General features: G+C 45.7%; 1 protein-coding gene, 1 pseudogene and 1 gene segment (V, D, J or C); all 3 read left to right on the plus strand.

The window, feature by feature from the left end:
* The first annotated feature begins 7,295 nt into the window (after positions 1-7,295).
* On the plus strand, positions 7,296-7,947 carry LOC113912976 (annotated as a pseudogene).
* A 3,504-nt stretch (positions 7,948-11,451) lies between these two features.
* Positions 11,452-27,966, plus strand: LOC118356272. The segment is given in 3 exon segments: positions 11,452-11,596; positions 11,709-12,014; positions 27,926-27,966. Coding segments are annotated over 3 exon segments (405 nt in total).
* Positions 27,967-71,489: 43,523 nt separating this feature from the next.
* Positions 71,490-72,089, plus strand: part of LOC118356273 — a 15,364-nt gene continuing 14,764 nt past the window's right edge. Inside the window, exon 1 of the mRNA XM_035723965.1 lies at positions 71,490-71,922. Within this exon, the coding sequence (XP_035579858.1) occupies positions 71,490-71,922 (433 nt within the window). The remainder of the gene's footprint in view (positions 71,923-72,089) is intronic.

The raw sequence follows: 72,089 nt of genomic DNA on the forward strand, positions 1-72,089 counted from the left end.
CTTCTTCTTCTTCTTCTTTTTTAATCCTAACATATATTGCATTATTTGGTTCAGAGGTACAGTTCTGTGATTCAACAGTCTTGCACAATTCACAGCGCTCACCATAGCACATACCCTCCCCAATGTCTATCACCCAGCCACCCCATCCCTCCCACACCCCCACAACTCCAGCAACACTCAGTTTGTTTCCTGAGATTAAGAATTCCTCATATCAGCGAGGTCATATGATACATGTCTTTCTCTGATTGACTTATTTCACTCAGCATAACACTCTCCAGTTCCATCCAGGTCGTTGCAAATGGGAAGATCTCATTCCTTTTGATGGCTGCATAATATTCCATTGTGTATATATACCACTTCTTCTTTATCCATTCACCTGTCGATGGACATCTTGGCTCTTTCCACAGTTTGGCTATTGTGGACATTGCTGCTAGAAACATTGGGGTGCACGTACCCCTTTGGATCCCTACATTTGTATCTTTGGGGTAAATACCCAGTAGTGCAATTGCTGAATCGTATGGTAGCTCTATTTTCAACTTTTTGAGGAACCTCCGTACTGTTTTCCAGAGTGGTTGCACCAGCTTGCATTCTCACCAACAGTGTAGGAGGGTTCCCCTTTCTCCACGTTCCCACCAACATCTGTCGTTTCCTGACTTGTTAATTTTAGCCATTCTGACGGGTGTGAGGTGGTATCTCATGGAGGTTTTGATTTGGATTTCCCTGATGCCGTGCGATGTTGAGCACTTTTTCATGTGTCTGTTGGCCATTTGGGTGTCTTCTTTGGAAAAACGTCTGTTCATGACGCTGCCCATTTCTTGATTGGATTATTTGTTCTTTGGGTGTTGAGTTTGATAAGTTCTTTATGGATTTTGGATACTAGCCCTTTATCTGATATGTCATTTGCAAATATATTCTCCCATTCTGTCGGTGTCTTTTGGTTTTGTGGACTGTTTCTTTTGCTGTGCAAAAGCTTTTTATCTTGTTGAAATCCCAATAGTTCATTTTTGCCCTTGCTTCCCTTGCCTTTCGTGATGTTTTTAGGAAGAAGTTGCTGCAGCTGAGGTCGAAGAAGTTGCTGCCTGTGTTCTCCTTTATGATTTGGATGGACTCCTGTCTCACGTTTAGGTCTTTCAACCATTTGGAGTCTATTTTTGTGTGTGGTGTAAGGAAATGATCCAGTTTCATTCTTCTGCATGTGGCTGTCCAATTTTCCCAACACCGTTTGTTGAGGAGACTGTCTTTTTTCCACTGGACATTCTTTCCTGCTTTGTCAAGGATGAGTTGACCATATTTGAGGGTCCATTTCCAGGCTCTTGATTCTGTTCCATTGATCTATGTGTCTGTTTTTGTGCCAGTACCATACTGTCTTGATGATGACAGCTTTGTAATAGAGCTGGAAGTTCGGAATTGTCATGCCGCCAGCTTTGGTTTTCTTTTTCAACATTCCTCTGGCTATTCGGAGTCTCTTCTGGTCCCATACAAATTTTGGGATTATTTGTTCTATTTCTTTGAAAAAAGTGCATGGTATTTTGAGAGGGATTGCATTGAATGTGTAGATTGCTCTAGGTAGTACTGACATCTCCAGAATGTTTGTTCTTCCAATCCATGAGCATGGAACGTTTTTCCATTTCTTTGTGTCTTCCTCAATTTCTTTTATGAGTATTTTATAGTTTTCTGAGTACAGATCCTTTGCCTCTTTGGTTAGATTGATTCCTCGGTATCTTATGGTTTTGGGTGCAATTGTAAATTGGATCAACTCCTTCATTTGTTTCTCTTCTGTCTTGTTGTTGGTGTATAGGAATGCCACTGATTTCTGTGCATTGATTTTATATCGGGCCACTTTACTGAAATCCTGTCTGAGTTCTAACAGTTTTGGGCTGGAGTCTTTTGGGTTTTCCACATACAGTATCATATCATCTGCAAAGAGTGAGCGTTTGACTTCCTCTTTGCCGATTTGGATGCCTTTGATTTCTTTTTGTTGTCTGATTGCTGTGGTTAGGACTTCTAATACTATGTGGAATAGCAGTGGTGAAAGTGGACATCCCTGCCGCGTTCCGGACCTTAGGGGGAAAGTTCTCAGCTTTTCCCCATTGAGAATGATATTGGCTGTAGGTTTTTCATAGATGGCTTTTATGATATTGAGGTATGTAACCTCTATCCCTATACTCTAAGTAGTTTTAATCAGAAAAGGTTGCTGTACTTTGTCAAACGCTTTTTCTGCATCTATTGAGAGGATCATATGATTCTTGTTCTTCCTTTTGTTAATGTACTGTATCTCGTTGATTGATTTGCGGATGTTGAACCAGCCTTGCAGCCCAGGGATAAAACCCACTTGGTCATGGTGAATAATCCTTTTAATGTACTCTTGGATCCTATTGGCTAGTATTTTGGTGAGAATTTTGCATCCATGTTCATCAAGGATATTGGTCTGTAATTCTCCTTTTTGAAGGGGTCTTTGTCTCATTTTGGGACCAAGGTAATGGTAGTCTCATAAAATGAGTTTGGAAGTTTTCCTTCCATTTCTATTTTTTGGAACAGTTTCAGGAGAAGAGGTATTAATTCTTGAAATGTTTGGTAGAATTCCCCTGGGAAGCCATCTGGCCCTGGGCTTTTGTTTGTTGGGAGATTTTTGATGACTGCTTCCATTTCTTTAGTGGTTATAGGTCTGTTCAGTTTTTCTATTTCTTCCTGGTTCAATTTTGGTAGTTGATACATCTCTAGGAATGCATCCATTTCTTCCAGGTTATCTAATTTGCTGGTATAGAGTTGCTCATGATATGTTCTTATAATTGTTTGTATTTCTTTGGTGTTGGTTGTGATCTCTCCTCTTTCATTCATGATTTTGTTGATTTGGGTCATTTCTCTTTTCTTTTTGATCAGTCTGGCCAGGGGTTTATCAATCTTGTGAATTCCCTCAAAGAACCAGCTCCTAGTTTCATTGAACTGTTCTACTGTTCTTTTGGTTTCTAGTTCATTGATTTCTGCTCTGATCTTTATGATTTCTCTTCTCCTGCTGGGTTTAGGCTTTATTTGCTGTTTTTTTCTCTAGCTCCTTTTGGTGTAGGGTTAGGTTGTGCATTTGAGACCTTTTTTGTTTCTTGAGAAAGGCTTGTATTGCTATATACTATCCTCTCAGGACTGCCTTTGTTGTATCCCAAAGATTTTGAACAGTTGTGTTTTCATTTTCATTGGTTTCCATGAGTTTTTTAAATTCTTCTTTAAATTTCCTGGTTGACCCATTCATTCTTTAGTAGGATGCTCTTTAGCCTCCATGTATTTGCGTTCTTTCCGACTTTCCTCTTGTGATTGAGTTTTAGTTTCAAAGCACTGTGGTCTGAAAATATGCAGGGAATAATCCCAATCTTTTGCTACCAGTTGAGACCTGATTTGTGACCTAGGATGTGATCTATTCTGGAGAATGTTCCTTGGGCGCTAGAGAAGAATGTGTACTCCATTGCTTTGGGATGGCATGTTCTGAATATGTTTGTGACGTCCATTTGGTCCAGTGTGTCGTTTAAAGTATTTCCTTGTTGATCTTTTGCTTAGATGATCTGTCCATTTCAGTGAGGGGGTTGTTAAAGTTCCCCACTATTATTGTACTGTTGTCAATGTGTTTCTTTGCTTTTGTTATTAATTGCCTTATATAATTGGCTGCTCCCATGTTCGGGGCATAGATATTTATAATTGTTAGATCTTCTTGTTGGATAGACCCTTTAAGTAGGATATAGTGTCCTTCCTCATCTCTTATTACAGTCTTTGTTTTAAAATCTAATTTGTCTGATATAAGGATTGCCACCCCAGCTTTCTTTTCGTGTCCGTTAGCATGGTAAATTGTTTTCCACCCCCTCACTTTCAACGTGGGGGTGTCTTTGGGTCTAAAATGAGTCTCTTGCAGACAGCATATGGATGGGTCTTGTTTTTTAATCCAATCTGATAGCCTGTGTCTTTTGATTGGGGCATTGAGCCCATTTACATTCAAGGTAACTAGAGAAAGATATGAATTTAGCGCCATTGTATTGCCTATAAGGTGACTGTTACTCTATATTGTCTGTGTCCCTTTCTGGTCTATGCTACTTTTAGGCTCTCTCTTTGCTTAGAGGATCGCTTTCAATATTTGACTTCCTCCTTTTTTTTAAGGATGAATAATTGTATATATATGCAGAGAATAAGGACATGATGGCCTGTAGTCTTGGGTAAAGAAATCACAGGGAGCAGGTAGATAGTGCAGTAAATGCTAAGGAGAGGAAACACATGAAATTTCAAAGAAACTGAAGAATATGATTTAGTTGGATGAATTCCTGCTAATAGCTCACTTGACTGAGGGACTGTGAGATGATCGGTTGTCCAAATGTGTTAAATACAGAGCTCAGAATCAACTCTGTGGTCCGTGGAAGTCCAGTATCAACTCCTCAGCCCCAAATCCCCCAAAGGTCCTGGCAAAAAAACTCATGATGCAGGAATGACGGGTGTGTGGGCTCTGTGTTCACAGGAGAGATGGTTCTGCCAGGGAGAAGTAGATGTAGGAAGGCAATATACAAATGATTACTGATGTGCTGCTTAGGAATTGTTCTCATCCAATATCTCACTTGTATTGATGATGGCTGTGGTAGGGGGATGAGTGCAGTGTCCATTCTGTACGTTTTTGTGCAACATCAGATACGTCCACAACACATTTTTGTCTATTCCTACCAGGCATGATGTATGTGAGTCCTGCTATTAAGTGATAGTCCAATGTGCCAACATGCATGCCCTCACTCTGTCCAGGGGATGAAGCCCAGCTACTCCCAACAGACAGAGAAGCAGGTGTGGAGGCCATGGGAGGGGCAGGAGCTCAGGGGGGTCCAAGGACAGAAGAGTGACGAAGCCAGGGCACTGAGGACCAGCACAGGGGCCACACGTGAGTGTGCAGGTAGGCGTGACCACCACACAAAAGGGCATTTCAGTGGGGCCAATGTTATATAGCATATGCAAAAGAAGTTAGGAACAAGTGAAGGACTTAAGCCATTGGTTGACTCTGGGAAATTTCTGCGTGAATGCTATGAGGAGAGAGGACCTGAGGGCAACAGGGGCTTATTTACTGCATTATTTACTAAAGACCTTGCATGATATACTGAAGATCCTGGATCATTTATAAAATGATGTATTTTTACATCATTTTATAATGATGTAAAAATTTTTTACATCATTATAAAAATTATAATTTTTATAATAATTTTATAATATAATAAAAATTTACATTTATAATGTAAATTTATAATATAATAAATTTATAATATAAAATTTATATTATTTTATATATATAATATATAATATATTATAAATATAATAAATTTATAATATAAAAAATTTACATTTATAATGTAAATTTATAATATAATAAAAATTATAATTTTTATAATAATTTTATAATATAATAAAATTTTTTATAATATAATAAAAATTTACATTTATAATGTAAATTTATAATATAATAAAAATTATAATTTTATAATAATTTTATAATATAATAAAAATTATAATTTTTGTAATAATTTTATAATATAATAAAAATTTACATCATTATAAAAGTATTTTACATCATCACTTGTTGCTGGAGTGTATCTCCAGCAACAAGTCTGGGGATATTTGCTGAATTGATTCAAGTGTATATGAAGGGAAGTTTGAGCAAATGTGAGTTTCTACTCTGGTCTAAAGAGGCAGTCAAAATATCTGCAGTAGGACTTTCAAATACTGATCTTGCTAGGAAGCAGGACATAATCAACAAGAATTAGGGTGGGAAAAGGATCTTATTTTATTTTATTATTTTATCATATTTAAGTTGATCATATTTATGATGTTATTATATTATTTGCTTCTTGGCAATTGGTAAAACCTGGGGGGAACATCCCAAAAAGATATACATGACACAGATATGCACAAAACACCCACTTTACTTAGATATACCTAATTTTTGGAGAAAAATCTCATGTTATTCACTAGCGTTAAGTCTATAAAATTTATTAATTTTCTTATATTAGGAAATCAACCGAATCTACAGATGTTATGACAATTACATATCTAGTGAATTTTACCAAACTGTAATCTTTCTCACATATCACTGAGCATTTTTATATCCTAGAGTATGTCCATTCTATACTGATGCCCTAAAGAACTCTTGCAGGACAATCAAACAAGCAAACAAGCAAAACCAGATCCACTGTTCCCTGGTGTGGGACATCAGGCATTGCACATATGGGTCCTTCAGCTTTTTCTAGAATCTCATGTGGATGTCACTGGCCACTTCAGTTGCTTTCTGTATGTTAAATACAAATGTGCCATTTAATTTACCCAGTGATAATGTGTTTATTGAAGAAAAGCAAAATCTTGAAACCCAGGACAGCTGATATATGGCAAAACCACAGGCAAGTGCAGAGAACAAAGGATAGGGAAGCTCTTTTATGGAGCAAAGGGTGAGTGTGTGAGGGACAAAAAGTCCCTGGGAGGAAAAGGGAATTCTAATTACATGGCTTGTCCTTGGTTGCGTTGTGACAATTTCTCATTGGCTGGGCTGTTGCCAGGGTAGGAAGAGGTCTTCCTGTTCCTGAGGTAGTAAGGGACTAGCTCCAGGAGTGCAGACTTGCTAAGTCTCTCCTCCTGCTGGGTCTGCAATTGAGGAGTGGTGGGCACCAGAGCTCCCCCTGCTGGTCCCTGAACTCCATTCAAAGAGATGTCCTTTATTTAAATATCACATAATATATGTATGTATTTACATTCCCTTAGACCAGGACTCCTGAGAGTGAGACTCAACAATATCATCCGGAGGCCTGAAGGACCATCCTATTTCGAAATCAGACCCAGTGAGATGCAGACCCCAGCTGGACTCTCAGGGCTTTGGACCGTGGTGACATGTGTGCCCTGGACCAGCAGGTGGCGCTGTGGGACGGCCTTGTACCTAAAAAGCGGCTCCTTCGTGAGAACCATTCACAGAAGTCTGGGCCTGAGGACTGGGCCCTGTGCTCCCTGATGGGACTCAGCAGCTGTGTCCCCGCTGGTCTGGTAGAGTGTCCCAAGGGGACCTGTGTGTGTTCTCAGCAGGTGTTTCTTCCCAGGGATGGCCCCAGGGCTGAAGCCAACCTCCATCTTCCTCAGTGTGTGATGTGTACTGAGATCCAGCACCAGTTCTCAGGAAAAGTGAGGGGCAGGGACTCACTGGATGGACCCTATTTGCATATAGAGACGCTCATGTGGCAGATGCTGGAGCAGTAAAGGAGCCCTAGGGCAGCCCAGCCCAATGAGGAGAGTGGAAATGTGTCACCATGGGCTGGACTCTCGTCTTCCTGGGGATGCTCTTTTACTGCACAGGTAGGGACAGGCCTAGGGGAACAGGCTGCATCACCCCTCTGCTTCAGAGTCTAGAGAAAATTTACTTTGAACCTATCCAATATCCTCTGAGTGTGTGTGTCTGCAGGCTCCGTGTCCCAGCCCGTGCTGACCCAGCCGCCCTCCCTCTCTGCATCTCCGGGAACAACGGCCAGACGCACCTGCACCCTGAGCAGGGACATCAGTGTTGGCAGCTCTAACATCGACTGGATCCAGCACCATCCAGGGAGCCCTCCCCCGGATCTGCTGTAGTACTCCTCAAGCCCCGAGAAGCACCAGGGCGCCGGGATCCCCAGCCGCTTCTCGGGCTCCAAAGACGCCTCGGCCAACGCAGGGCTTCTGCGCATCTCGGGGCTGCAGGCTGAGGCCGAGGCGGACTCTCAGTGGGCGACAGCTCACGGCAATGGGAGCAGCTACCGCTCCTCACAGCGTCTCAGAGAAGGAGGAAGTGGGTCTAAAACCTCTGGACCCACGGATTTTGTTTCTGAGCTGCTTTTCAGTAAGAAACTTACCTGGAGTGACATAGCGGGGTGGTCTCTTCTGCACGACGATCTATCCTTCAACAGGGAAAGAGGAAGAGTCATGTAATGCACAGAAAGTGAGATCAAATGGGGGCATCTGAGGAAGACACGGACACATGAGATATCCGAGCCCCACCGCACATCCCCACTCAATCTGGAGAAGATGGACAGGAAGGAATTCTGTGTCTACAACCGAACATACTGTCCAGCGAACATTCCTCCACAATCCATTCTATCATCTTAGTCCATCAAGTGTGACCTTGTGTCACTACTGATGTACCCACAGCTGATCCATGGACAATAACCCCGGTCACAGACACAGTCTCCTCTCTCTGAACCAGCTACATGTGAACTTGGACCAGATCCTACAGACTCTCCCTGACAACACCCCCCACATCCCCCTCCTGTTCTCTCTGCTCCCGCGTCCCTCGGGCTTCAGACTCTCCCTCTGGCTCTTCAGTCTGAGCTCTGTCTCCACATGAAGGTTTCAGAGGAAACTGGAAATGGTCTTGCTGCAGTGTCCAGTCTCCAATGTCCATGTCTAGGCAGGAGAGAGACCAGAAAATACAGCTGCATGCAACCCCCACATTCTCCTTCCTGCTCTCACCCCAGGCTCCGTTTTGTGTGCCCAAAACTCCCAGTCAGGCTCTTTATTTTTTTAGATTTATTTCCTTATTTTAGAGAGAGCACCATTGGGAAAGGCAGAGGGAGAGGGAGAGAGCGTCTCAAGCGGACTCTGCTCCCAGTGCGGACCCCTTTGCAGGGCTGGAGCTCAGGACACTGGCATCACGAACTGGGACAAACCTAGAGACGGAACGTAAACCTACTGTGCTCCTCAGGCACCCCTCAGTCAGTCTCGTTAATATGAAAGTAAAGTTATTACATTTCGTGAAAAGGATGTATTCATCTATATTTATTTATTTGCGCATGGAATCTGCTGATTTTTACCCACTTCAGAATTAACTGAGGACCCCATCCACGGGGAGTCTTGGAAGAATCCACAGACAAAGGGTCACCTGCATATCTTAAGAAATGTCGTTATTTTTCTTATGCTCCAGATGCTCATTCCTAAGAATATTCTCGACAGGAATTCCACCACAGAAATATTATTTATAATTCCTAAAGTACCAGGCTGTAGTGTTTTCTCACACACACAAAACGATCAGCAATATCTTTTTCTCAGTCCCTGGTAGTCCCCTGGGGACCTGGGGTCTTTGGGTCCGGATGGGATGCGGGGCGGGAAGGAGGGGGCTGCATGGTCCCCCCCACCCTGTGCTTCCAGGCACCTGAAATCCCCATAGGTATGGGTCTTGTGTCTGCAGAGAGAAAAGAAATTGAGAGATTTTTATTTTTTAGATTTTATTTATTTGAGAGAGAGAGACACAGTGAGAGAAGAAACAGAGGCAGGGGGAGTGGGAGAGGGAGAAGCAGCCTTCCCGCGGAGCAGGGAGCCCGATGAGGGGCTCAATCGAAGGACCCGGGGACCATGACCTGAGCCGAAGGTAGACGCTCAACGACTGAGCCCCCCAGGCGCCCCGACAGATTTCTTGTTACTCAAACAGACCTGGACGACCGAGTCAGGAAAGTGTTAACAGTTTTGCTCTCACATGAGTCTTTCTGGCCAAAATAAATTCTTTCCCAGTAAAAATCTTTGAGATCCTTATCTCTAAAGGCAGGATCAGGACCCTGGGGGTTTATACAGAGGATCACCATGGAGAAACATCCCTCGGTGTTGAGGGACAGGGGTCCCATAGTTTCATTTTTGGTCCTGGGCTGAGGCCGATGCTCAGGAATCCCAGGGGGAGTCTCTATCCCCAGGGCATCTCAGCCCCCATCACCTTTGGGTTCCAGTCAGTGCCTGAGGTTCATCGGTACCTTGATTCTGGGACCCCAGCCTCAGTGCTGCTGATTGGAGCTCAAGGACCATGGGGGACATGAGACCCACCCTCCCTGTGCTCTCAGTCCCGGGCTGTCCGTCCCTCAGTCACCGCCATTGACACCTCCAGCCAGGCTGCACTCTGATGGAAACTCTTGTGTCCCAACCCAGGGCCACGGGGCCTGTGAACTCAGAGACACCTTCCCCCTTATCTCCACCTTGCCACCACTCACATGTGGGACCTTTGACAGAAACAGCTGGGTCCAGTTGGCTTTGGGTAGTAGTCATGGGTGGCTGAATGAATCAAGGTTCCATCCTGAACATGCAGGACACAGTGTAGGGACTAGAGCTGTTCTCACCCCGGAGAGTGGTCTGACCCCAAATCCCTCCATCCTGGATGCTCTGTCTGTGTTTGGTAATTTGGTCAGCAGGATGGTTCTGAGTTCATAAGAGCAGGCCCCTAAGGGGTTTCACTGGGCACCACGTTGACCTTTCCTACCTGGGAGCCCAGACACATGGTACAAATAAGTGATTTCAGACAAACACTAAAAACCCGTAATCTCCTGAGAACGGAAGGCATTTCTGTACCACTGTTTCCACCCAGATTCTCTCTGCACTAAGCACAGATTTGGGGAAAGTACACTCCTGATTGTACCTGTATCTTCACACTGACATTGTCGTTGAGTTTAAATCAATCTTACTGAATAGAATTACATATAAAATAACACACGTTCATCCTAAGTACGAGGTTGGCTCCGTGGTGACTGACACAAAAACTCTGTCACTAGGTCCCTGTCAGAGCATCTACAGCTGTCACTCCTTTCTTCCCAGAATTTCCAGCAGATTTGCCCTTTGTGTTCTGAGGTCAGGGCCACACACACTCACGTGGCAAGGCTCCTGCAGACTCGTGTCTGTGCTGGGAGGACAGAGCCGAGGAGGGAATCTATGTCCTGTGTGTGGACAACTGTTGCTTCAAGCAGGGAGAAAGAATGACAGGGACAAAGATGCTCCATGTGGAACCCTCTAAGAATGGACGTGACGGCCTCTACCCACAACCTGGAGTGAAGAGCTCCCCATATCCTCAGTGCTGTGGGGTGCTGAGAGGAAGGACAGCTCTGGAAATCAGGGAGAAGGCACATAAGAGGAAAGTCCCAGCATCCTGCACAGAAGTGAGCCTTTGCCCATGGGGACCCATCACTACTCTGGACTGTATCCTCATCTAGAAGAGTTTGTGTAGAGACACCACCTCCGTCCTGACGCAGGAGCAGAGAAGGGAGCAATGGAGAGACTCATTCTGAAGACTCTTAGCAGGGCCTAGAGTGAGTCTTGACTTAGTGGGAGGTGACATATAGGGACATCTGGTCAGGCCCAAATGCAGGGAACAGTGTCAAAACAATTTGGGGGGTGTGGGCTTGTGTCTGATGGGCTCTGGCCACCATGAAACACAATGTTGTGTCTCCATCTGGACACCAGGGGGCACCCTGGTTCCATTTCTGAGGGGTCAGGGCTATCAGAGCAGGGCCCTGCCACCTGGCCCTGCCTGTGCCCTCTGCTCAGGGCTCACAGCTGGGACCTCACCACTCCTGTCCACACACGGCCCCTCCCCTGCCCAACCCCCTGACGTGCTGAAGCAGAGGACCTGACCCCGGACCAGGGAGGGGTCAGAGAGCTGGGGTCTCATTTGCATGGCCAGGCCCTCCCTCTCTCAGAGGATGAAGAGGGGAAGGGAGAGATGAGGGGAGGCTCTGCACAGCTGTGGGGCCACAGCAGGCAGGATCGGTGATGACCTCCACCATGGCCTGGTCCCCTCTCCTCCTCAGCCTCCTCGCTCACTGCACAGGTGACTGGATGCAGGGCAGGGGAAGGGGCCCTGGGAGGACGTGTGGGGCCCTGCTTCCTCCTCTTGTCTCTAGACCCCAGCATCACCCTCTGTGCGTCTCTCCCCCTTGCAGGGTCCTGGGCCCAGTCTGTGCTGACTCAGCCGCCCTCCGTGTCTGGGAGCCTGGGCCAGAGGGTCACCATCTCCTGCACTGGAAGCAGCTCCAACATCGGGGGTGGTAGTTATGTGAGCTGGTTCCAACAGCTCCCAGGAAAAGCCCCCAGAACCATCATCTATGGTAATAGTAACAGACCCTCAGGGGTCCCGGATCGATTCTCTGGCTCCAAGTCTGGCAGCTCAGCCACCCTGACCATCACTGGGCTCCAGGCTGAGGACGAGGCTGAGTATTACTGCCAGTCCTATGACAGCAGTCTCAATGGTCACACAGTGCTCAGGCCTGTGGGGAAGTGAGACAAAAACTGCTGTCCTTCAGCAACGGGTCTCCCTGTGCAGCTCCCCCTCCTTGGCCAAGTCAGCTCCTTCCTTTGTTTGGTCTAAACTGTAGTCGGAACTAATCTCAAGGAACTTTGGCTACAAAATAGTCCAAATTCTCTTAAATTTCGCTCCTCCAGCGTCTCCTTAGCAGGAAGACATTGTTTGGTTTTCTCACATCGAGGAGAAACTCCTGGGTGCCAGGGGCAGAATGCCGGATAGAGAGTCAGTTGATGAGGGAAACAAGGGCAGGAGAAATGTCGCTTAAAGTCAATCTCCTCCCGCTGCAGCCCCTGAGAGACATGTGACCCATGCGGAGTGTGAGCTTCCTCAAGGACCTCATGGTTGCCTTAGTGTCCCCATGTGTGTGTTTTATTAAAGACTGAAGTAAGCTCGTCTTCACAGCAGCTAGCCCCTTCATTCCTGAAAGCCTGGCTTCCATATTCCTTAGAGATTTATAGTATCCCTCACCTCCAGTAATGATAAAGTACATAATCAGTCACTCCTCACAATCCCAGTGAGCTTTCTGCCCATGGGTCCTGTCTCCGGGCTCTAGTAAAATCATCTTTTTTCAACATTCAATGTCTCAAGAATTCTTTCTTGACCATTGGGCTTGGCAATCCCATATCACTGTGACAGGTCAGGATAGAACCAGAGACAGGGCGTCCACCCGTGTCTGACTGAGGGTAGAGCCCTGTCCAGAGACTTTGCATTCACTGCACTTACGGAACACCTACCATGTTAGTCTAGGATGTGGGACATATGTGGACATGACAGGAAGGGTGTGCAGGCTCAGGGAGCTGACATTGTGTGGGGGAAGAGAGAGGATACAAGCTAAACATGGTGTCAGGGAAAGCTGTGTCTCAGGATAATGAGGAGGGGTGGGGTTGGTGGGGTGGAGCCGGAGCATTGGAGGGGTGCACAGGGAACTCCACAATCTGATGTGTCATCATGGCATCCTGTTCTGCACAGACAGTGAAGGAACAGGAGGGAGCATGTAGGTGGGATGCGGCAGGGGCTGTGGACTCTGTCCCAGTCAGACTGGGAGTTCTGGACAAGGGGTTGATAGGGAGGAATGTAAGAGTCCTCATGACCTGGGGGAAGCAGGGACTGAGAATGGGAGTGGGAAGGAGAGGTTAGAGGTGGGGGGGCTTGGGAACAGTGGGTGGAGGGGTTCCAGCAGCTGGGGCAGTATGAGAACCCATCTCTGATGCAGGATGACTTATGTCTCATGTTTCCAGGAGTTAGGATCAGCCCCTGACCCAGGGGACTGTTCGTCAGGAGTCCTAGAGACGCACATACCTACTTACTCTTATCGGACCCTTGATGCAACTTCACCTGTGCCTGTTGTTGGGGAGGAAGTATTTCCTGTGCTCTTCAAGGTCCATTTGGCTGAATCAGAATCAAATGACTTTGGTGGATTAGCAGTTCAAAATCAATATTAATAGCCTACGTGAATCCACAAAGATATGGAGAATTCCAAAGACAGTCAGGCAACATGCACTTACATGAGTGAAGCAGGGGGTAGGGGTCTTAGGATCAAAGAGGAGAAAGAGCGTTAGCAGGATGGTGAGAGGACATGTTTGCCAACAAAGGTTGTCCTGCTCTGTAGATACATGTCTTAGGTACAGAGGACCCCCTGCTAATAGCTCTCTTCCTGGTACAAGCAGGCAGTTTTGGGGGAGGTACAGAGCTTTTCTTAAATCTGGTGAGTTTCATTTCCTTTTGAGAAAATAATGGTCACAGCCAAGCGGCTCATCTTGGGGCAGCCTATTCTTGGTCAGGTCCCTTCCCTCCTCTGAAACTTCCCAAAATTACACATGTCCAAAGTGGGGCTAGACGATTGTTCAGTTTGGTGGACACTCTCCTGACAATAGTTAAACATATTTCAGGAGGGGGTGAAGCAGGTGTGTTCTCAAAGTAAGGCCTGCGGTTCTAGAAATCAGGTATTAAACAAGAGGCATTTCTTGGAAAGAAACAAAATGACTGTTAATGATTGTATCAAAGTATAAAGCAGTTCCCAAGTTCTGAGGGTAGCAGGGGAGAAGACTTCTAGATGTCAAGCTCAAATAACTTCAGGGAGAGTGACAGCAGGCTGTGACAATCTGACAGATTTTCCTGGTTTGTAGTTCAAATGTGTCTGGTGATCCCTGAGTGGTCCACAGAGCAACAGGGACGAAGACCATCTCTCTGTGAGCGGTTCTGGTGATTTTTCTGAAGTTTACATTGTGTTGTTTGTATTTACTCTTCAGGACCTCAGGGAAGAAGGCAGTTTGAGTCCAACTGAGAAAGTTGGGAGAAAAATCGTAATGTTAGTTTTGAGACTTGTAGCCAGACATCTTAGCTAGAGAACATCAGGATCTAGTCCATGTTTTAATCGACATGATTGGAACCAAGTACTCACTCTGGTGTGTTACTGAAATATTTTTTCTCTCCAATCACCCTCATTTCTACTAAGTATAGCTAAATTAACATTAATTTGCTCACCAAGTAACTGTAGTTTCTCAAAGAACTTGCTAGGATTATTTATATAAGGGCACCAAGAATGGCAATCAACCATATAGCCTCTTTAAAACCTACATTGCTGAACTTTTATAAGAAACATCTAGATTGAACATTTAACAGCCCGTCCAGGCCAGAAGCTAAGCCAAAACTTGTGCCAGGTACTTGTCATCAGACTTAACCTGCAACACCTATAGACTTGGGGAACTTCTCTGTTTTTCAGGGACCCAAATATCCCACGGTTCCTGCACCTGCTAAGACATGACCTTCCTGAGTCACCTGGGAAAGCTGCTGGAAACTTTGTGAGCAGGTGGTCAGCAGATACTTCCAAGTGGCTTTATTGTCTCGATAAACTCAATGTTAGTTCCTTAGAGTTGGCTGGTCGTATCTGAGTATATACAGATACATATCTCGTTCCAATATGACCTTGTCTCCGAGTCTTAGTAATCTAAACAATGTTTCCAATTATATCTTGTTACAAGGAAAACAGAATCTTATGAAACTTATGCTAATAAATATGTTGCCATCCATGTATAAGAATGTTCCCTGAGGGTTTCTGAGTTTTGAAGGGATCAGATGTGGAGAAAAAATAAATAGTTTCATTTCTTCACCAAGGTATATTTCGTTAAGTTCTTATAGATCAGTTAGCTTAAGAGAAGTTTCCTTAAATCTGAAGAAAGAAAACATTTTAAAAAGTCAACAATATTTCAAACAAACAGTTATAAAAATTATAATTATTTTCCTCTGGATATTCACTTTTATGTTATTCATTTTTTGTTCTGTTTGAATTAGTTCTAGCAATTTTTACTTTAGTTTTATTCTCGTAAAGGTATCAGAAACCTACATATTTTCAAAGTTCTGCCCATGAATATCCTTGAAGTTGTAACACATTTGCGGTAGCATCGGAATAAGATGGGAACTGTATGTAGCAAACATGACAGTGGCCGTGGCTACGGATGGCTTAGAGGTCATTACGATGCCACTGACAAGGAAATGTGTTATTCCCATGACACGGAACACAAACATCTATCAAGCACGAATACGGAAAGTTACAGAGTTGTAAGCAAAATGTAGGATTTTTTAAAATAAAAAAATATATGTTTTTCAATGCATCAAAGTCCTGATAAACATAGGAAATACTTTGGTAAAACAGAGTGCACATTTTCCAAGCAGATAATTTTAAAGTTAAATAAATACTTTTGTTTACCATGTTTTTGGTAGAGGAGACCAATAATTCAAGAAAAATTTGACTTTTTAACCAAGTTAAAACAGGATTCTAATTTTCCATCCACATAGTTTGATACTAAAGCTCACTTTCTTACTTAAATTTATCTTAATTTTAACAATTATTGACCACACATAGAATTCCTCTCTAGGTTCCTTTCCCAAAACCCTACTACAACTTTCTCCTATTGTCTCTAGACCCCAGCATCACCCTCTCTGTGTCTCTCCCCCTTGTAGGGACTGGGCCCTGTCTGTGCTGAGTCAGCCACCCTCCGTGTCTAGGCCCTGGGCCAGAAGGTCACCGTCTCCTGCACTCGAAGCAGCTCCAATATAAGTTGATATTACGTGGGCTGGCATCAACAACTCCCAGGGTCCGCCCCCAGTGCCATCATCTATGCTAATAGCAACCGACCCTCAGACATGGCAGATTGATTCTCTCCTTCTGTGTCTGGCAACTCAGGCTCTCTGACCATCACTGGGCTTCAGGCTGAGGACGAGGCTGATTACTCCTGCCCGCCCTATGACAGTGGACTCCATGCTCACACCGTGCTCCCGGGCTGTGCAGAAGCAACACAGACGTGCTGTCCCCACAACAACGGGGCTCCCTGTGCACCCCTATTTCCTGGCCACGCCAACTGCTTGCTTGCTTTCTTTGGTACAACCTGGGGCCTGAGATCCATCTGAGGGAATTTGTCCACGAATTCATTTCACATTCTTTAAAATTTGTCCCTGAACCCTGTCCTGACATCCACAGATTCTGTCATTTTCTCATATTGAGCAAAAATTTCTGGGTACCATGCCAGGAAGGCTGGTGGACAGAGTCCATCCTGAGTTGGGGAAGAACCAGCAAAACACAGTCTAGCTGCGTGCGAGTCCTGACACGTCGGGAGTGTCCTATACGTGTCCTGTACCAGCAGCTCCCACGTATGGGGTCTCAAATCCGGAAGTGTTATGATGTGAGTCCCTCTGGCGATCAAGGTCTTACAGCTCTTACACGGTCTTCCATGTCTTACAGCTCTGGCTCCCTGACCATCACTGGGCTGAGTTCTGAGCACATTGTGCTCCTCACTGCCTCTCCTGGGACCGCATCTCAGGGCTCACACAGACTCCAGGCCTGTGGAAATTGGGACCAGAGCCCCTTTCTCATCGGCCAGGAGGGGGAGGCCTAGCGGCTGCTCAGGCTCCTCCTGGGGCTTCTGCTTCTGGTGCTCCTGTTGCGGCCATCATGGGGCCAAGTCCATGCAAGGGCATCTCCTGGGGGTGAGGGCTCCTCCTTGCCTCCTTTCCCCACCTTCACTCACAGCAGCCTCTCATTAGACAAAGGGTCTCCCAAGGACACAGAAAGGTCATCTCCCCCACAGGGTCTCTACACTGAGGTCATGGACATGCGGTGGCAGGTTCAGGGTGCTCATCTCCTCCCTGAACTGTGAGGTATCTGGGGTCTGCATTCTTGATCATTTACCTATTTCTGCAAGTGGCCAGACCCATGTAATCCTATTAGTCTTCCATAAGAATGTCTGTTCTGTGTGCTCATTGGGCTGATTTCTTCTGTCCCTGCTGCATAAACAGGGGAGTATTGAGGAGTCAGATATTTGGGTCTTTTAGGATGACTCCCTTTTTATTCGCATCAGTGCTGAGAGCGGACCAGTGATTTTTCTTGTTCACTTTCATTGTCTATTACTTGTAGAAAGACGTTGAACAATAATGGAGTTCAGGCCACTTGTGCCTGTTCCTGGTCTGGTAGAAATGTCCTCCCCCCTCACCACCGTAGCTAACTTCCTGTCTGGGGGATTGAGTTCGAGGTGTGCCAGACAGAGTGTGTTACCATGTGACAAATGTGTCTGTCTCTTTTTTTTTTTTTTAATTTTTTTATTGTTATGTTAATCACCATATATTACATCATTAGTTTTTGGTGCAGTGTTCCATGATTCATTGTTTGTTCATAACACCCAGTGCTCCATGCAGAACGTGCCCTCCTCAATACCCATCACCAGGCTAACCCATCCCCCTACCCCCTCCCCTCTAGAACCCTCAGGTTGTTTTTCAGAGTCCATCATCTCTCATGGTTCGTCTCCCCCTCTGACATACTCCCCTTTTCTTCCTCTCCTGTTATCTTCTTCTTTTTCTTTTGTCTTAAAATATGTTGCGTCATTTGTTTCAGAAGTACAGATCTGTGATTCAACAGTCTTGCACAATTCACAGCGCTCACCATAGCACATAGCCTCCCCAATGTCTATCACCCAGCCACCCCATCCCTCCCACCCCCAACCACTCCAGTAACACTCAGTTTGTTTCCTGAGATTAAGAATTCCTCATATCAGTGAGGTCATGTGATACATGTCTTTCTCTGATTGACTTATTTCACTCAGCATAACACCCTCCAGTTCCATCCACGTCGTTGCAAATTGCAAGATCTCATTCCTTTTGATGGCTGCATAATATTCCATTGTGTATATATACCACATCATCTTTATCCATTCATCTGTCGATGGGCATCTTGGCTCTTTCCACAGTTTGGCTATTGTGGACATTGCTGCTATAAACATTGGGGTACACGTACCCCTTCGGGTCCCTACATTTGTATCTTTGTGGTAAATACCCAGTAGTGCAATTGCTAGATCGAACGGTAGCTCTAATTTCAAATATTTGAGGAACCTCCATACTGTTTTCCAGAGTGGTTGCACCAACTTGCATTCCCACCAACAGTGTAGGAGGGTTCCCCTTTCTCCACATCCCCGCCAACATCTGTCGTTCCCTGACTCGTTAATTTTAGCCATTCTGACTGGTGTGAGGTGGTATCTCATTGAGGTTTTGATTTGGATTTCCCTGATGCCGAGCGATGTTGAGCACTTTTTCATGTGCCTGTTGGCCATTTGGATGTCTTCTCTGGAGAAATGTCTGTTCATGTCTTCTGCCCATTTCTTGATTGGATTATTTGTTCTTTGGGTGTTGAGTTTGATAAGTTCTTTATAGATTTTGGATACTAGCCCTTTATCTGATATGTCATTTGCAAATATTTTCTCCCATTCTGTCGGTTGTCTTTTGGTGTTGTGGACTGTTTCTTTTGCTGTGCAAAAGCTTTTTATCTTGATGAAATCCCAATAGTTCATTTTTGCCCTGGCTTGCCGTGCCTTTGGCGATGTTTCTAGGAAGAAGTTGCTGTGGCTAAGGTAGAAAAGGTTGCTACCTGTGTTCTCCTTTAGGATTTGGATGGACTCCTGTCTCACGTTTAGGTCTTTCAACCATTTGGAGTCTATTTTTGTGTGTGGTGTAAGGAAATGGTCCAGTTTCATTCTTCTGCATGTGGCTGTCCAATTTTCCCAACACCATTTGTTGAAGAGACTGTCTTTTTGCCATTGGACATTCTTTCCTGCTTTGTCAAAAATAAGTTGACCATAGAGTTGAGGGTCCATTTCTGGGCTCTCGATTCTGTTCCATTGATCTATGTGTCTGTTTTTGTGCCAGTACCATACTGTCTTGATGATGACAGCTTTGTAATAGAGCTGGAAGTCCGGAATTGTGATGCCGCCAGCTTTGCTTTTCTTTTTCAGTATTCCTCTGGCTATTCTGGGTCTCTTCTGGTTCCATACAAATTTTAGGATTATTTGTTCCATTTCTTTGAAAAAAGTGGATGGTATATTGATGGGGATTGCATTGTATGTGTAGATTGCTCTAGGTAGCATTGACATCTTCACAATGTTGATTCTCCCAATCCATGAGCATGGAACGTTTTTCCATTTCTTTGTGTCTTCTTCAATTTCTTTCATGAGTATTTTATAGTTTTCTGAGTACAGATCCTTTGCCTCTTTGGTTAAATTTATTCCTAGGTATCTAATGGTTTTGGGTGCAATTGTAAATGGGATCGACTCCTTAATTTGTCTCTCTTCTGTCTTGTTGTTGGTTTATAAGAATGCCACTGATTTCTGTGCATTGATTTTATATCCTGCTACTTTACTGAATTCCTGTATGAGTTCCAGCAGTTTTGGGGTGGAGTCTTTTGGGTTTTCCACATACAGTATCATATCATCTGCAAAGAGTGAGAGTTTGACTTCCTCTTTGCCGATTTGGATGCCTTTGATTTCTTTTTGTTGTCTGATTGCTGTGGCTAGGACTTCTAATACTATGTTGAATAGCAGTGGTGAGAGTGGACATCCCTGCCGCGTTCCTGACCTTAGGGGAAAAGCTCTCAGCCTTTCCCCATTGAGAATGATATTCGCTGTAGGTTTTTCATAGATGGCTTTTATGATATTGAGGTATGTACCCTCTATCCCTATACTCTGAAGAGTTTTGATCAAGAAAGGATGTTGTACTTTGTCAAATGCTTTTTCTGCATCTATTGAGAGGATCATATGATTCTTGCTCTTTCTTTTGTTAATGTATTGTATCACGTTGATTGATTTGCGGATGTTGAACCAGCCTTGCAGCCCAGGAATAAATCCCACTTGGTCATGGTGAATAATCCTTTTAATGTACTGTTGGATCCTATTGGCTAGTATTTTGGTGAGAATTTTTGCATCCATGTTCATCAAGGATATTGGTCTGTAATTCTCTTTTTTGCTGGGGTCTTTGTCTGGTTTTGGGATCAAGGTAATGCTGGCCTCATAAAATGAGTTTGGAAGTTTCCCTTCCATTTCTATTTTTTGGAACAGTTTCAGGAGAATAGGTATTAATTCTTCTTGAAATGTCTGATAGAATTCCCCTGGGAAGCCATCTGGCCCTGGGCTTTTGTTTCTTGGGAGATTTTTGATGACTGTTTCAATTTCCTTAGTGGTTATAGGTCTGTCCAGGTTTTCTATTTCTTCCTGGTTCAATTTTGGTAGTTGATACATCTCTAGGAATGCACCCATTTCTTCCAGGTTATCTAATTTGCTGGCATAGAGTTGCTCATAATATCTTCTTATAATTGTTTGTATTTCTTTGGTGTTGGTTGTGATCTCTCCTCTTTCATTCATGATTTTGTTGATTTGGGTCATTTCTCTTTTCTTTTTGATCAGTCTGGCCAGGGGTTTATCAATCTTGTAAATTCTTTCAAAGAACCAGCTCCTAGTTTCGTTGATCTGTTCTACTGTTCTTTTGGTTTCTAGTTCATTGATTTCTGCTCTGATCTTTATGATTTCTCTTCTCCTGCTGGGTTTAGGCTTTATTTGCTGTTCTTTCTCCAGCTCCTTTAGGTGTAGGGTTAGATTTTGTATTTGAGACCTTTCTTGTTTCTTGAGAAAGGCTTGTATTGCTATATACTTTCCTCTCAGGACCGCCTTTGCTGTATCCCAAAGATTTTGAACAGTTGTGTTTTCATTTTCATTGGTTTCCATGAATTTTTTTAATTCTTCTTTAATTTCTTGGTTGACCCATTCATTCTTTAGTAGGATGCTCTTTAGCCTCCATGTATTTGAGTTCTTTCCGACTTTCCTCTTGTGGTTGAGTTCTAGTTTCAAAGCATTGTGGTCTGAAAATATGCAGGGAATGATCCCAATCTTTTGGTACCGGTTGAGACCTGATTTGTGACCTAGGATGTGATCTATTCTGGAGAATGTTCCATGGGCACTAGAGAAGAATGTGTATTCCGTTGCTTTGGGATGGCATGTTCAGAATATGTCTGTGAAGTCCATTTGTTCCAGTGTGTCATTTAAAGTCTTTATTTCCTTGTTGATCTTTTGCTTAGATGATCTGTCCATTTCAGTCAGGGGGGTGTTAAAGTCCCCCACTATTATTGTATTGTTGTCAATGTGTTTCTTTGCTTTTTTTATTAATTGCCTTATATAATTGGCTGCTCCCACGTTCGGGGCATAGATATTTACAATTGTTAGATCTTCTTGTTGGATAGACCCTTTAAGTAGGATATAGTGTCCTTCCTCATCTCTTATTACAGTCTTTGTTTTAAAATCTAGTTTGTCTGATATAAGGATGGCCACCCCAGCTTTCTTTTGGTGTCCATTAGCAAGGTAAATGGTTTTCCACCCCCTCACTTTCAATGTGGGGGTGTCTTTGGGTCTAAAATGAGTCTCTTGCAGACAGCATATTGATGGGTCTTGTTTTTAATCCAATCTGATAGCCTGTGTCTTTTGATTGGGGCATTGAGCCCATTTACATTCAGGGTAACTATTGAAAGGTATGAATTTAGTGCCATTGTATTACCTGTAAGGTGACTGTTAACTGTCTGTTGTCTGTTTCGTTTCTGCTCTTTGCTGCTTTTAGGTTCTATCTTTGCTTAGAGGACCCCTCTCAATATTTCTTGGAGGGCTGGTTTCGTGTTTGCAAATTCCTTTAGTTTTTGTTTGTTCTGGAAGCTTTTTATCTCTCCTTCTATTTTCAGTGACAGCCTAGCTGGATATAGTATTCTTGGCTGCATATTTTTCTCGTTTAGTGCTCTGAAGATATGTTGCCAGTTCTTTCTGGCCTGCCAGGTCTCTGTGGATAGGTCTGTTGCCAATCTAATGTTTCTACCATTGTAGGTTACATATCTCTTCTCCCGAGCTGCTTTCAGGATTTTCTCTTTGTCTCTGCGACTCGTAAGTTTTACTATTAGATGTCGGGGTGTTGACCTATTATTATTGATTTTGAGAGGGGTTCTCTGTGCCTCCTGGATTTTAATGCCTGTTTTCTTCCTCACATTAGGGAAGTTCTCTGCTATAATTTGCTCCAATATACCTTCTGCTCCTCTCTCTCTCTCTTTTTCTTCTGGGATCCCAATTATTCTAATGTTGTTTCGTCTTATCGTATCACTTATCTCTCGAATTCTGCCCTCGTGATCCTGTAGTTGTTTCTCTCCCTTTTCTCAGCCTCTTTATTTTCCATCATTTGGTCTTCTATATCGCTGATTCTCTCTTCCGCCTCATTTATCCTAGCATTTAGTGCCCCCATTTTTGATTGCACCTCATCAATAGCCTTTTTGATTTCGATTTGGTTAGATTTTAGTTCCTTTATTTCTCCAGAAAGGGTTTCTCTAATAACTTCCACGCTTTTTTCAAGCCCAGCTAGTATCTTTAAAGTCATGATTCTGAACTCTAGGTCCGACATCGTACTAATGTCCGTATTGAGTAGGTCCCTGGCTGACGGTACTACCTCGTGTTCTTTTTGCTGAGGTGATTTCTTTCGTCTTGTCATTTTGTCCAGAGGAGAATAGATGAATGAGAGAACAAAATGCTAACAGGTTTACAACGTCCCCAGCAAATATACTGGATACAAATCAGAAAAGACCTGACACCAGGGGAAAAGAAAGGGAAAGAAAGAAAAAAGAAAGAGAAAAAGAAAAAAAAAAGAAAAAAAAAAGATAAAAACAAAAACAAAACAATACAAAAAAAGCAGAATATGATCAAATATAATCAGGCTAGTGCATAGATCAGTGCCACACACTAGATTTTGGGCGCATTATGGTCTGTTAGAAAAAAGTGCCTCCTAAAATTTTAAAGGAAAAAGACATATATGTACAAAATAAGGGTTGATACAATGAAGGGATAGAAGATGACTGTAAAGATGAAAATTATGAAAGATTTTATAAAAGGACTTGGTAAGATAAGTTGTTTGAAAAAAGAAAGAAGATTTAAGGAAAAAAAAAAAGGAAAAAGGGAGAGAATGTGATCAGGCAGGAGACTAGAACAAAGCCATACACTAGTGATTTAGGGTATATTTTGATCTGTTAGAAGAAACTGTACCTCAAAATTTTAAAGAGAGAACAACTTATATATATATGCCAAAAATAAGGGTAACTACTATGAAGGGATAAAATATGACTCTAAAAATGAAAAATAAAAAAAATTTTTTTTTTAAAAAAGGGATTGATAAGATGTTGGTTGAAAAAGGGAAAAAGAAAAATAAAAAAAACAGTCAACAAAAATTAACTTTGATGAAATAATGAATCATGGTAAAAAAAAAAAAAAAGCCATGAATCTATGTGCAGTATTCCCCTAGCGCTGGAGTTCTCCCATTCTCCTTGATCGATCAACTTGGTCTTGGCTTGCTGGCTGTTTGTGCTGATCTTCTGGGGGAGGGGCCTGTTGCTATGGTTTCCAAATGTCTTTGCCGGAGGCGGAATTGCCCCGCCCTTGTCGGTCCGGGCTAAGCAAGCTGCTCCGGTTTGCTCTCAGGAGCTTTTTTTCCCTGCAAGCTCTCCGTACAGCCTTGGAGGACCGCGGCAGAAATGGTGGCCTCCCAATCTCCACCCGGAGGAGCTGAGAACTCGGGGCCCCGCTCCTCAGTGTGCCCCCAGAGAAAAGCAGTCACTTCCGTGTCCCTGTTCTCCGGCCGCACTCCGCGCTCACCCGGCCTGTGATCGAGCGTTGCTATCTCTGGCACCCGACCCCGCACGGAGTCTCCAAACCCAGCAGATCCCTGCAGTTCCTTCCCGCACCGCTCCTCCCCGGGAAGGAAGGGGAGTCTCCCCGGATCTGCTGCTTGTTGGGTCCCTGCTGGGGGGGGCCGTGCCCCGACTGGGCCGCAGATCACAGTTTATGGCAACCCCGAGCTGAGAGCCCGCGACTCTGCTCTGTCTCTGCAGCCGGCTTCCCCGCTCTGATACCTGGGAGCTCTGGCGCACTCAGGCTCCCCCGGTCTCTCTGTGACCCCGAGGGTCCTGAGACCACACTGTCCCGGGAGGATTCCACCCCCCGCTTAGCCACTGCAGCGACGTCCCTCCGCCGAGCCAACGTCTAAAAGGTCTGATTTTTGTGCTCCGCGGCTCTATCACTTGCCAGAAGCGGCCGGCGGAGGCCCCTCCCCCGCCGTCTATCCTCCGGAATATCGCCTCGGATTCACTTCTCCGCACGTCCTACCTTCCAGTAAGTGGTTGCTTCTCTGTTCAGAGAGTTGTTGCTACTCTCCTGTTCGATCTCCTGTTGAGTTCGTAGGTGTTCAGAATGGTTTGATCCCTATTCAGCTGAATTCCTGAGACCAGACGAAATCTAGGTCTCCTACTCCTCCGCCATCTTGCTCCACCCCCCTGTCTGTCTGTTTCTATTTTATGTAGTTTTGTTAGGACTTTGCTTTCCAGTTGCTCAAAGAGTCTGTCAAGATCTAGTGAGATAATGTGATTTTCATCTATTGTTTTATTAATAGAATATCTTATATAAAATAATTTTACTATGGAATTCAACTAGTATGCTTGCAGTAAATCACATATGGTCATGGTGTATGAACATATGGATGTGAGCTTGGAGTCACACTGTTCATATTGTATTTAAATTATAGGTAAAATATGTCTTAATACTGTCCTGCGGATTTCCTTTTCCTGTATAATATTTTTCAGGTGTCTGTATGAGTATTACTTTTTCTTTCGATAAGAATTTAAATTTTCTGGGGACACCTGGCTGTCTAGGTCAGTTGAGCATGCAACTCTAGATCTCACAGTCGTGAGCTCAAGCCCCACATTGACCATGGATACTACTTAAAAGTTTAAAAAAAAAGAATTTAAATTTTCCATTGTTTTTCAGTGCTTTTCAAAAACATATATATGAAGCAAACAAATAAGATTTTCTGCTCTCTGAAAGTTTGTTGTTTTTTTCTTGTGAAGGTAATCTCATCTCACGTCTTTTTGTGGAATAGTTCCTAATAATATTCTCTATTTTTTCTTTTTCTAAAAGAGATTTTATTCATTTGTTTGAAAGATAGAGAGAAAGAGTGTGAGAGAGAGAGCCAGCGTGAGCAGGAGCAAGGGCAGAAGGGCTTGATCCCAGGACCCTGGGATCCTGACCTGAAGAGAAAACAGTCGCTTTACCTACTGAGCCACCCAGAGTCCTAGTGACTGGATCAGTCTTGCAGGTTCTCTGTGCCTGTCCAGCTTCCTCATGCCCTCAGTCAGTCATTCCACCACATTCTGCAATTTCCTCAGACAGCTCCCCTCTGGAGGGGCAGGGGCTCTGTGCTGGGAACCGGCAATAAATTAGACAGAGGCGGTCCTTTCTCTCTGCCTTAGATGCTCTTTGCTTCTCCTACTCTTCTTTGTTTTCCCTTCTCCCTGCTCCAAGGCATCCCTAACTCCAATACCCTGCCCCAAAGGGTAATTGGCCAGTTCCCTCCCCCACTCTACTACACCTGTCCTTCCCAGAGGAGTGTGGGACCATCCAACCTTCACCTGGAATTCCTTGAGGGACCTCTCTCCCCATTTGTCAACTGCACGAGGCCCAGCCCTTCACTGGACCACATTCCCCTATATCCCTTCTGAGACTCTGTTCCTTATTTCTGTTTCCACCTTCCCCTTCTCATACCCACCTTGTCCTTGACCAGAAACAGAGACGGGAGATGTATGTGGAATAGATGTGTGCTCATAAACAACTACCCCATATGGAGATGATGCATCATCCCAAGGGAACCGTTGTTCTAGTTGAGGATCCACGTGTCTTCCTGAGTGTCCTTATTCAGGTCCTTCCTCACGTGGGGAGCTGAGAGGTGGGCCAGACCCACACCTCTGGGGGAGGAGTGATGGACTTTGGCAACCCCCTCACCTAGGGATTCAGTTCAATAGTTCCCAACCTATCAACATGAATTACCTTTTGGCAAGCATCCCTGATCTTTTGTCATGCACATGTCATATCCTGCTGATATCTTTTTATTTTTGACATTGGCCAAAATATTGATATTATATGTGAAAATGATGCAATTGGTGAATATCTGGTTCTTACTGTAGAGAATAAATACACAATAATTGGTATAAATTGTATCAACAGAACTGAAAATGTCTCAGTATTGAAGCATATGAATATATAAAATATAAGTATAATTATAGGTGAATATTTTATAATTAGAATCTGATATGTTTCTTTTTCAAAAATTTTCTTTATTTATTTCACAGAGAGAGAGCACAAGTTGACAGAGTGGTAGGCAGAGGGAGAGGGAGAAGCAGGTTCCCCGCTGAGCCGGAAGCCTGATGCTGGAATCAATCCCAGGACCCTGAGATCATGACCTGAGCCGAAGCAGATGCTTCACCAACTGAGCCACTCAGGTGCCCCGAGAATCTTATAGTTTTCTAACTGCACAGTTCCAGTGTGAATTTCAAGTGGAATTAGTGGTGTGGAACACATTTTTATTTCCTTCATCCTCAAACAATCCACAGTCCAAGAAGGGTTTCAATGCTTGAGACGATATCTTTTGATGACATTGACCTTCTCAGAGATAGAGGAATCTGGCTCCAGGGGGAAGGTGGTGGGAGATGCTGGAGGCTGGAGGACGGAGGGGGAGCTGATCAAGCAGCAGTGAGGGGCTGGATGCGGGGAGGGCAGCGTCCTCTCCCAGGGATCACACCCTGAGGAGGCAGAGAGCTGGAAGCAGGGCTCTCCTCTCAGTCCTGACAGAACCACTGCGTCAGGAGCACAGAGGGGGCTCTTTCCCGACTCTTCCTGTTACTTCCTTACCTGCACCAATCAGAAAATAGTTGGTGCTTCTCAAGTATGTGGTTTACATTAACTACATAAATGAGTTTTCTCAAACTAAAAAACATTACAAGAAAACTATATGCTTTTCTGTTTTACCCGTAAGTATTGGGGCAGCACAGGGTCAATTTAGTTCTTAAATTCCTCCTGTGCTCAGAGTCTACCCTGTGAGATCGCTCATTTGAGGGTCATCGATGCAGAGCTTCCCTCTCAGATTCCCTCCTGCTTCATTACATGCCCTACTGTTCCAACATAGGGAACACATTCTATTATCCCCCTCAGCTCTATCTGTCTAGCATCTCCTACAGGAGTTCATGTCGTAATTTCCCTACAACAACCAGTTGATTGTCCCTGCATCAACAATGAAGAAGCCCAAGAGGATATTAAAAAACAAATCCATTGAAGATAGCATCGAAAAGAATAGAACACACTTTGGAGTCAACTTAACCAAGTAGACAGAAGACTTGCAAACTGAAAAGTAAAAAGGATTGCTGAAAATACTAAAAAGATTTAAATAAGTGAGAGGGTCGCCCATCCATGGCTTGGATGACTTAATATTGTGAAGGTACAAACAACACCAAACAAATCCATCTCCACATTCGGTTCTGTCCGGTCATGAGCTTTTTGCTCCCTGTTTAATCCCACGATGTCTACTGCTCACCCCCCTGCTTGTTGGAGGGCTTTGGATAAATGTCTGTTCTTTGGACCCAGATTTTAGACACTCATCCCCCACAAATTCCACATGAGGCCACGAGGGTTGTCAGGGCAGGAGAGATGGAAGAACCCCTCAACAGAGGACTCATCCATTTATAGCAATGTCCTGTGTATAACAATCTTTACACTAATTGAAGTTTTAAAGCTGATTTAAAATAGATTAAGTAGAGGCGCCTGGGTAGCTCAGTCGTTAAGCGTCTGCCTTCGACTCAGGTCATGATCCCAGGGTCCTGGGATGGAGACCCGCGTCAGGTTCTCTGCTCCATGGGAAGCCTGCTTCTCCCTCTCCCTCTCTCCCTACTTGTGTTCCCTATCTCGCTGTGTGTCTCTGTTAAATAAATGAATAAAATCTTCAAAAAAATAGAAAAAATAAATAAATAAATAAATAAATGAATAAATACATAAATAAGTAAAATATATAAAGTATATAAGAGAGTCAATGATGTAAGAATTTGTCAGTCTAAATTTCAAGGAGCCTTTGAACTTGGAAACTGTGCAGGAGCAGAAGACGCATGTCCCTGACAGTGTTCTGTTCCCATGGCAGAGACAAGCCTCAAACGTCCCTGCAGTGCACGCTGAGGGAACCTCACAGGAGAATCTAAACCCACACCAACAACAATGGTCAAACTGGAAGGTAGGTCTATGTAGAATTACTATGAGGTGTGAAGCACCTTGGTACTCGGAGAACTTTAAGCCTTTTCTTTGGTTCAAAATGATGGTAGACTGCTTAAGACCCCAAGCTCCTGGAAGAGGCAAACTCCAATGTCAGGTAATCCCGAAATACCTGTTAATGTAAGCAGTGTGCAATACGCCATGTATTTAACCATCCAGAGGTCATTCTGACCTGGAAACAACTTGTCAGCCTGAACACCACAGAGGGTTCCTCTTCATTCTACTGCCCGGGGCAGTGAGTGACATCATTCTAGATCCAATTGCAAAAGTCTGGAGCTCATTCCAGGAGCCCTGGGAGGTGTCAGATGGGAGGGACGACTTGGTGTCTCGGCCCAGCAGGTGGCGCTGTGGGACTGGGCCTGTGAGGACGGGCTTCTGGTCCAGACCAACTAGGGAACTGCTCTACTCATTCTTGCACACTTGGCAGGGGGTGTCTTCACTGAAGTGTGACTGCAGCACCTGTGCGCCCGCAGCTGCGTGGGGGCTCAACTCTGACTCCCTCCCTCCTTCCTGCTCCATCCGCCACCCCATAGAGGCCTTGCCCAGGCTGGTGTTCAGACAGGGACAGTCACGTCCCCACCTGGATCGGTTCGCATCATGAAAAATAATCAGGTGCCATGCTACCAGGGCCCAGGGCAAGAGACCCCTGGGGAGGGAGGAGGGGAAAGCCAGCAATATGGCCTCAGCCAGAGAACTCTGGGGCGTCTCTGTCCTGTCCTGATTCCTCTCTGGCCTCCTCCAAGGAAAAAATATATAAGTATATATGATATTTATTATAAATAACATGTTATAAAATTGTATTTAATCTATAACCAATATATAAACACTTATTAAATATGAACAATGTATTATATTGAATTATTACTTATAATTATTTTATACATACTCTAATAAATATAAATATGTACCAGATAAATAGTATAGATTATATATAAATATTTTATCAAATGAATGTTAAAAGTTGCATTCTGCCTACACATATCATATATTATAGTTATACATTGAGTACTGTATGTTACATATAGAGGGGAGGAGAGGAAAATGAAGGTATTGTGTCTGGGAAGTACTGTGAGTTTGCTCCATCATGAGTTACATTTAGAAACGAGCCAGATGTGGAGTCACACAAAGGAATCTGTATTTGCAGCAAATAAGGAGATCACAGGGAATAACTTGCAAAGCCTTGATTCTGAGAACAGGAGTGAGTGGTTATTTTGATTTCGTATTTGGGATGAATATTCAGAAAGGGAGCTTTGTCATCCCTTGTCAAGGTGGGGGTAAGGGGGGTCAGGAGTCCTGAGCGCACAGGCCGATACAGGCATCCTCAGCTCTGTGAATGGGGCCAGTTCTCCTCCGAGTGCAGAGACTTATCCAGGCCCTGCTCTGTCCCCACAGCCGCTGTGGGTCCCGTCGGCCCTGCTCAGGAAGGCGCGGCGTTCTCACACTCGGTGGCCTTCTCTGTGAAGTTGTGTGTCTCCACTGCAAGCTGCTGTTCACACTCAGCACCCAGAGCCAGCCTGCCTCCTCTGAGCACCGACCCCCCCCCCCGCCGTGGGGACAGATTCCCTCTGCTCTCTGGTCCCCGTGTCTTGTCCTCAGCTGCACAGAGGTTCACAGGCTCTCCTGGGTCAGGACTGCACAGGTACCTCCTGCTGGACCCCACTGCACGGAGGAAGCCTGAGCAGGGACAGCACACCAGGACCTCTGTCCTTCCTGGAGAGTCACTCTCCCATGGTGGGAACACAGGCATTAGGGAAGCAGGTGAAGGAGAGGGTTGCCAGCAGTTGGAAAGAAGGAGAGATTCTTCCAGAGTCCAAGAGGAGTGCTGTGGGACTGGATCTGGGGGTTTCTTCAGGCGAGGGTCTCCCAGCAGGACAGTCCTCCAGTGACAGGAGGCCCCAAGGCCAGGTCCCTAACTTTTCGTGGGAACACGGCGGGTGTATCCTCTTTGGGCCTGGATAAGTCCCTGGACCTGGGCCTGTGTGTGATCCCAGCAGGTGCTTCCTCCAGGCCCACCAGGAAGAAACTAGTGCATCAGGAATTCTCTGCTTCCAAGGGCCACACACCTGGGAGTGCACAGCAGGGAGAAGCAGGAGGGGGGGTCTCATTTGCCTGAGCAGCCCCTCCTCTGGGAGGTCCTTGGACAGGGGATAAGACAGGCCCAGGGCAGCCCAGGCCCAGCTCTGTGGCCTAAGAAGGGGCTGTGTCACCATGGCCTGGAGCCCGGTCCTCCTTGCATGCCTCTGTCACTGCACAGGTGGGGACAGGCCCCAGTGCCTGAGGGCGGCCCCCAGCCTGAGTCAGATCCCCTGGCTCAGCTCCTCAACTACAGGCACCCAATCCCTTCTCTTCCTTCTGATGTGTGTGTCTGCAGGCTCCCAGTCCCAGCCCCTGCTGACCTAGCCCCTCCCCCGCCCCGCACCTCCGGGATCACCAGCCAGACTCACCTGCACCCTGAGCAGGGACATCAGTGTTGGCGGCTCTAACATCGACTGGATCCAGTAGCAGCCAGGGAGCCCTCCCCCGGATCTGCTATACTGCTCCTCAGACTCTAATAAGCACCAGGGCTCCGGGGTCCCCAGCTGCTTCTCAGGCTCCAAAGATGCCTCGGCCAAGGCGGGGCTTCTGCGCATCTCAGGGCTGCAGGCTGAGGCCGCTGCAGACTCTCACTGGGCTACAGCTCATGGCAGTGGGAGCAGCTACTGCCCCTCACAGCGTCTCAGAGAAGGAAGAAGTGAGACAAAAGCCCTTTGCCCACAGGCCTTGTCTCTGAGTCTCTTTTATTGAGAAACTTCTGTGTAGGCTTCTGTAGGGGAGTGTCGTCTATGGGGAGACCTGTCCTTGAGGAGGAAGGACAGACACACAGACTATGCTGTGGCCTGAGGCGGCACAGGTGTCCCAGTAGAACACCTGGGTGATGGAAAGAGTCCACCTGCACATGTTCCTGGGTCTGGGGTAAATTAAAAAAAATAAATACCCAGTAACTGTTAATATGCGTAGGGGGTTCGGCCACCATCCCCATGATCGAAATGAAAACATTTCCATCGCCTGCAGGGAAAACCTCCTTCCCTCCCACCAGCAGTCAGGCCAGGGTCCCCTTGCACTCAGCCCTCTGTGGCCCCCAATTCCCTCCTGTGTGCAGTGAGTTCCCTACTGTGCGCATTTCACAGGGACTGAACCCCAGGACAGGTGCCCTCCATTCATCGGCCTGAGGAGCATGTGCGTTGCTGTGGGGCCGTCAGCTCCGCCATCGGTAAATATGCGGATCGCTTCAGGGATGGACACGTCACCCTTGTGCGGAGGCCTTGCTAACCTATCCATAAGGTTCTAATTTTAGCGCATAGGATGTTGAAATGAGCATAATTTATTTTGCCATATTGGTCTTCTCAACACTTTTTAATCTGTACATTTGTGCGTGCTCCCATTTTGTTCAGTACATTAGCCAGTGGTTGTTTATGGTGTTATGAAAATAATATTATGTGTCAATCGGACCATTTTTCAAGTGTTTGTCTCATGCATTTTTGCTTTCCTTGTGGTGGGAGGTCGGCTGTGCTTCCTTTCCCTTTTCCTATTCCCCTGTGCCTGGCAGACGCTCAATGTCTCCTTCCCTCTCTTTTCCCTTCGCTGAGGTGTTCCCAGGGCTCCCCTCCTCACGTTCTCACCCCATCTGCCCACAGCACAGCCTCCGAGTCCTCCTGTATCCCTCCTGCTCGCCCTGGATGCCCGTCCTGTGGTCAGGGCTCGGGTCTCCCCCGGGCTGTCCGGTGGCTTCACGCTCAGGGACTCTCTCCTCTGATGGTGGTTCAGGCCGCTGTTTGCTTCCCCTACTGTCTCCCACAGACTTCTCTGGAACTGACTTTTTTTTCCACTGAAGCTCATGATTTGTGGACTGAGCGTGGGAGCCAGGGTGTCCGGATTCCCTCATTAGTGTTCTATTTCTTTATTAATTTTCTTTCACACGGGTCGCGTGAAGTTGGTACATAACCTGTCTCATGTGTTGATAGGGTGTGAGTCTTGCATAGTTTCCTCTGTCTTCTTCATTGTGCAGGTGTTTTTAAGAGACAGAAAGGGTTTTTCAAATTTTCTCGGTGAATATCACCTCAGCTCCCCAGAATTTTTGAAGAAAAATTTAAGTAAAAAAAAAATCATAATAAACACCACTGTTAAATATAGATACTTTTAAAATTAATTACTTTATTTCCTTTTTCACTTCCATCTAATATAGATATAAATGGGAAAATGATTGGACATAGATAATTGCTATGACAGTTATCAATTAATATTTCTCTGCAATGTCTTACAAATACATTCAATCAATGTGGCTAAAACCACAGGAAGACAGTAGGGAGAAGGAGCCAGGTTTTCTAGTGAAGGGATGAAATACATTACGTGCAAGTGTCCCGGAACTACGCTGAGGTGTCTGCTTGGTGAGGTACAGGGAGAGGCTACACCAGGTGACATCACGCAGAAGAAACTGGATCTGCAGCAAACAAGGGGATCAGGGGAAGAATTTCCAAAGCTGTGGCTCCCTGAGTGGGGGTGAGCGGGTGCCATTATTCAGGGTGAGGATGACTGTTCACAAAGGGGCGTTCTGTCATCCCAGGTAAAGTTGGGCCCAAGGTCGTGCAGGGTATCTGAGAACACCAGCTGTGCTGTGTCCTGTGGTGGGTCCCTGAAGCTTCTGCTCCTCCCAGGGCGGAGATTTGACATGAGGAGCCAGAGTCACCGGGGACAAGCCATGGTCCTTCTGTGCAGGACGAGTTGGTGCAGGAGCTCAAACCCATCTAGGCTTTGGGACCATTCATGCTGTTTGCCTCTGGAACGTAAGGTTAACATTCCTATGAAGAAGAAGGTGTCCATGGGGGTCTTCCTGGCAAGAGTTTTAACCTCATTAACCCTGTGGGGCATGGTTTTATCCTGCAAAAAGGACTCACAAATATGGGTTCGGTTAGTCTTCACTTTTGACACAGCACTGGGAGTTTTACCACTGAGTTATTGTCTCTCCTGTGGTTACACTATGTCCTGGTCTGGTAGAGACTGCTAGATTGTGCATTCCCTTTATTCCCTTAAAATCCCGACCTACTGTGGTTGTTGCATTTCCTTGTTCAAACATTTCCGAAGAGGTTCTGAAGATGTGTGTTGGGCAAGTAGATCCTGCAGGGCACAGAGAATGGAAAAAACCTGGGGGTGAGATGACTACTTTTGGGTCAGGAAAGATCTCTCTCCCTTTTTTTTTTTTTTTACAGGAATCCCTAATTTTTCTGCTTACAGAAAGGTCAGGGCATTTAGTTTAAAACATTGCAATGATGGGGCACCTGGGTGGCTCAGTCTTTAAGCCTCTGGCTTAGGCTCAGATTATGATCCCAGTGTCCTGGGATCTAGGCCCGCATCGGGCTTTCTGCTCACCGGAGAGTCTGCGTCTCCCTCTCCGACGGCCCCTGCTTCTGTTCCCTCTCTCACCGTCCCTCTCTCTGTCAAATAAATTTAAAAAATCTTTAAAAAAAATATTGCAATAAGATAAACAGTAAAATCTTTAGAAGTATCTAAAAGAAACTTTCCATTACTTCAGTAATAATTACAATAATAATTATTTTCATAAGTTAGAATTAATGAAAATGACACTAGTAATATTACCAACACATAAAAATGCTCATGTTTCTGGACAGAGAACCAGTTCTGAACTCATGTTGGTCTGCTCACCACTGGAAAATCAATACTCAAGAGTCAAATGGTGGGCAAAAGAAAGTGTTTTATTCAGGAAGCCAGCAGCCTGCGAAGTTGGTGGACAAACACCTCAAAGACCACCTTCCCCGTCCAGGTGCTACCCGAGGGTGTTACAGGGGGAGGTGCAGGCGAGGATGGGGGCTCTGTGCAGGAGAAACAGGTACCCAGGCTGTCACTCCTATGTGGACATGACCCTGAACAGACTTGCTGGCATCCTTGACAGTGGCTTCAAATGTGGTCAGGCATTAACCCCTTCAAAGGAAGTGGTCTCCAAATCTCAAGGAAATTCGTGTAGTTCTGCTACGGACCAAGGGACTTAGGGTCAGTAATCACGGAGTGCATAAGCTTGAAACAAGCTCACCGCTAAGACCGATGGGAGTGCTGTCACAGTGCGAGGAAGCATCCTGAGATGTGTGCAATCTGTATGTTATAGGGTATCCTAATGTTCCCTGAAGATTATGAAAGCACTTTAATTTTTTTTGTTTTGTTTTTATTAAAGATTTTATGTATTCACTTGACAGAGAGGGAGAGCACAAGCTGGTGGAGAGGCAGAGGGAGAAGGAGAAGCAGACTCTCTGCCAAGTTGGCAGCCTGACGTGGGGCTCCAACCCAGGACCCTGAGATCATGACCTGAGCCAAAGGCAGATGCTTAACTCTCTGAGCCACCCAGGTGTCCCATGAAAGCATATTTGAAAACATGCTGAACATCTGATTTTTGTCTTGAATAAGGAAACAAACTGGAAATATGTCAACACGTAGTATGTGATTTCATGCAGCTCATCTTCTAGCTTCTATTTTCCTATTTGGAGTCTGGATAGAAGATACTTCCTAACTTCAAGGAAAGTGAGGGAAGCTTGGCCACATATTGCAGAAAAGAAAGGATATAACCATGCTTTACAGAGAAGGTTGTGAGAAATGAAAGCTCACACAGTGTCTGAACTAGGGACACCCTGGAGGGGGTCTCACACATAAACAGGGGAGCCGTCAGCATGGCCACGGGCACCTGCAGCCACAATCGGCTGGAGGCTCGAGTGGAGAGAAAGCAACATGGCGGATTGGATGGGTGAGGGGGTTAGTGAGGTGAGTGGGACTAACCATGGTGCAGTTATAAAGGTTGGATTACAATGATGATAATGGGATCCATGATTGTAATAAGTGAGGAGAAACAGGGATTTAAAGAAATCAGCAGGGAAAGGGAGAGAGAAAAATGTACTTTCTTTCATGTTCCCCAATATTCTCCTGCCCGTCCTCACTTGAATAGAGGAGGTGCTATTCCTCCCACCCAGCCTCCTGCCTTGTCACCTTAACACCAAAGCAGAAGTAGAAAGAAATCACTTGTGATAATAGGTGAACCGATAAAGCGACAGATAACAGTGGGGCTCTCGCACCCTCTCAGCTCGGTTGGAGTCTCTTCCACATGCCTCTCAGTGATGTGGCTTCCCCGGGTCTTCTCAGTCCACACGTTCTCCCCCAGTGACTCTGCCTCCCTCTTGACACCCCATCCACCCTTGTTGATTGGCCACAAGGATTCATGGATGGCCGTCACCTTCTTTTGCCAAGTAGTGACCCCAACTTTTCCATCTCCAAACAATTCTGTATATGCTTGACACAGTTTGAAAAGAGTCAAATCAATTATTTAATTTGTTATGAAAGCAACAATTGTATTCACAGTCTATTTTGGGGTTGTGAATAGACTCCCTGCATGAAGACTAGGGCTCCTCTCTCCCTCACCACATGACATGGGATCTATTTCCTTATCATATTTTAAAGCACACAATATGGTATTATAAGCTAGAGAGGCTATGTTGTATCACAATTCTCTGAGGCTTATTAATCCTCCAAAACTAAAATTTTAGAGTCACTGAACAAATATTTCCCATTTCCCCTACCCTAGTCCTGGGAACCACCCTTCCCTTCTGTGCTCCTGTGAGTTTCAGTGTGAGGGTCATCAGGTAGGATTTGCCCTCAGGGACTGGCTTATACCACTTCCCATTATGTCCTCTAGATTTGACTTCCTCCTTTTATAAGGGTGAATAATTGTATGTATATACAGAGAATAAGGACGTGATGGCCTCTAGTCTTGGGTAAAGAAATCACAGGGAGCAGGTAGATAGTGCAGTAAATGCTAAGGAGAGGCAACACATGAAATTTCAAAGAAACTGAAGAATATGATTCAGTTGGATGAATTCCTGCTAAGAGCTCACTTGACTAAGGGACTGTGAGATGATCGGTTGTCCAAATGTGTTAAATACAGAGCCCAAAATCAACTCTGTGGTCCGTGGAAGTCCGGTATCAACTCCTCAGCCGTAAATCCCACAAAGGTCTCCTCGCAGAAAAAATCATGGATCAGGAATGATGGGTGTGTGGCTCTGTGTTCACAGGAGAGATGGTTCTGTCAGGGAGAAGTAGGTGAAGGAAGGCAATATACAACGGATTACTTATGTGCTGCTCAGGAATTGTTCTAATCAAATATCTCACTCGTATTGATGATGGCTGTGGTAGGGGGATGGGTGCAGTGTCCATTCTGTATGAGTTTGTGCAACCTCAGATATGAGCACAGTACAGTACATATATGTCTGTTCTACCAGGCATGATGTCTGTGAGTCCTGCTATTAGGTGATAGTCCAATGTGCCAACATGTGTGCCTCACTCTGACCAGGGGATGAAGCCCAGCTACTCCCAACAGACAGAGAAGCAGGTGTGGAGGCCATGGGAGGGGCAGGAGCTCAGGGGGGTCCAAGGACAGAAGAGTGACGAAGCCAGGGCACTGAGGACCAGGACAGGGGCCACACGTGGATGTGCAGGTAGGCGTGAGCACCCCACGGAAGGGCATCTCAGTGGGGCTAATGTGATATAGCATATGCAAAAGAATAGTTAGGAACAACTGAGGGACTTAAGCCATTGATTGAATTTGTGAAAGTTCTGTGTGAATGCTATGAGGAGAGAGGACCTGAGGGCAACAGGGGTTTATGTACTGCATTATTTACTAAAGACCTTGCATGCTTTACTGAAGATCCTGGATCATTTACAAAAGATCCAGCCACAAGTCTGTGGACATTTGCTGAGGTGCTACAAATGTATATGAAGGGGAGTTCGGGCAAATGTAAGTTTCTACTCTGGTCTAAAGAGGCAGTCAAAATATCTGCAGTAGGACTTTCAAATACTGATCTTGCTAGGAATCAGGACATAATCAACAAGAATTTACAGTGGGAAAATGATCTTATTTTATTTTATTATTTTCTCATATTTAAGTTGATCATATTTATGATATTTTTATATTATTTCCTAATTTGTGATTGGTAAAACCTGGGGGGAAATCCCAACAAGAACTCTATGGCACAGATATGCACAAAACACACGCTTTCCTTAGATATACCAACATTTTTAGAGAAAAATCTCATGTTTTCCACTAGTAAGAGTTAAGTCTATAAAACTTATTAATTTTCCTATATTACCAAATCAACTGAATTTACAGATGTTATGACAATTACATATCTAGTGAATTTTACCAAAGTGTAATCTTTTGCACATATCAGTGAGCATTTTCGTATCCTATAGTATGTCCATTCTATACTGATGCCCTGAAGAGCACTTGCAGGACAATTAAACAAGCAAACAAGCAAAACCAGATCCACTGTTCCCTGGTGTGGGACATCAGGCATTGCACATATGGGTCCTTCAGGTTTTTCTAGAATCTCCTGAGGGGGTCACTGGCCACTTCAGTTGTTTTCTGTACGTTAAGTACTAATGTGCCATTTATTTTCCCCAGTGATAATGGGTTTATTGAAGAACAGGGAAAAGTTGAAATCCAGGACAGCTAAGGTATGGCAAAACCACAGGCAAGTGCAGAGAACAAAGGATAGGGAAGCTCTTTTATGGAGCAAAAGGTGAGTGTGGGAGGGACAAAATGTCCCTGGGAGGAAAAGGGAATTCTAATTACAAGGCATGTCCTTGGTTGCGTTGTGACAATTTCTCATTAGCTGGGCTGTTGCCAGGGTAGGAAGAGGTCTTCCTGTTCCTGAGGTAGTAAGGGACTAGCTACAGGAGTGCAGACTTGCTAAGTCTGTCCTCCTGCTGGGTCTGCAATTGAGGAGTGGTGGGCTCTCATGCCCAGTCTCTGAACTCCATTCAGAAGAGATGTCCCTTTGATTAAATATCACATAATATATGTATGTGTTTACATTCCTATAGACCAGGACTTCTTCTGAGAGTGAGACTCAACAGTATCATCCGGAGGCCTGAAGGACCATCCTATTTAGAAATGAGACCCAGTGAGATGCAGACCCCAGCTGGATTCTCAGGGCTTTGGACCGTGGTGACATGTGTGCCCTAGACCAGCAGGTGGCGCTGTGGGACGGCCTTGTACCTAAAAAGGGGCTCCATCCTGAGAATCATTCAAAGAAGTCTGGGCCTGAGGGCTGGGTCCTGTGCTCCCTGATGGGACTGAGCAGCTGTGTCCCCTCTGGTCTGGCAGAGGGTCCCGAGGGGACCTGTGTGTGTTCTCAGCAGGTGCTTCCTCCCAAGGCTGAAGCCAACCTCCATCCTCCTCAGGGTGTGATGTGAACTGAGCTCCAGCACCAGTTCTCAGGGAAAGTGAGGGGCAGGGACTCACTGGATGGACCCTATTTGCATCTAGAGCCGCTCACGTGGCAGACGCTGGAACAGTAAAGGAGCCCTAGGGCAGTCCAGCCCACTGAGGAGAGTGGGAATATGTCACCATGGCCTGGACTCTCGTCTTCCTGGGGATGCTCTTTTATGCTCAGGTAGGGACAGGCCTCGGGAACAGCCAGCATTGCCCCTCTGCTTCCGAGTCTAGAGAAAATTTACTTTGAACCTATCCAATATCCTCTGAGTGTGTGTGTCTGCAGGCTCCCTGTCCCAGCCCGTGCTGACCCAGCCGCCCTCCCTCTCTGCATCTCCGGGAACAACGGCCAGACGCACCTGCACCCTGAGCAGGGACATCAGTGTTGGCAGCTCTAACATCGACTGGATCCAGCACCATCCAGGGAGCCCTCCCCCGGATCTGCTGTAGTACTACTCAGACTCCGAGAAGCACCAGGGCGCCGGGGTCCCCAGCCGCTTCTAGGGCTCCAAAGATGCCTCGGCCAATGCAGGGCTTCTGCGCATCTCGGGGCTGCAGGCTGAGGCCGAGGCGGACTCTCAGTGGGCGACAGATCACGGCAGTGGGAGCAGCTGCCGCTCCTCACAGCGTCTCAGAGAAGGAGGAAGTGGGTCTAAAACCTCTGGACCCACGGATCTTGTTTCTGAGCCGCTTTTCAGTAAGAAACTTACCTGGAGAGACATAGCGGGGTGGTCTCTTCTGCACGACGATCTATCCTTCAACAGGGAAAGAGGAAGAGTCATGTAATGCACGGCAAGTGACATAAAATGGGGGCATCCGAGGAAGACACGGACACATGAGATAACCGAGCCTCACCGCACATCCCCACTCAATCTGGAGAAGATGGACATTAAGGAATTCTGTGTCTACAACCGAACATACTGCCCAGCGAACATTCCTCCACAATCCGTTCTATCATCTTAGTCCATCAAGTGTGACCTTGTGTCACTACTGATGTACCCACAGCTGATCCATGGACAATAACCCCGGTCACAGACCCAGTCTCCTCTCTCTGAACCAGCTACACGTGAACTTGGACCAGATCCTACAGACTCTCCCTGACAACACCCCCCATATCTTCCTCTACTCCTCTTTGCTCCTGCATCCCTCAGGCTTCAGTCTCTCCTCTGGCTCCTCGGTCTAACCTATGTCTCCATGTCAGGGTTTGAGAGAAAACTGGAAATGATCTTGATGTATTTTCCAGTCTCCAGAGTCCATCTCTAGAGAGGAGAATGACCAGAATATACAGATGCTTGCGACCCCCCCCACATTCTCCTTCCTGCTCTCACCCAGGCTTCATTTTGTGTCCCCAACATTCCCAGTCAATGTATTTTTTTTAGAGATTTATTTATTTGTTTTAGAGAGAGCGCACAATGGGAGAGGCAGAGGGAGAGGGAGAGAATGTCTTAGGCAGATCCATGCTCGGTGCAGAGCCCTTTGAGGGGCTGGAGCTCAGGACCCTGGGATCACGACCTAGAGTCGGAAGCTCCAACTACTGTGCCTCTCTGGAGCCCCCCTAAGTCTCTTTAATTTGAAAATAAAGTCATTATAGTTCCTGCAAAGGATGTATTCATCCACCTTTACGTACTTGCGCATGGAATCTCCCGGTATTTACCCACTTCAGAATTAAATGATGCCACCAACCACGGGGAGTCTTGGAGGAATCCACAGACACAGGATTGCCTGCATATTTTAAGATATGTCATTATGTATCTTATGCTCCCGATTCTCATTCCTAAGAATTCTCTGAATAGTAATTCCACAACAAAAATATTTTTCCACGATTCCTAAAGTCCTAAGTGGTAGTGTATTTTAACCAACTGAGCCACCCAGGCGCCCTATGTGGTAGTGTATTTTCACACACACACAAAACTATCAGCAATATATTGTTCTCACTGCCTGGTAGACATGTGGGGACATGGGGGCCTTTGGGTCTGGCTGGGATGTGGGGCAGGAAGGAGGGGGTTGTGTGCTCCCCCCTGCCCTGTGCTTCTAACCCCTGAAAACCTCAGAGCTGTAGGTCTTGTGTCTGCAGAGATAAAAAATTGACAGATTTCTTGTCACTCAACAAGACCTGGACTCCCAGTTCAGTGAATAATTAATAGATGTGCTCCCACATGAGGCCTCCTGGCCTAAATAAATCCTTTTCCAGTAAAAATCTCTGAGACCCTTATCTCTAAATGCAGTATCAGGACTCTGGAGATTGATTGATTGACTGATTGATTGATTGATTTTATTTTTTTTTTAAGATTTTATTCATTTATTTGACAGAGAGAGACCCAGCGAGAGAGGGAACACAAGCAGGGGGAGTCAGATACGGAGAAGTAGGTTTCCCACTGAGCAGGGAGCCCGATGCGGGGCTCGATCCCTGGACCCTGGGACCATGACCTGAGCCGAAGGCAGACGCTTAATGACTGAGCCAGCCAGGCGCCCCAGGACCCTGGAGTTTTATAAAGAGAATCATCATGGAGAACTATCCCTCAGGGTGTTTCAAAGTCATAAGAGGTCCCAGGGTCACACAACGTCATTTTTGGCCACACACACACACACACACACACCCCTCTCCTCCCTGTCAGTGAATAGTTCGTCTGGGACTCTGCAGTTTCCAGGCCTCTCTGACCCTCAAGAGTCAAGGTCGACCTGTGCTCACCCAGCCATTCTCAGGGTCAAAATCTCGAGAAGCAGAATCCTCCTCGACAGGAAACCCTGGACCCATTGCGTGCAGCTTGGGTCCTGTCCCCAGGGCAGCCAGGATGGGCTCTGAACACCTGCTCTCCTGGGATAAGGCTGATGCTCAGGGATCTCAGGGGACATCTCTGTTCCCATGGGCAGCTTAGCCCCTGTACATCTCTGGGCCCTAGTTAGTGGCTGAGGCTGATCGGTACTTTGATTCTGGAACCCCAGCCTCAGTGCTGCTCCCACAGAAGCCAAATCCCTTGGGGACAAGGAACACATGCTCCACCTGCTCTCAGGGCTGGGCTGTTCCTCCCTCAGTCACCCCAGTCATCTCCAACCAGGCTGCACTCTGATGGAAAATCTTCTGTCCCAACCCAGGGCCACGGGGCTTGTGACTTCAGGGACACCTTCCCCCTTATCTCCACCTTGCCACCACTCACATGTGGGACCTTTGACAGAAACTTCTGGGTCCACTTGACCTTGGGCAGCAGTCATGGGTGACTGAATGAATAAAGGTTCCATCCTGAACATGCTGGACACAGTTGCAGGGACTAGAGCTGTTCTCACCCCAGACAGTGGTCTGACGCCAAATCCCTCCGTCCTGGAAGCTCTGTCTGTGTTTGGTAATTTTGTCAGCAGGATGGTTCTGAGTTCCTGGGAACAGGCCCCTCAAGGGGTTTCACTGGGCACCACATTGACCTTTCCTATGTGGGAGACCAGAAACATGGTACAAAAAAGTGATTTTAGAAAAAGAAAATAAACCTCTAGTCTCCTGAGAACAGAAGGCATTCCTGTTCCACTCTTTTCCATCCATGTGCTTAACCACTCTTTCCACCCAGATTCTCTCTGCACTAAGCAAAGATTTGGGGAAAGTATACTTCTGATTGTACCTGTATCTTCATACTGATATTATCATCGAGTTTAAATCAATCTTACTGAATAGAATTACATATAAAATAACACACGCTCATCTTAAGTATGAGGTTGGTTCCATGGTGACTGACACATAAACTCTGTCACTAGGTCCCTGTCAGAGCATCTACAGCTGTCACTCATTTCTTTCTGGAACTTCCAGCACATTTGTCCTTTGTGCTCTGAGGTCAGGGCCACACACACTCACGTGGCAGGGCTCCTGCAGACTCGTGTCTGTGCCGGGAGGACAGAGCCGAGGAGGGAATCCCTGCCCAATGTGTGGACAAGTGTTGCTTCAAACAGTGGGAAACAGTGACAGGTGACAAAGATGCTCTGTGTGTAACCGTCTAGGAATGCACGTGGCAGCTTCTACCCACAATCTGGGGAGAAGAGCTCCCCATGTCCTCAGTGCTGTGGGGGCCTCAGAAGAAGTAGAGCTCTGGAAATCAGGGAGAAGGCACATAAGAGGAAATTCCCAGCATCCTGCACAGAAGTGATCCTTTGTCCATGGGGACCTGTCACTACTCTTGCCTGGGTCCTGATCTAGAAGAGTTTGTGTAGAGAGACCACCTCAGTCCTGACCCAGGAACAGAGAAGGGAGCAATGGACAGATTCATTCTGAAGACTCTTAGCATGATATATAGTGATTCTTGACATAGTGGGAGGTGACATATAGGGACACCTGGTCAGGACCTAATGCAGGGAACAGTGGTCAAAACAGATGAGGGGGGTGTGGACATGTGTCTGATGGGCTGGTCACCATGTCACACTATGATGTGTCTGGGTCTGGACACCAGGGGGCACGCTGGTTCCATTTCTGAGGAGTCAGGGGTGATCAGAGCTGGGACCTGCCTCCTGGCCCTGCCCGTCGTGCCCTCTGCTCAGGGCTCACAGCTGGGACCTCACCACCCCTGGCCCGACACGGCCCCTCCCCTGCCCAACCCCCCTGACATGCTGAAGCAGAGGACCTGACCCAGGACCAGGGTGGGGTCAGAGAGCTGGGGTCTCATTTGCATGGCCAGGCCCTCCCTCTCTCAGAGGATGAAGAGGGGAAGGGAGAGACAAGGGGAGGCTCTGCACAGCTGTGGGGCCACAGCAGGCAGGATCGGTGATGACCTCCACCATGGCCTGGTCCCCTCTCCTCCTCAGCCTCCTCGCTCACTGCACAGGTGACTGGATGCAGGGCAGGGGAAGGGGCCCTGGGAGGACTTGTGGGGCCCTGCTTCCTCCTCTTGTCTCAAGACCCCAGCATCACCCTCTGTGCGTCTCTCCCCCTTGCAGGGTCCTGGGCCCAGTCTGTGCTGACTCAGCCGCCCTCCGTGTCTGGAGCCCTGGGACAGAGGGTCACCATCTCCTGCACTGGAAGCAGCTCCAACATTGGGAGTTATGGTTTTAGCTGGTACCAACAACTCCCAGGAAAAGCCCCCAGAACCATCATCTATTATAATAACAAACGACCCTCAGGGGTCCCGGATCGATTCTCTGGCTCCAAGTCTGGCAGCACAGGCACCCTGACCATCACTGGGCTCCAGGCTGAGGACGAGGCTGAGTATTACTGCTCAGCGTTGGTCAGCAGTATCAGTGCTCACACAGTGCTCAGGCCTGTGGGGAAGTGAGACAAAAACCTGCTGTCCCTCAGCAACGGGTCTCCCTGTGCAGCTCCCCCACCTTGGCCAAGTCAGCTGCTTCCTTTGTTTGGTCTAAACTGTAGTCTGAACTAATCTTAAGGAACATTGGCTACAAAATAGTCCAAATTCTCTTAAATTCAGTCTCTCCAGGCTCTCCTAAGCAGGAACACACTGTATGGTTTTCTCATGTTGAGGAGAAACTCCTGGGTGCCAAGGGCAGGCTGCCCGGGTAACAGAGTCAGTTGACGAGGGAAACAAAGGCAAGAGAAATGTTGCTTAAAGTCAATCTCCTCCAGCTGCAGCCCCTGACAGACACCTGACCCATGCGGAGTGTGAGTTTCCTCAACGACCTCATGGGTGCCTTAGTGTCCTCATATGGGCGTTTTATTAAAGACTGAAGTAAGCTCATCTTCACAGCAGCTAGTCCCTCGATTCCTGAAAGCCTGGCTTCCAAATTCCTTAAGACTTACCCTATCCCTCACCTCCACTAATTAAAAAGTATATAATCAGTCACTCCTCACAATCCCAGTGAGCTTTCTGCCCATGGGTCCTGTCTCCGGGCTCTAGTAAAATCATCTTTTTCAACATTAAATGTCTCAAGAATTCTTTCTTAACCATTGGTCTTGACAATCCCGTATCACTATGACAGGTCAGGATAGAACCAGAGACAGGGCGTCCACCCGTGTCTGACTGAGGGTAGAGCACTGTCCAGATAGTTTGCATTCACTGCACTTACGGAACACCTACCATGTTAGTCTAGGATGTGGGACATATGTGGACATGACAGGAAAGGTGTGCAGGCTCAGAGAGCTGACAGTGTGTGGGGGAAGAGAGAGGACACAAGCTAAACATGTTGTCAGGGAAAGCTGTGTCTCAGGATAATGAGGAGGGGTGGGGTTGGTGGGGTGGAGCCGGAGCATTGGAGGGGTGCACACGGAACTCCACAATCTGATGCGTCATCATGGCATCCCTGTTCTGCACAGACAGTGAAGGAACAGGAGGGAGCATGTAGGTGGGATGTGGCAGGGCCTGTGGACTCTGTCCCAGTCAGACTGGGAGTTCTGGACAAGGGGTTGATGGGGAGGAAAGTAAGAGTCCTCATGACCTGGGGGCAGCAGGGACTGAGAATGGGAGTGGGAAGGAGAGGTTAGAGGCGGAGGGGCTTGGGAACAGTGGGTGGAGGGGGTTCCAGCAGCTGGGGCAGTATGAGAACCCATCTCTGATGCAGGATGACTTATATCTCATGTTTCCAGGAGTTAGGATCAGCCCCTGACCCAGGGGACTGTTCGTCAGGAGTCCTAGAGACGCACATACCTACTTACTCTTATCGGACCCTTGATGCATCTTCACCTGTGCCTGTTGTTGGGGAGGAAGTATTTCCTGTGCTCTTCAAGGTCCATTTGGCTGAATCAGAATCAAAATGAATTTGGCAGATTAGCAGTTCAAAATCAATATTAATAGCCTACATAACGTGAATCCACACAGACATGGAGAATTCCAAAGACAGTCAGGCAACATGACGCTTACATGAGTGAAGCAGGGGGTAGGGGTCTGAGGATCAAAGAGGAGAAAGAGCATTAGCAGGACGGTGAGAGGACATGTTTGCCAACAAAGGTTGTCCTGCTCTGTAGATACATGTCTTAGGTACAGAGGACCCCCTGCTAATAGCTCTCTTCCTGGTACAAGCAGGCAGTTTTGGGGGAGGTACGGAGCTTTTCTTAGATCTGATGAGTTTCATTTCCTTTTGAGTAAATAATGCTCACACCAAAGTGGCCCATCTTGGGGCAGTCTAGTCTTGGCCAGGTGCCTCCCTCCTCTGAAACTCCCCAAAGTTACACATGTTCAAAATGGGGCTATTCGATTGTTCAGTTTGGTTGACACTCCTGACAATAGGCCGGTTTAGTTAAATTTATTATAGGAGGGGGTGATGCAGGTGTGTTCTGAAAGTAAGGCCTGGGGTTCTAGAAATCAGGTATTGAACAAGAGACATTTCTTGGAAATAAGCAAAATGATGGTTAATGATTGATTCAAATTATAATACAGTTCCCAAGTTCTGAGGGTAGCAGGGGAGAAGACTTCTAGATGTCAAGCTCAAATATCTTCAGATAGAGTGACAGCAGGCAGTGACAATCTGACAGATTTTCCTGGTTTGTAGTTCAAATGTGTCTGGTGAACCCTGAGTCGTCCACAGAGCAACAGGGACGAAGACCGTCTCTATGTGAGTGGCTCTGGTAGTTTTTCTGAAGTTTACATTGTGTTGTTTGTATTTACTTTTCAGGACTTCAGGGAAAAGGCAGTTTGAGTCCAACTCAGAAAGGTGGGAGAAAAATCATAATGTTAGTTTTGAGACTTGTAGCCAGACATTGTAGGAAGCTAGAGAACCTCAGGATCTAGTCCATGCTTTAATTGACAGGATTTGAACCAATTATTCACTCTGGTGTGTTACCGAAACATTTTTTCTCTACAATCACCCTAATCTCTACTAAGTATAGCCAAATTAACATTAATTTGCTCACCAAGTAATTGTAGTTTCAAAAAGAACTTGGTCTGATTATTTATATAAATGCAGCAAGAATGGCAATCAACCATATAGGCTCTTTAAAACCTGCTTTGCTGGAACTTTTATAAGAAACCTCTAGATTGAACATTGACCAGCCCTTCCAGGCCAGAAGCTAAGCCAAAACTTGTGCCAGGTACCTGTCATCAGACTTAGCCTGCAATACCTATAGACTTGGGGAAGTTCTCTGTTTTCAGGGACCCAAATATCCCACGGTTCCTCCACCTGCTAAAACATGACCTTCCTGAGTCACCTGGTAGAGCTGCTGGAAACTCTGTGAGCAGGTGCCCGGCTGATACTTCAAGTGGCTTTATTGTCTACATTAAGTCAATGTTAGTTCCTTAGAGCTGCCTGGTCATATCTGAGTTTATCCAAATACAGATCTCATTCAAAAATGACCTGTAGTCAGAGTCTTAGTAATCTAACCAATGTTTCCAATTATATCTTGTTACAAGGAAAACAGAATCTTATGAAACTTATGCTAATAAATAATTTGCCATTAATGTATAGAATGCTCTCTGATGGTTTCTGAGTTTTGAAGGGATCTGGTATGGAGAAAAAAAAAATAGTTTCATTTGTTCACCAAGGTATATTTGGTGAAGTTCTTATAGACCAGTTAGCTTAAGAGAAGTTTCCTTAAATCTGAAGGAACAAAACATTTTTAAAAGTCAACAATGTTTCAAACAAAAAGTCATAAAATTATAATTATTTTCCTCCGGACATTCAGTTTCATGTTATTCATTTTTTGTTCTGTTTGAATCCAGTTCTTCTACTAGTTGTGGCACTTTTTACTTTAGTTTTACTCTCTTAAAGATATCAGAAACCTATATTTTCTCAAAGTTCTGCCCATGAATATCCTTGAAGATGTAACACATTTGCAGTAGCATCAGCGTAAGATGAGAACTGTATGTGACAAGACATGACAGTGGCCATGGCTACGGATGGCTTAGAGGCCATTACGATGTAATTGACAAGGAAATGTGTTATTCCTGTGACACGGAACACAAACATCTATCAAACATAAATACGGAAAGTAACATAGTTGTAAGCGAAATGTAGGACTTTTTAAATTATCAAAAATATATGTTTTTCAACTCATCAAAGTTCTGATAAACATAGGAAATATTTTGGTAAAAGAGAGTGCATATTTTCCAAGCAGATAATTTTAAAAGTGAACAAAAACTTTTGTTTACCATCTTTTTTTGTAAAAGTGAACCAGTAGTCAAGAAAAATTTGACTTTTTAACCAAGTTAAAACAGAATTTTAATCTTGCATCCACATAGTTTCATGTTAAAGCTCACTTACTTACTTAAATTTATCTTAATTTTAGCAAGTGTTGACCACACATAAAATTTCTTTCTAGGTTCCTTTCGCAAAAACCTACTATAACATTCTCCTATTGTGTCTAGACCCCAGCATCACCCTCTCTGTGTCTCTCCCCCTTGCAGGGTCCTGGGCCCAGTCTGTGCTGAGTCAGCCGCCCTCTGAGTCTGGGTCCCTTGGCCAGAGGGTCACCGCCTCCTGCGATGGAAGCAGCTCCAACCCCAGGGGTTATGTTCTTTAGTACCACTTTAGTGCCAAGAGCTCTGAGGAGCAGCCCCTCCAACTCCTCATCTATGCTCATAATAATGAATCTTTGGGGGTCCCCGATCAATTCTCTGGCTCCAAGTCTGGCAACTCAGGCTCCTGACCATCGCTGGGCTTCAAGCTGAGGACGAGGCTGATTACTCGTGCCCGCCCTATGACAGTGGACTCCATACTCACACCGTGCTCCCGGGCTGTGCAGAAGCAACACAGACGTGCTGTCCCCACAGCAACGGGGCTCCCCATGCAGCCCTATTCCCTGGCCAAGCCAACTGCTTGCTTTCTTTCTTTGGTACAGCCTGGGGCCTGAGATCCCTCTGAGGGAATTTGTCCACGAATTCATTTCACATTCTTTTAAATTTGACCCTGAACCCTGTCCTTGGCATCCACAGATTTTATCATTTTCTGAAATTGAACAAAAATTTCTGGGTACCATGGCAGGATGGCCGGTGGACAGAGTCCATCATGAGTTGGGGAAGAACCAGCAAAACACAATCTAGCTACGTGCGAGTCCCGACTCATCGGGAGTGTCCTATATGTGTCCTGTACCAACAGCTCTCAAAATGGGGTCCCAAATCCGCAGCTATTATGATGTGAGTCCCTCTGGGGGCTCTGATCCTTTCTTTGCTTCCATGTCTTACAGCTCTGTTTCCCTGACCATCACTGGGCTGAGGTCTGAGCACATTCTGCTCCTCACTGCCCCTCCTGGGACCGCGTCTCAGGCTCACACAGACTCCAGGCCTGTGGAAATTGGGACCAGAGCCCCTTTCTCATCAGCCAGGAGGGGGAGGCCCAGCGGCTGCTCAGGCTCTTCCCGTGGCTTCTGCTTCTGGTGCTCCTGCTGCGGCCATCATGGGGCCAAGTCCATGCAAGGGCATCTCCTGGGGGTGAGGGCTCCTCCTTTCCTCCTGACCCCACCTTCACTCACAGCAGCCTCTCCCTAGACAAAGGGTCTCCCAAGGACACAGAAAGGTCATCTCCCCCATCAGGTTGGGACACAGGGTCTCTACACTGAGGTTCATGGACTGGGGGTGGCAGGTCCAGGGTGCTCATCTCCCCCCTGAACTGTGAGGAATATGGGTTCTCCATTCTTGATCATTTACCTATTTCTAGAAGTTTCCAGACCCATGTAATCCTATTAGTCTTCCATAGGAATGTCTGTTCTTTGTGCTCATTGGGCTGATTTCTTCTGTCCCTGCTGCACCAACAGAGGAATATTGAGGAATCGTATTTTTGAATCTTTTAGGATGACTCCCTTTTTATTCCCATCAATGCTGAGAGCTAAGCATTGATTTTTCTTGTTCACTTTCATTGTTTATTACTTGTAGACACACGTTGAATAATAATGGAGTTAAGGCCACTTATGCCTGTTACTGATCTTGTAGAAAGGTCCTTCCCCCCTCACCACAGTAGCTAACTTCCTGTCTGGGGGACTGAGTTCGAGGTGTGCCGGACAGAGTGTGTTACCACCGGTCAAATGTGTCTGTCTGTTTCTATTTTATGTAGTTTTTGTTAGGACTTTGCTTTCCATTTGCTCGAAGAGTCTTTCAAGATCTATTGAGATAATGTGATTTTCATCTACTGCTTTATTAATAGGGTATTTTATATAAAAATTTTTTTTACTGTGGAATTCAACTTCTATGCCTGCAGTAAATCACATGTGGTCATGGTGTATGAACATATAGATGTGAGCTTGGAATCACACTGTTCATATTGTATTTAGATCATTCGTAAAATATGTCTTAATTCTGATCTCCAAATTTCCTTTTCCTGTATAATATTTTTTAGGCTTCTGTATCAGTATTACATTTTCTTTCTATAAAAATTTAAATTTTCTGGGGGCACCTGGCTTGCTTACTCAGTTGAGCATGCAACTCTAGATCTCAGAATCGTGAGTTCAAGCCCCACATTCTGCATGGATCCTACTTAAAAGTGTAAAAAAAAAAAAGAATTTAAATTTTCCATTGTTTTTCAGTGCTTTTCAATAACATATATAGGAAACAAACAAATGAAATTTTCTGCTCTCTGGAAGTTTGTTACCTTTTCTCGTGAAGCTAATCTCATCTCACGCCTTTCCGTGGATTAGTTCCTAATAATATTCTCTATTTTATTTTCTAAAAAAGATTTTATTTATTTATTTGAAAGGGAGAAAGAAAGAGTGTGAGAGAGAGAGCAAGCATGAGCAGCGGCAGGGGCAGAGGGGCTTGATCCCAGGACTCTGGGATCATGTCCTGTAGAGAAAGCAGACGCTTAACCAACTGAGGCACCCAGGTGCCCCGGGGACTGGGTCAGTCTTGCAGGTTCTCTGTGCCTGTCCAGCTTCCTCATGGCCTCAGTCTGTCATTCCACCACATTCTGCGGTTTCCTCAGACAGCTCCCCTCTGGAGGGGCAGGGGCTCTGTGCTGGGAACCGGCAGTGAATTAGACAGAGGGGTCCTTTCTCTCTGCCTTAGATGCTCCTCGCTTCTCCTACTCTTCCTTGTTTCACTTTCTCTCCGCTCCAAGGCATCCCTGAGACTCCGATATCCTGCCCCAAGGAATAATTGACCAGTTCCATCCCGCACTCGATTATACCTGTCCTTCCCGGGGTGGGGAGGGGGGAAATCCAACCTTCACCTGGAATTCCTTGAGGGACCTCTCTCCTCGTTTGTCTACTGCACGAGGCCCAGCCCTTCACTGGACCACATTCCTCTATATCCCTTCTGAGAGTCTATTCCTTATTTCTGTTTCCACCTTCCTCCTTCATACCCACCTTGTCCTTGACCAGAAGCAGAGGTGGGACATATATGTGGAATAGATGTATGGTCATAAACAACTACCCCATATGGAGACGATGCACCATCCCAAGGGAACCGTTGTTCTAGTTGAAGATCCACGTGTCTTCCTGAGTGTCCTCATTTAGGTCCTTCCTCACGTGGGGAGCTGAGAGGTGGGCCAGACCCACACCTCTGGGGGAAGAGTGATGGACTTTGGCAACCCCCTCACCTAGGGATTCACTTCAATAGTCCCCATCCCATCAACATGAATTACCTTCTGGCAAGCATCCCCGAACTTTTGTCATGCACATGTCATATCCTGCTGATATCTATTTATTTTTGACATTGGCCAAAATATTGATATTATATGTGAAAATGGTGCTGTTGCTGAATATCTGATTCTTACTGTAGATGATAAATACACAATAATTTTTATATTGTATAAACAGAACTAAAAATGTCTCAGTATTGGAGCATATGAATCAATAAAATAAAAGAATAATTATCTGTGAATATTTTAAAATTAGAATCTTAGATGTTTCTTTTTTTAAAGAGTTTCTTTATTTATTTGACAGAGAGAGAGAGCAGGGAGACAGAGCGGTAGGCAAGGGGAGAGGAAGAAGCAGGCTCCCCACTGAGCAGGAAGCCTGATGCTGGAATCAATCCCAGGAACCTGAGATCATGACCTGAGCCGAAGACAGATGCTTAACCAACTGAGCCACCCAGGTGCCCCAAGAATCTTATAGGTTTCTAACTGCACAGTTCCAGTGTAAATATCAAGTGGAATTAGTGGTGTGGAACACATTTTTTTTCCCCCATCTTCAAATAATCCAACAGTCCAAGAAGGGTTTCAAAGATGGGGACATTATCATTTGATGACACTGACCTTCTCAGTGATAGAGGAATCTGGCTCCAGGGGGAAGGTGGTGGGAGATGCTGGAAGCTGGAGGCTGGAGTGGGAGCTGGTCCACCAGCAGAGAGGGGCAACCAGCAGAGAGGGGCAGTTTGCATTCCCTTTATTCTCTCAAATCTTTAACTACCGGAGTTTTTTAGTTCTGTTCTGTTCTGTTTTGTTTGTTTTCATTTCTTCTTAATTCTGACACCTCTTAGGAAGTTCTGCAAGATGTGTGCTGGGAAAGTAGAGCCACAAGGGCAGAGATCACAGTAAATAGCTGGGGGCCTAAAATGACTACTCTTGTGTCAAGAAACTTGTAGCCCCTCTGTTTTTTGTTTGTTTGTTTGTTTGTTTTCTCTTGGGGACCCCTAGCTTTTTCTGCTCACGTGGACCCATTGATGGGACTTCTTGGTATTGTAGCCCCCGGTGGACACTGTGCATCAGCAGGGTCCTTCAGAGATGAAAAGCACAGCCCAAAGACACCTCTCACCTAGGACATCGAGCATCACCCTAGAGCCATCAGGGGTTGGGGGGGTCTGTCTGCTCTTTCCAACTCTGTGAGGGGCTCCTGGGCCCAGGTTCTCCTTCAACACCCCGTTTTCCAATTCTTGTGCTCACCGCTGTCCAGACCTTCCCAGTGAGAAAAGATTCTTCTGACCTGTGATGCCTTGAGACTGTCCGTGACGGTTTCTCAGGGCTTCCTTCAAGGTCAGGGAGCCTGGCTGATTACTGTGACTCCCCAATTTATTCAGGATGAAATAGATTTCATTAGTTCTGAAACTCATGATTTTAGTTGCTATTTCTAAGGAATATGATATTGGTCATTTATTTCTGTATTTTATAGTGACTTACAGAAGCTGACACTGTGTTTTTCAGATATGTCAATTATTCTTTCTAATTCTTCCTTTTTCTCTTAAGTTTGGGTCCTCCTGAAGAGGTAAGGTATGCAGAGCAGGCCCAGGCAAGGAGGCCCCAGAAGATGGAAAGTTACTAACAATAAGCTGGAGATAACCAGAAGTCCTCCTGGGATCAAGAGATAACCAGCCATTTCTGCTTCTGTAAACAGGTTTCCCACCACAGGCTGCCCGCACTATTGTCCACGCCTAAAGCAGTCCCCATTCCCCCTGTTTAAACCCAGCTACCAGCAGTCTGGATAGCCCTTGGAACCTGACTGCCTGTATCCCCTATAAAAGCCCTATAACCCCATTGCCTGGGGCCCAGAACTTGGAGCGCGAGCTCATCTTGGAATGCTGGCATAAAATAAATCGGAGTTCTCCTACTTCTCTGAGGGTCACTTGGTCTCTCTCCGGTCTGATTTTTATTTTTTCGCAACACTCCTTATCTTCCAATTTGGTGCACGTAAAATTGCATACTTTTCTCCAGTGTATCAAAGGATCCTTTGATAAATAGACACAAAGTGATTGACTAGGCACCGCTGTGTGACGTAAGTTGGGCTCACAAACACAGACACTGAGGAGGGCGAACAGCAACCATCCCATTGTATGAAACAGACAATGTGCTAGCAATTCTGAAATGAACATAAAATCATATTTTATTCATCGTGATGAACACTGATCTGACACTTAAATGTGTGTTTAAAGAATGTAGGGGAGGTGGGCCTGGGTAGGTCAGTCAGAGAAGCATCTGCCTTAGGCTCAGATCATGACCTCAGGGTCCTGGGATCAAGCCCTGGGTCTGGCTTCGTGGGGAGTCTGCTTCTCCCTCTGCTTCTGCACCCCCCCACCTCAGCTTAGAAGTGCATTCTCTCTCTAATAAATAAATAAAGTCTTTAAAAAAATAAAATATGTGGGGGAGAATGAATGAACGAATGAATGCTTCAGACTAAGCCCTCACCCAGGCGGTTACTGTATTACCTGCTTCTCTCCGATGAGGGAGGGAAGGGGTCTCTCAGCCCCGCTCATCCGTGCGTCCACACCTCTCCACAGGTCCCACCATGGTTGCCATGTGACAGAGGGACAACAGACCCAACTGCAGCCCCCCACATTGACCTCTCCCACTTGACCTCACCATTGTCAGTCTGGGCAAAAGTAGAAAGAAATCACTTGTGATAATAGGTGAACAATTACAGCGACAGATAACAGTGGGGCTCTTTCACCCTCTCAGCTCGGTTGGAGTCTCTTCCCCGTGCCCCTCAGTGATGTGGCTTCCCCAGGTCTACTCACTCCACACGTTCTACCCCAGTGACTCTGCCTCCCTCTTGACGCCCCATACGCCCCATTTGTTGATTGGCCACAAGGACTCATGGATGGCCCTCACCTTCTTTTGCCAAGTAGTGACCCAAAGTTTTCTATCTCCAAAAAATTCTGTATATGCCTGACACTTTTTGAAAAGAGTCAAATCAATTATCTAATTTGTTATGAAAGCAACAATTGTATTCACCACAGCACTCAAAATAGACTCCCTGCTTCATGACTAGGCTCCTCTCTCCCTCACCACATGACATGGGATCTATTTCCTTAACGTATTTTAAAGCACACAATATTGTAGTATAAGCTAGATAGGCTATGTTGTATCACAATTCTCTGAGGCTTATTGATCCTTCAAAACTAAAATTTTATAGTCACTGAACAAATATTTCCCATTTCCCCTACCCTAGTTCTGGCAACCACCCTTCTCTTCTTTGCTTCTGTGAGTTTCACTGTGAGGGACATCAGGTAGGATTTGCCCTCAAGGACTGGCTTATCCCACTTTGCATAATGTCCTCTAGATTTGACTTCCTCGTATTTTTTTAATTTTTTTATTGTTATGTTAATCACCATACATTACATCATTAGTTTTTGATGTAGTGTTCCATGATTCATTGTTTGTGCATAACACCCAGTGCTCCACGCAGAATGTGCCCTCTTTAATACCCATCCCCAGGCTAACCCATCCCCCCACCCCCCTCCCCTCTAGAACCCTCAGTTTGTTTTTCAGAGTCCATCATCTCTCATGGTTCGTCTGTCCCTCCGAATTACTCCCCTTCATTCTTCCCCTCCTGCTATCTTCTTCTTCTTCTTCTTTTTTAATCCTAACATATATTGCATTATTTGGTTCAGAGGTACAGTTCTGTGATTCAACAGTCTTGCACAATTCACAGCGCTCACCATAGCACATACCCTCCCCAATGTCTATCACCCAGCCACCCCATCCCTCCCACACCCCCACAACTCCAGCAACACTCAGTTTGTTTCCTGAGATTAAGAATTCCTCATATCAGCGAGGTCATATGATACATGTCTTTCTCTGATTGACTTATTTCACTCAGCATAACACTCTCCAGTTCCATCCAGGTCGTTGCAAATGGGAAGATCTCATTCCTTTTGATGGCTGCATAATATTCCATTGTGTATATATACCACTTCTTCTTTATCCATTCACCTGTCGATGGACATCTTGGCTCTTTCCACAGTTTGGCTATTGTGGACATTGCTGCTAGAAACATTGGGGTGCACGTACCCCTTTGGATCCCTACATTTGTATCTTTGGGGTAAATACCCAGTAGTGCAATTGCTGAATCGTATGGTAGCTCTATTTTCAACTTTTTGAGGAACCTCCGTACTGTTTTCCAGAGTGGTTGCACCAGCTTGCATTCTCACCAACAGTGTAGGAGGGTTCCCCTTTCTCCACGTTCCCACCAACATCTGTCGTTTCCTGACTTGTTAATTTTAGCCATTCTGACGGGTGTGAGGTGGTATCTCATGGAGGTTTTGATTTGGATTTCCCTGATGCCGTGCGATGTTGAGCACTTTTTCATGTGTCTGTTGGCCATTTGGGTGTCTTCTTTGGAAAAACGTCTGTTCATGACGCTGCCCATTTCTTGATTGGATTATTTGTTCTTTGGGTGTTGAGTTTGATAAGTTCTTTATGGATTTTGGATACTAGCCCTTTATCTGATATGTCATTTGCAAATATATTCTCCCATTCTGTCGGTGTCTTTTGGTTTTGTGGACTGTTTCTTTTGCTGTGCAAAAGCTTTTTATCTTGTTGAAATCCCAATAGTTCATTTTTGCCCTTGCTTCCCTTGCCTTTCGTGATGTTTTTAGGAAGAAGTTGCTGCAGCTGAGGTCGAAGAAGTTGCTGCCTGTGTTCTCCTTTATGATTTGGATGGACTCCTGTCTCACGTTTAGGTCTTTCAACCATTTGGAGTCTATTTTTGTGTGTGGTGTAAGGAAATGATCCAGTTTCATTCTTCTGCATGTGGCTGTCCAATTTTCCCAACACCGTTTGTTGAGGAGACTGTCTTTTTTCCACTGGACATTCTTTCCTGCTTTGTCAAGGATGAGTTGACCATATTTGAGGGTCCATTTCCAGGCTCTTGATTCTGTTCCATTGATCTATGTGTCTGTTTTTGTGCCAGTACCATACTGTCTTGATGATGACAGCTTTGTAATAGAGCTGGAAGTTCGGAATTGTCATGCCGCCAGCTTTGGTTTTCTTTTTCAACATTCCTCTGGCTATTCGGAGTCTCTTCTGGTCCCATACAAATTTTGGGATTATTTGTTCTATTTCTTTGAAAAAAGTGCATGGTATTTTGAGAGGGATTGCATTGAATGTGTAGATTGCTCTAGGTAGTACTGACATCTCCAGAATGTTTGTTCTTCCAATCCATGAGCATGGAACGTTTTTCCATTTCTTTGTGTCTTCCTCAATTTCTTTTATGAGTATTTTATAGTTTTCTGAGTACAGATCCTTTGCCTCTTTGGTTAGATTGATTCCTCGGTATCTTATGGTTTTGGGTGCAATTGTAAATTGGATCAACTCCTTCATTTGTTTCTCTTCTGTCTTGTTGTTGGTGTATAGGAATGCCACTGATTTCTGTGCATTGATTTTATATCGGGCCACTTTACTGAAATCCTGTCTGAGTTCTAACAGTTTTGGGCTGGAGTCTTTTGGGTTTTCCACATACAGTATCATATCATCTGCAAAGAGTGAGCGTTTGACTTCCTCTTTGCCGATTTGGATGCCTTTGATTTCTTTTTGTTGTCTGATTGCTGTGGTTAGGACTTCTAATACTATGTGGAATAGCAGTGGTGAAAGTGGACATCCCTGCCGCGTTCCGGACCTTAGGGGGAAAGTTCTCAGCTTTTCCCCATTGAGAATGATATTGGCTGTAGGTTTTTCATAGATGGCTTTTATGATATTGAGGTATGTAACCTCTATCCCTATACTCTAAGTAGTTTTAATCAGAAAAGGTTGCTGTACTTTGTCAAACGCTTTTTCTGCATCTATTGAGAGGATCATATGATTCTTGTTCTTCCTTTTGTTAATGTACTGTATCTCGTTGATTGATTTGCGGATGTTGAACCAACCTTGCAGCCCAGGGATAAAACCCACTTGGTCATGGTGAATAATCCTTTTAATGTACTCTTGGATCCTATTGGCTAGTATTTTGGTGAGAATTTTGCATCCATGTTCATCAAGGATATTGGTCTGTAATTCTCCTTTTTGAAGGGGTCTTTGTCTCATTTTGGGACCAAGGTAATGGTAGTCTCATAAAATGAGTTTGGAAGTTTTCCTTCCATTTCTATTTTTTGGAACAGTTTCAGGAGAAGAGGTATTAATTCTTGAAATGTTTGGTAGAATTCCCCTGGGAAGCCATCTGGCCCTGGGCTTTTGTTTGTTGGGAGATTTTTGATGACTGCTTCCATTTCTTTAGTGGTTATAGGTCTGTTCAGTTTTTCTATTTCTTCCTCGTTCAATTTTGGTAGTTGATACATCTCTAGGAATGCATCCATTTCTTCCAGGTTATCTAATTTGCTGGTATAGAGTTGCTCATGATATGTTCTTATAATTGTTTGTATTTCTTTGGTGTTGGTTGTGATCTCTCCTCTTTCATTCATGATTTTGTTGATTTGGGTCATTTCTCTTTTCTTTTTGATCAGTCTGGCCAGGGGTTTATCAATCTTGTGAATTCCCTCAAAGAACCAGCTCCTAGTTTCGTTGAACTGTTCTACTGTTCTTTTGGTTTCTAGTTCATTGATTTCTGCTCTGATCTTTATGATTTCTCTTCTCCTGCTGGGTTTAGGCTTTATTTGCTGTTTTTTTCTCTAGCTCCTTTTGGTGTAGGGTTAGGTTGTGCATTTGAGACGTTTTTTGTTTCTTGAGAAAGGCTTGTATTGGTGTATACTTTCCTTTCAGGACTGCCTTTGTTGTATCCCAAAGATTTTGAACAGTTGTGTTTTCATTTTCATTGGTTTCCATGAGTTTTTTTAATTCTTCTTTAAATTTCCTGGTTGACCCATTCATTCTTTAGTAGGATGCTCTTTAGCCTCCATGTATTTGAGTTCTTTCCGACTTTCCTCTTGTGATTGAGTTCTAGTTTCAAAGCACTGTGGTCTGAAAATATGCAGGGAATAATCCCAATCTTTTGCTACCAGTTGAGACCTGATTTGTGACGTAGGATGTGATCTATTCTGGAGAATGTTCCTTGGGCACTAGAGAAGAATGTGTACTCCATTGCTTTGGGATGGCATGTTCTGAATATGTTTGTGACGTCCATTTGGTCCAGTGTGTCGTTTAAAGTATTTCCTTGTTGATCTTTTGTTTAGATGATCTGTCCATTTCAGTGAGGGGGTTGTTAAAGTTCCCCACTATTATTGTACTGTTGTCAATGTGTTTCTTTGCTTTTGTTATTAATTGCCTTATATAATTGGCTGCTCCCATGTTCGGGGCATAGATATTTATAATTGTTAGATCTTCTTGTTGGATAGACCCTTTAAGTAGGATATAGTGTCCTTCCTCATCTCTTATTACAGTCTTTGTTTTAAAATCTAATTTGTCTGATATAAGGATTGCCACCCCAGCTTTCTTTTCGTGTCCGTTAGCATGGTAAATTGTTTTCCACCCCCTCACTTTCAACGTGGGGGTGTCTTTGGGTCTAAAATGAGTCTCTTGCAGACAGCATATGGATGGGTCTTGTTTTTTAATCCAATCTGATAGCCTGTGTCTTTTGATTGGGGCATTGAGCCCATTTACATTCAAGGTAACTAGAGAAAGATATGAATTTAGCGCCATTGTATTGCCTATAAGGTGACTGTTACTCTATATTGTCTGTGTCCCTTTCTGGTCTATGCTACTTTTAGGCTCTCTCTTTGCTTAGAGGATCGCTTTCAATATTTGACTTCCTCCTTTTTTTTAAGGATGAATAATTGTATATATATGCAGAGAATAAGGACATGATGGCCTGTAGTCTTGGGTAAAGAAATCAGAGGGAGCAGGTAGATAGTGCAGTAAATGCTAAGGAGAGGAAACACATGAAATTTCAAAGAAACTGAAGAATATGATTTAGTTGGATAAATTCCTGCTAATAGCTCACTTGACTGAGGGACTGTGAGATGATCGGTTGTCCAAATGTGTTAAATACAGAGCTCAGAATCAACTCTGTGGTCCGTGGAAGTCCAGTATCAACTCCTCAGCCCCAAATCCCCCAAAGGTCCTGGCAAAAAAACTCATGATGCAGGAATGACGGGTGTGTGGGCTCTGTGTTCACAGGAGAGATGGTTCTGCCAGGGAGAAGTAGATGTAGGAAGGCAATATACAAATGATTACTGATGTGCTGCTTAGGAATTGTTCTCATCCAATATCTCACTTGTATTGATGATGGCTATGGTAGGGGGATGAGTGCAGTGTCCATTCTGTACGTTTTTGTGCAACATCAGATACGTCCACAACACATTTTTGTCTATTCCTACCAGGCATGATGTATGTGAGTCCTGCTATTAAGTGATAGTCCAATGTGCCAACATGCATGCCCTCACTCTGTCCAGGGGATGAAGCCCAGCTACTCCCAACAGACAGAGAAGCAGGTGTGGAGGCCATGGGAGGGGCAGGAGCTCAGGGGGGTCCAAGGACAGAAGAGTGACGAAGCCAGGGCACTGAGGACCAGCACAGGGGCCACACGTGAGTGTGCAGGTAGGCGTGACCACCACACAAAAGGGCATTTCAGTGGGGCCAATGTTATATAGCATATGCAAAAGAAGTTAGGAACAAGTGAAGGACTTAAGCCATTGGTTGACTCTGGGAAATTTCTGCGTGAATGCTATGAGGAGAGAGGACCTGAGGGCAACAGGGGCTTATTTACTGCATTATTTACTAAAGACCTTGCATGATATACTGAAGATCCTGGATCATTTATAAAATGATGTATTTTTACATCATTTTATAATGATGTAAAAATTTTTTACATCATTATAAAAATTATAATTTTTATAATAATTTTATAATATAATAAAAATTTACATTTATAATGTAAATTTATAATATAATAAATTTATAATATAAAATTTATATTATTTTATATATATAATATATAATATATTATAAATATAATAAATTTATAATATAAAAAATTTACATTTATAATGTAAATTTATAATATAATAAAAATTATAATTTTTATAATAATTTTATAATATAATAAAATTTTTTATAATATAATAAAAATTTACATTTATAATGTAAATTTATAATATAATAAAAATTATAATTTTTGTAATAATTTTATAATATAATAAAAATTTACATCATTATAAAAGTATTTTACATCATCACTTGTTGCTGGAGTGTATCTCCAGCAACAAGTCTGGGGATATTTGCTGAATTGATTCAAGTGTATATGAAGGGAAGTTTGAGCAAATGTGAGTTTCTACTCTGGTCTAAAGAGGCAGTCAAAATATCTGCAGTAGGACTTTCAAATACTGATCTTGCTAGGAAGCAGGACATAATCAACAAGAATTAGGGTGGGAAAAGGATCTTATTTTATTTTATTATTTTATCATATTTAAGTTGATCATATTTATGATGTTATTATATTATTTGCTTCTTGGCAATTGGTAAAACCTGGGGGGAACATCCCAAAAAGATATACATGACACAGATATGCACAAAACACCCACTTTACTTAGATATACCTAATTTTTGGAGAAAAATCTCATGTTATTCACTAGCGTTAAGTCTATAAAATTTATTAATTTTCTTATATTAGGAAATCAACCGAATCTACAGATGTTATGACAATTACATATCTAGTGAATTTTACCAAACTGTAATCTTTCTCACATATCACTGAGCATTTTTATATCCTAGAGTATGTCCATTCTATACTGATGCCCTAAAGAACTCTTGCAGGACAATCAAACAAGCAAACAAGCAAAACCAGATCCACTGTTCCCTGGTGTGGGACATCAGGCATTGCACATATGGGTCCTTCAGCTTTTTCTAGAATCTCATGTGGATGTCACTGGCCACTTCAGTTGCTTTCTGTATGTTAAATACAAATGTGCCATTTAATTTACCCAGTGATAATGTGTTTATTGAAGAAAAGCAAAATCTTGAAACCCAGGACAGCTGATGTATGGCAAAACCACAGGCAAGCGCAGAGAACAAAGGATAGGGAAGCTCTTTTATGGAGCAAAGGGTGAGTGTGTGAGGGACAAAAAGTCCCTGGGAGGAAAAGGGAATTCTAATTACATGGCTTGTCCTTGGTTGCGTTGTGACAATTTCTCATTGGCTGGGCTGTTGCCAGGGTAGGAAGAGGTCTTCCTGTTCCTGAGGTAGTAAGGGACTAGCTCCAGGAGTGCAGACTTGCTAAGTCTCTCCTCCTGCTGGGTCTGCAATTGAGGAGTGGTGGGCACCAGAGCTCCCCCTGCTGGTCCCTGAACTCCATTCAAAGAGATGTCCTTTAATTAAATATCACATAATATATGTATGTATTTACATTCCCTTAGACCAGGACTCCTGAGAGTGAGACTCAACAATATCATCCGGAGGCCTGAAGGACCATCCTATTTCGAAATCAGACCCAGTGAGATGCAGACCCCAGCTGGACTCTCAGGGCTTTGGACCGTGGTGACATGTGTGCCCTGGACCAGCAGGTGGCGCTGTGGGACGGCCTTGTACCTAAAAAGCGGCTCCTTCGTGAGAACCATTCACAGAAGTCTGGGCCTGAGGACTGGGCCCTGTGCTCCCTGATGGGACTCAGCAGCTGTGTCCCCGCTGCTCTGGTAGAGTGTCCCGAGGGGACCTGTGTGTGTTCTCAGCAGGTGTTTCCTCCCAGGGATGGCCCCAGGGCTGAAGCCAACCTCCATCCTCCTCAGTGTGTGATGTGTACTGAGATCCAGCACCAGTTCTCAGGGAAAGTGAGGGGCAGGGACTCACTGGATGGACCCTATTTGCATATAGAGACGCTCATGTGGCAGACGCTGGAGCAGTAAAGGAGCCCTAGGGCAGCCCAGCCCAATGAGGAGAGTGGAAATGTGTCACCATGGGCTGGACTCTCGTCTTCCTGGGGATGCTCTTTTACTGCACAGGTAGGGACAGGCCTAGGGGAACAGGCTGCATCACCCCTCTGCTTCAGAGTCTAGAGAAAATTTACTTTGAACCTATCCAATATCCTCTGAGTGTGTGTGTCTGCAGGCTCCGTGTCCCAGCCCGTGCTGACCCAGCCGCCCTCCCTCTCTGCATCTCCGGGAACAACGGCCAGACTCACTGCACCCTGAGCAGGGACATCAGTGTTGGCAGCTCTAACATCGACTGGATCCAGCAGCAGCCAGGGAGCCCTCCCCCGGATCTGCTGTAGTACTCCTCAAGCCCCGAGAAGCACCAGGGCTCCGGGGTCCCCAGCCGCTTCTCGGGCTCCAAAGACGCCTCGGCCAACGCAGGGCTTCTGCGCATCTCGGGGCTGCAGGCTGAGGCCGAGGCGGACTCTCAGTGGGCGACAGCTCACGGCAATGGGAGCAGCTACCGCTCCTCACAGCGTCTCAGAGAAGGAGGAAGTGGGTCTAAAACCTCTGGACCCACGGATTTTGTTTCTGAGCTGCTTTTCAGTAAGAAACTTACCTGGAGTGACATAGCGGGGTGGTCTCTTCTGCACGACGATCTATCCTTCAACAGGGAAAGAGGAAGAGTCATGTAATGCACGGAAAGTGAGATCAAATGGGGGCATCCGAGGAAGACACGGACACATGAGATGACCGAGCCCCACCGCACATCCCCACTCAATCTGGAGAAGATGGACAGGAAGGAATTCTGTGTCTACAACCGAACATACTGCCCAACGAACATTCCTCCACAATCCGTTCTATCATCTTAGTCCATCAAGTGTGACCTTGTGTCACTACTGATGTACCCACAGCTGATCCATGGACAAAAACCCTAGTCACAGACACAGTCTCCTCTCTCTGAACCAGCTACATGTGAACTTGGACCAGATCCTACAGACTCTCCCTGACAACACCCCCCACACCCCCCTCCTGTTCTCTCTGCTCCCGCGTCCCTCGGGCTTCAGACTCTCCCTCTGGCTCTTCAGTCTGAGCTCTGTCTCCACGTCAGGGTTTCAGAGGAAACTGGAAATGATCTTGCTGCAGTGTCCAGTCTCCAATGTCCATATCTAGGCAGGAGAGAGACCAGAAAATACAGCTGCATGCAACCCCCACATTCTCCTTCCTGCTCTCACCCCAGGCTCCGTTTTGTGTGCCCAAAACTCCCAGTCAGGCTCTTTATTTTTTTAGATTTATTTCCTTATTTTAGAGAGAGCACCATTGGGAAAGGCAGAGGGAGAGGGAGAGAGCGTCTCAAGCGGACTGTGCTCCCAGTGCGGAACCCTTTGCAGGGCTGGAGCTCAGGACACTGGCATCACGAACTGGGACAAACCTAGAGACGGAACGTAAACCTACTGTGCTCCTCAGGCACCCCTCAGTCAGTCTCGTTAATATGAAAGTAAAGTTATTACATTTCGTGAAAAGGATGTATTCATCTATATTTATTTATTTGCGCATGGAATCTGCTGATTTTTACCCACTTCAGAATTAACTGAGGACCCCATCCACGGGGAGTCTTGGAAGAATCCACAGACAAAGGGTCACCTGCGTATCTTAAGAAATGTCGTTATTTTTCTTATGCTCCAGATGCTCATTCCTAAGAATATTCTCGACAGGAATTCCACCACAGAAATATTATTTATAATTCCTAAAGTACCAGGCTGTAGTGTTTTCTCACACACACAAAACGATCAGCAATATCTTTTTCTCAGTCCCTGGTAGTCCCCTGGGGACCTGGGGTCTTTGGGTCCGGATGGGATGCGGGGCGGGAAGGAGGGGGCTGCATGGTCCCCCCCACCCTGTGCTTCCAGGCACCTGAAATCCCCATAGGTATGGGTCTTGTGTCTGCAGAGAGAAAAGAAATTGAGAGATTTTTATTTTTTAGATTTTATTTTTTTGAGAGAGAGAGACACAGTGAGAGAAGAAACAGAGGCAGGGGGAGTGGGAGAGGGAGAAGCAGCCTTCCCGCGGAGCAGGGAGCCCGATGAGGGGCTCAATCGAAGGACCCGGGGACCATGACCTGAGCCGAAGGCAGACGCTCAACGACTGAGCCCCCCAGGCGCCCCAACAGATTTCTTGTTACTGAAACAGACCTGGACGACCGAGTCAGGAAAGTGTTAACAGTTTTGCTCTCACATGAGTCTTTCTGGCCAAAATAAATTCTTTCCCAGTAAAAATCTTTGAGATCCTTATCTCTAAAGGCAGGATCAGGACCCTGGGGGTTTATACAGAGGATCACCATGGAGAAACATCCCTCGGTGGTGAGGGACAGGGGTCCCATAGTTTCATTTTTGGTCCTGGGCTGAGGCCGATGCTCAGGAATCCCAGGGGGAGTCTCTGTCCCCAGGGCATCTCAGCCCCCATCACCTTTGGGTTCCAGTCAGTGCCTGAGGTTCATCGGTACCTTGATTCTGGGACCCCAGCCTCAGTGCTGCTGATTGGAGCTCAAGGACCATGGGGGACATGAGACCCACCCTCCCTGTGCTCTCAGTCCCGGGCTGTCCGTCCCTCAGTCACCGCCATTGACACCTCCAGCCAGGCTGCACTCTGATGGAAACTCTTGTGTCCCAACCCAGGGCCACGGGGCCTGTGAACTCAGAGACACCTTCCCCCTTATCTCCACCTTGCCACCACTCACATGTGGGACCTTTGACAGAAACAGCTGGGTCCAGTTGGCTTTGGGTAGTAGTCATGGGTGGCTGAATGAATCAAGGTTCCATCCTGAACGTGCAGGACACAGTGTAGGGACTAGAGCTGTTCTCACCCCGGAGAGTGGTCTGACCCCAAATCCCTCCATCCTGGATGCTCTGTCTGTGTTTGGTAATTTGGTCAGCAGGATGGTTCTGAGTTCATAAGAGCAGGCCCCTAAGGGGTTTCACTGGGCACCACGTTGACCTTTCCTACCTGGGAGCCCAGACACATGGTACAAATAAGTGATTTCAGACAAACACTAAAAACCCGTAATCTCCTGAGAACAGAAGGCATTTCTGTACCACTGTTTCCACCCAGATTCTCTCTGCACTAAGCACAGATTTGGGGAAAGTACACTCCTGATTGTACCTGTATCTTCACACTGACATTGTCGTTGAGTTTAAATCAATCTTACTGAATAGAATTACATATAAAATAACACACGTTCATCCTAAGTACGAGGTTGGCTCCGTGGTGACTGACACAAAAACTCTGTCACTAGGTCCCTGTCAGAGCATCTACAGCTGTCACTCCTTTCTTCCCAGAATTTCCAGCAGATTTGCCCTTTGTGTTCTGAGGTCAGGGCCACACACATTCACGTGGCAAGGCTCCTGCAGACTCGTGTCTGTGCTGGGAGGACAGAGCCGAGGAGGGAATCTATGTCCTGTGTGTGGGCAACTGTTGCTTCAAGCAGGGAGAAAGAATGACAGGGACAAAGATGCTCCATGTGGAACCCTCTAAGAATGCACGTGACGGCCTCTACCCACAACCTGGAGTGAAGAGCTCCCCATATCCTCAGTGCTGTGGGGTGCTGAGAGGAAGGACAGCTCTGGAAATCAGGGAGAAGGCACATAAGAGGAAAGTCCCAGCATCCTGCACAGAAGTGAGCCTTTGCCCATGGGGACCCATCACTACTCTGGACTGTATCCTCATCTAGAAGAGTTTGTGTAGAGACACCACCTCGGGCAGGACGCAGGAGCAGAGAAGGGAGCAATGGAGAGACTCATTCTGAAGACTCTTAGCAGGGCCTAGAGTGAGTCTTGACTTAGTGGGAGGTGACATATAGGGACATCTGGTCAGGCCCAAATGCAGGGAACAGTGTCAAAACAATTTGGGGGGTGTGGGCTTGTGTCTGATGGGCTCTGGCCAGCATGAAACACAATGTTGTGTCTCCATCTGGACACCAGGGGGCACCCTGGTTCCATTTCTGAGGGGTCAGGGCTATCAGAGCAGGGCCCTGCCACCTGGCCCTGCCTGTGACCTCTGCTCAGGGCTCACAGCTGGGACCTCACCACTCCTGTCCACACACGGCCCCTCCCCTGCCCAACCCCCTGACGTGCTGAAGCAGAGGACCTGACCCAGGACCAGGGAGGGGTCAGAGAGCTGGGGTCTCATTTGCATGGCCAGGCCCTCCCTCTCTCAGAGGATGAAGAGGGGAAGAGAGAGATGAGGGGAGGCTCTGCACAGCTGTGGGGCCACAGCAGGCAGGATCGGTGATGACCTCCACCATGGCCTGGTCCCCTCTCCTCCTCAGCCTCCTCGCTCACTGCACAGGTGACTGGATGCAGGGCAGGGGAAGGGGCCCTGGGAGGACGTGTGGGGCCCTGCTTCCTCCTCTTGTCTCTAGACCCCAGCATCACCCTCTGTGCGTCTCTCCCCCTTGCAGGGTCCTGGGCCCAGTCTGTGCTGACTCAGCCGCCCTCCGTGTCTGGGAGCCTGGGCCAGAGGGTCACCATCTCCTGCACTGGAAGCAGCTCCAACATCGGGCGTGGTAGTTATGTGAGCTGGTTCCAACAGCTCCCAGGAAAAGCCCCCAGAACCATCATCTATAGTAATAACAACCGACCCTCAGGGGTCCCGGATCGATTCTCTGGCTCCAAGTCTGGCAGCACAGGCACCCTGACCATCACTGGGCTCCAGGCTGAGGACGAGGCTGAGTATTACTGCCAGTCCTATGACAGCAGTTTCAAAGGTCACACAGTGTTCCCGGCCTGTGGGGAAGTGAGACAAAAACTGCTGTCCCTCAGCAACGGGTCTCCCTGTGCAGCTCCCCCACCTTGGCCAAGTCAGCTCCTTCCTTTGTTTGGTCTAAACTGTAGTCGGAACTAATCTCAAGGAACTTTGGCTACAAAATAGTCCAAATTCTCTTAAATTTAGCCCCTCCAGCGTCTCCTTAGCAGGAAGACATTGTCTGGTTTTCTCACATCGAGGAGAAACTCCTGGGTGCCAGGGGCAGAATGCCGGTTAGAGAGTCAGTTGATGAGGGAAACAAGGGCAGGAGAAATGTCGCTTAAAGTCAATCTCCTCCCGCTGCAGCCCCTGAGAGACATGTGACCCATGCGGAGTGTGAGCTTCCTCAAGGACCTCATGGTTGCCTTAGTGTCCCCATGTGTGTGTTTTATTAAAGACTGAAGTAAGCTCGTCTTCACAGCAGCTAGCCCCTTCATTCCTGAAAGCCTGGCTTCCATATTCCTTAGAGATTATAATATCCCTCACCTCCAGTAATTATAAAGTACATAATCAGTCACTCCTCACAATCCCAGTGAGCTTGCTGCCCATGGGTCCTGTTCCCAGGCTATCGTAAAATCATCTTTTTTCAACATTCAATGTCTCAAGAATTCTTTCTTGACCATTGGGCTTGGCAATCCCATATCACTGTGACAGGTCAGGATAGAACCAGAGACAGGGCGTCCACCCGTGTCTGACTGAGGGTAGAGCTCTGTCCAGAGAGTTTGCATTCACTGCACTTACGGAACACCTACCATGTTAGTCTAGGATGTGGGACATATGTGGACATGACAGGAAGGGTGTGCAGGCTCAGGGAGCTGACAGTGTGTGGGGGAAGAGAGAGGAGACAAGCTAAACATGTTGTCAGGGAAAGCTGTGTCTCAGGATAATGAGGAGGGGTGGGGTTGGTGGGGTGGAGCCGGAGCATTGGAGGGGTGCACAGGGAACTCCACAATCTGATGCGTCATCATGGCATCCCTGTTCTGCACAGACAATGAAGGAACAGGAGGGAGCATGTAGGTGGGATGCGGCAGGGGCTGTGGACTCTGTCCCAGTCAGACTGGGAGCTCTGGACAAGGGGTTGATGGGGAGGAATGTAAGAGTCCTCATGACCTGGGGGAAGCAGGGACTGAGAATGGGAGTGGGAAGGAGAGGTTAGAGGTGGGGGGGCTTGGGAACAGTGGGTGGAGGGGTTCCAGCAGCTGGGGCAGTATGAGAACCCATCTCTGATGCAGGATGACTTATATCTCATGTTTCCAGGAGTTAGGATCAGCCCCTGACCCAGGGGACTGTTCGTCAGGAGTCCTAGAGACGCACATACCTACTTACTCTTATCGGACCCTTGATGCAACTTCACCTGTGCCTGTTGTTGGGGAGGAAGTATTTCCTGTGCTCTTCAAGGTCCATTTGGCTGAATCAGAATCAAAATGAATTTGGCAGATTAGCAGTTCAAAATCAATATTAATAGCCTACGTGAATCCACACAGACATGGAGAATTCCAAAGACAGTCAGGCAACATGACGCTTACATGAGTGAAGCTGGGGGTAGGGGTCTGAGGATCAAAGAGGAGAAAGAGCATTAGCAGGATGGTGAGAGGACATGTTTGCCAACAAAGGTTGTCCTGCTCTGTAGATACATGTCTTAGGTACAGAGGACCCCCTGCTAATAGCTCTCTTCCTGGTACAAGCAGGCAGTTTTTGGGGAGGTACAGAGGTTTTCTTAAATCTGGGAGTTTCATTTCCTTTTGAGAAAATAATGGTCACAGCCAAGCGGCTCATCTTGCGGCAGCCTATTCTTGGTCAGGTCCCTTCCCTCCTCTGAAACTTCCCAAAATTACACATGTCCAAAGTGGGGCTAAACGATTGTTCAGTTTGGTGGACACTCTCCTGACAACAGTTAAACATATTTCAGGAGGGGTTGAAGCAGGTGTGTTCTCAAAGTAAGGCCTGCGGTTCTAGAAATCAGGTATTAAACAAGAGGCATTTCTTGGAAACAAACAAAATGAGGGTTAATGATTGTATCAAAGTATAAAGCAGTTCCCAAGTTCTGAGGGTAGCAGGGGAGAAGACGTCTAGATGTCAAGCTCAAATAACTTCAGGTAGAGTGACAGCAGGCTGTGACAATCTGACAGATTTTCCTGGTTTGTAGTTCAAATGTGTCTGGTGATCCCTGAGTGGTCCACAGAGCAACAGGGACGAAGACCATCTCTCTGTGAGCGGTTCTGGTGATTTTTCTGAAGTTTACATCGTGTTGTTTGTTTTTACTCTTCACGACCTCAGGGAAGAAGGCAGTTTGAGTACAACTGAGAAAGGTGGGAGAAAAATCGTAATGTTAGTTTTGAGACTTGTAGCCAGACATATTAGCTAGAGAACATCAGGATCTAGTCCATGTTTTCTTCGACATGATTGGAACCAAGTATTCACTCTGGTGTGTTACTGAAACATTTTTTCTCTCCAATCACCCTCATTTCTACTAAGTATAGCTAAATTAACATTAATTTGCTCACCAAGTAACTGTAGTTTCTCAAAGAATTTGGTAGGATTATTTATATAAGGGCACCAAGAATGGCAATCAACCATATAGCCTCTTTAAAACCTACATTGCTGAACTTTTATAAGAAACCTCTAGATTAAACATTTAACAGCCCGTCCAGGTCAGAAGCTAAGCCAAAACTTATGCCAGGTACTTGTCATCAGACTTAACCTGCAACACCTATAGACTTGGGGAAGTTCTCTGTTTTTCAGGGACCCAAATATCCCACGGTTCCTGCACCTGCTAACACATGACCTTCCTGAGTCACCTGGGAAAGCTGCTGGAATCTTTGTGAGCAGGTGGTCAGCAGATACTTCCAAGTGGCTTTATTGTCTCCATAAAGTCAATGTTAGTTACTTAGAGGTGGCTGGTCATATCTGAGTATATACAGATACATATCTCGTTCCAATATGACCTTGTCTCCGAGTCTTAGTAATCTAAACAATGTTTCCAATTATATCTTGTTACAAGGAAAACAGAACCTTATGAAACTTATGCTAATAAATATGTTGCCATCCATGTATAAGAATGCTCACTGAGGGTTTCTGTGTTTTGAAGGGATCAGGTGTGGAGAAAAAATAAATAGTTTCATTTCTTCACCAAGGTATATTTCGTTAAGTTCTTATAGATCAGTTAGCTTAAGAGAAGTTTCCTTAAATCTGAAGAAAGAAAACATTTTAAAAAGTCAACAATATTTCAAACAAACAGTTATAAAAATTATAATTATTTTCCTCTGGATATTCACTTTCATGTTATTCATTTTTTGTTCTGTTTGAATCCAGTTTTATTAGTTCTAGCAATTTTTACTTTAGTTTTATTCTCGTAAAGGTATCAGAAACCTACATATTTTCAAAGTTCTGCCCATGAATATCCTTGAAGTTGTAACACATTTGCGGTAGCATCGGAATAAGATGGGAACTGTACGTAGCAAACATGACAGTGGCCGTGGCTACGGATGGCTTAGAGGTCATTACGATGCAACTGACAAGGAAATGTGTTATTCCCGTGACACGGAACACAAACATCTATCAAGCACGAATACGGAAAGTTACAGAGTTGTAAGCAAAATGTAGGATTTTTTAAAATAAAAAAATATATGTTTTTCAACGCATCAAAGTCCTGATAAACATAGGAAATATTTTGGTAAAACAGAGTGCACATTTTCCAAGCAGATAATTTTAAAGTTGAATAAGTACTTTTGTTTACCATGTTTTTGGTAGAGGAGACCAATAATTCAAGAAAAATTTGACTTTTTAACCAAGTTAAAACAGAATTCTAATTTTCCATCCACATAGTTTGATATTAAAGCTCACTTTCTTACTTAAATTTATCTTAATTTTAACAATTATTGACCACACATAGAATTCCTCTCTAGGTTCCTTTCCCAAAACCCTACTACAACTTTCTCCTATTGTCTCTAGACCCCAGCATCACCCTCTCTGTGTCTCTCCCCTTTGTAGGGACTGGGCCCTGTCTGTGCTGAGTCAGCCACCCTCCGTGTCTAGGCCCTGGGCCAGAAGTTCACCGTCTCCTGCACTCGAAGCAGCTCCAATATAGGTTGATATTACGTGGGCTGGCATCAACAACTTCCAAGGTCCGCCCCCAGTGCCATCATCTATGCTAATAGCAACCGACCCTCAGACATGGCAGATTGATTCTCTCCTTCTGTGTCTGGCAACTCAGGCTCTCTGACCATCACTGGGCTTCAGGCTGAGGACGAGGCTGATTACTCCTGCCCGCCCTATGACAGTGGACTCCATGCTCACACCGTGCTCCCGGGCTGTGCAGAAGCAACACAGACGTGCTGTCCCCACAACAACGGGGCTCCCCGTGCAGCCCTATTTCCTAGCCACGCCAACTGCTTGCTTGCTTTCTTTGGTACAACCTGGGGCCTGAGATCCATCTGAGGGAATTTGTCCACGAATTCATTTCACATTCTTTAAAATTTGTCCCTGAACCCTGTCCTGACATCCACAGATTCTGTCATTTTCTCAAATTGAGCAAAAATTTCTGGGTACCATGGCAGGAAGGCTGGTGGACAGAGTCCATCATGAGTTGGGGAAGAACCAGCAAAACACAGTCTAGCTGCGTGCGAGTCCTGACACGTCGGGAGTGTCCTATACGTGTCCTGTACCAGCAGCTCCCACGTATGGGGTCTCAAATCCGGAAGTGTTATGATGTGAGTCCCTCTGGCGATCAAGGTCTTACAGCTCTTACACGGTCTTCCATGTCTTACAGCTCTGGCTCCCTGACCATCACTGGGCTGAGTTCTGAGCACATTGTGCTCCTCACTGCCTCTCCTGGGACCGCATCTCAGGGCTCACACAGACTCCAGGCCTGTGGAAATTGGGACCAGAGCCCCTTTCTCATCGGCAAGGAGGGGGAGGCCCAGCGGCTGCTCAGGCTCCTCCCGTGGCTTCTGCTTCTGGTGCTCCTGCTGTGGCCGTCATGGGGCCAAGTCCATGCAAGGGCATCTCCTGGGGGTGAGGGCTCCTCCTTGCCTCCTTTCCCCACCTTCACTCACAGCTGCCTCTCATTAGACAAAGGGTCTCCCAAGGACACAGAAAGGTCATCTCCCCCACAGGGTCTCTACACTGAGGTCATGGACATGCGGTGGCAGGTTCAGGGTGCTCATCTCCTCCCTGAACTG

The sequence above is a fragment of the Zalophus californianus genome, chromosome 14 (assembly GCF_009762305.2).
Source record: "Zalophus californianus isolate mZalCal1 chromosome 14, mZalCal1.pri.v2, whole genome shotgun sequence".
Lineage (NCBI taxonomy): Eukaryota > Metazoa > Chordata > Mammalia > Carnivora > Otariidae > Zalophus > Zalophus californianus.